This window comes from Brassica rapa, chromosome A09 (genome assembly GCF_000309985.2).
Source record: "Brassica rapa cultivar Chiifu-401-42 chromosome A09, CAAS_Brap_v3.01, whole genome shotgun sequence".
In the NCBI taxonomy this organism is placed as follows: Eukaryota; Viridiplantae; Streptophyta; class Magnoliopsida; order Brassicales; family Brassicaceae; genus Brassica; species Brassica rapa.
In genome coordinates this window covers 14,671,485-14,722,356 of record NC_024803.2, presented here as the reverse complement: position 1 = coordinate 14,722,356, position 50,872 = coordinate 14,671,485, and the positions used below count along the sequence as shown (strand labels likewise).

At 34.5% G+C, this 50,872-nt stretch overlaps 4 protein-coding genes, 1 long non-coding RNA gene and 1 pseudogene across 7 annotated transcripts in view; 4 read left to right on the top strand and 2 right to left on the bottom strand.

Annotated features, from left to right (window-relative positions):
• Positions 1-15,153: 15,153 nt before the first annotated feature.
• Positions 15,154-15,956, bottom strand: LOC108869733. Its single transcript, XM_033281003.1, has 2 exons — positions 15,638-15,956; positions 15,154-15,562 (listed from the first exon to the last, which is right to left on the bottom strand). Exons 1-2 carry the CDS (start codon positions 15,655-15,657, stop codon positions 15,307-15,309), a joined length of 276 nt encoding a protein of 91 aa, XP_033136894.1. The 5' UTR covers positions 15,658-15,956; the 3' UTR covers positions 15,154-15,306.
• A 6,114-nt stretch (positions 15,957-22,070) lies between these two features.
• On the top strand, positions 22,071-31,386 carry LOC117128488. The gene is made up of 2 exons (XR_004451796.1): positions 22,071-23,789; positions 27,564-31,386. It is a non-coding gene; the product is annotated as an uncharacterized LOC117128488 (long non-coding RNA).
• Positions 31,387-35,182: 3,796 nt separating this feature from the next.
• LOC103839575 (transcription factor MYC1) lies at positions 35,183-42,098 on the bottom strand. Its single transcript, XM_033280943.1, has one exon. The coding sequence runs from the start codon at positions 36,864-36,866 to the stop codon at positions 35,343-35,345; it is 1,524 nt and encodes a 507-aa protein (XP_033136834.1). The 5' UTR covers positions 36,867-42,098; the 3' UTR covers positions 35,183-35,342.
• Positions 42,099-43,016: 918 nt separating this feature from the next.
• Positions 43,017-45,049, top strand: LOC103839576 (mitochondrial carnitine/acylcarnitine carrier-like protein). 2 transcript variants are annotated; one of them, XM_009116077.3, is made up of 3 exons: positions 43,017-43,326; positions 43,728-44,119; positions 44,430-45,049. In XM_009116077.3, exons 2-3 carry the CDS (start codon positions 43,728-43,730, stop codon positions 44,938-44,940), a joined length of 903 nt encoding a protein of 300 aa, XP_009114325.1. In that variant the 5' UTR covers positions 43,017-43,326; the 3' UTR covers positions 44,941-45,049. The 2 variants fall into 2 exon arrangements, with proteins under 2 accessions (XP_009114325.1, XP_033136861.1); XM_033280970.1 differs by lacking the exon at positions 43,017-43,326 and adding an exon at positions 43,365-43,388.
• A 258-nt stretch (positions 45,050-45,307) lies between these two features.
• LOC103839577 lies at positions 45,308-49,399 on the top strand (annotated as a pseudogene).
• A 626-nt stretch (positions 49,400-50,025) lies between these two features.
• Positions 50,026-50,872, top strand: part of LOC103839578 (abscisic acid receptor PYR1) — a 1,212-nt gene continuing 365 nt past the window's right edge. Inside the window, exons 1-2 of one of the 2 annotated variants that reach the window (XM_009116080.3) lie at positions 50,026-50,281; positions 50,420-50,872. The exon at positions 50,420-50,872 is cut by the window's right edge and continues 365 nt beyond it. In XM_009116080.3, coding sequence (XP_009114328.1) covers positions 50,432-50,872 — 441 coding nt within the window. In that variant the 5' untranslated portion in view covers positions 50,026-50,281; positions 50,420-50,431. Of the gene's footprint in view, positions 50,282-50,412 lie in introns of both variants that reach the window. The other variant, XM_009116079.3, reaches the window with a different exon arrangement.

Genomic DNA, 50,872 nt, shown 5'->3' with positions numbered 1-50,872 from the left:
AAAAATTCAATTCAGATATTAATTCAAACTTATCAAACATTTATATATTATTAATATAAAAATATATGGTTTTTAATTTTTATTATTATCTTAAAGTATTCATAGAACTTATTATTCATTTATGCTATTTTAAATGATTTACTTTATTTATTTTGTATTTTAACTATTTTCTATATTTTATGAATATCGATCGATCCGCTCTTAGCTAATGAAACTTGTGGAACAGCCTAATGATATAGACAAGTAGTTAGGCCATGATTAACCAGTTCCATAAGTCATTAAATAAGAGCCGACTTTGCTTGGGTTGTGGTACTGTTTGCGGGTCTCACTGACACGTGGCGATCCGCGATTGGTTCGTTTTTAATTTTTATTTTTTAAATCAGACAAAAAATAATAATAATAAGAACCCGAAATGGGATTTTAGAGTTAATCATGCTCTTATGGTCCAAACCCTAGTTTAGAAAAGTAAAACCTAATCATGTATTTACACCCACAAAACTCGTAGGCGTAATAGTAACATCGTACGTGTAAACATGGTTTCCTCAGATGACAACTTCAAATATGTTATCTTATGATTGATGGCCCAACTTTGAATGTTGCTATCGATGAATTGTCCTCCAAAACGGAGTAGTCAGATAACAAAAAAAACTTTTGTCGTTTTGTTATTTTGTCACCTAATACCGTCGACTGTATTACATCCCACCTGTCTTTGTATGGCAGTGGCCATTAATCTATATTATTAAATTTGACAACATTCGATATAAATGACCTTTATGCGACAAAACGAAAAAAAAAACAGAAAACAGAAAACAAAAATGATACTTAGTAATTTGGTTGACGGAAAATTAAATATTTAGTTTATTCGTAGACACAGTGGCCATTATACAATCGGAAAAATATTTGGGTTCACCTGTGGTAAACTTTCGTATTCACCTTAACTCTTATCACCAATTAAAATATCATATAAAATAAATAAAAAAATATTAAAACTAAAAGAAAAAGCCAACCAGTTGAGAAGACTTTAATATTATCGGTGAAATCTTAAATCCTAAACCTTAAACACTAAATCTTAAACTCTAACCTTAAATAATAAACTCTAAATCTTAACACCGATGTCGTTCCAATAGGACTGGCTTTATAGGATTTAGAGTTATTGATTTTAAAGTTTAAAATTTTAGGATTTAGAACTTAGTGTTTAGAGTTCAGAGTTTAAAGTTTTACTGACGGCGCTAACATCGTTAACGTAAGCGTCGTTTTTTTTTTCCAACTATTTTGTGCTTTTTTTTTAATTTTAATATTTTTTATTAATCCTACGTGATGATAAGAAGTAAGGTGAATTTAATAGTTTACCACAGAAGATGAACGCAAATATTGTTTATACAATCCAGAGATTTTAAAGGTTAGTTGGCTCTTTGAACCAAAAACAAAAGAGAGAGTTGGCTTTTTGAACAAAATATGTAACAATTTAAATAAATAAGAAAATATTGGTTAAATCGTTTTTTTTTTGTCAGATCAGTTTTATTAGATTGTTAAAGAAGGGTTCAATAGTTTGCAACATTGTTCTTTTCAACTCCAACGTGGCCAGGATCCGCGAACACCCTCCACCCAATGCTTCTACAGGAACATGATCAGAATGACTTCCAAGCTTTCTCCTCTACCTCCACTTGGAACATCTGCATTTGATATGCATAGTATGTATGACTCGCCCAGGTTCTTCTTTGTATAATATTTAGGAATATTCTTCAAATATTGATTTTTTTTAACGCTGATTTATTATGATATGAATTTTTTTCCTTAAAAAGATTATTTAAAAACTGGGCATGAATCTTGGGCCTAGGACCTTGTCGCCGGCGGACACGTAGATTTAAGAGTGAAAAAAAAAACCGAACCAAACCAAACCGGACATAAACCAACCCAAAGTAAGCCAAAGTATATGTATAAAACCATTTGGTTCAATATTTTATCAGTCAAAATGGTTTGATTTTGTTTGGTTTTAAACGGAACCAAATAAAAAAAGCCTAATAATATTAAGGTTTAATATATTTAAACATTTAACCAAAACAACTAAACATAATTTATATATTTTACTTCTAAATGAATATAATAAAACAACTAAAAATAAAATACAAAAATATGAATCGCATACATTAACATCAAAATCGAAAGTTACTTATGATATTTATATAAGGTTTGAAGATAATAATATAATATTATTAGATGATGTCTTCTACATTTTTATTGTGATGTTTGTCTTTAATTTTAAATGTGAAGAAAATAACGATTTAGTGTCAAACAACGACTGTTTATGTTTTCATAAATTATATTTTTGTAACTGAACTAGAACAAAACTAAAAAAAAAATCAATTCAATTAAATTGAACAAATACAAATTAAAGTAAATTAAACCAAACCAAACTAAATTGAACCGAAAACAAACCAATCTAACTAAAACCGAACTGAACCAAACACAAACCAAACCAAACCAAATTAATTTGGGTTTACTTTGGTTAAAATTTTGGTAGACTAAACAAACCAAACAAAACTGAACCCAAATCAAACCCGTTTAAACCGAAATGCTCACTCCTACGTAGAATCAGGCATGGGTTCACTCAGGGTATCTCAAGATATCTTTCATTACTTGTTTGGTGAATAAAAATAAGCTAGAAAACTATATTATTGGAAATCATTTAGACGTGTCCGCCTTTCGTGGTGAACTTGATAAGCCTCGCAAACATCCTTTTTGCTTGCACATATATATAAACCGTAATACCTTATGGTCATAACTAGCTAGGGTATCCAGTGGATACTATACACTCCTTGGCCACCATATGAACGTAGACTAGGATATTACCCTCGCCAAGCTTGTATCTGGTAACTTTTGAAACCTCAGACTCAGTTTTGATCAAATTGTTTTTCTCTTTGACAAAATATGATCAAACCGTTATTCCAAGCAACTATAGTCTATATACAATATGTGGAGTGAGCGACATGGAAGGCAACACATACAACCATTACCATCACCATCCATCCTACCACATCCCCAGTATCGACAATATAATTAATTCGGATTGAATCAGCTCTTTAAGTCACCCAAAGCCAAGTACTAGTAAACTGGAAGGTCTACTACTCCAACAGCGACGAAGCTCACACCTGATTTCCTCCATTGATTTGATTTTGATTTCCCTAAAGTTTTGGCTCTTTCCAAATTACATTACTTTCAATCATTTTTGGGAAAAACGTGAAGATAATACCTAACTTTCAAATTTAAATAAAAAAAATTAACTCACAAACATGTCTTTTCATCACAACTTTTAGTCAAACATGAATTAATCTCATATTTTTCGTTCATCAAACCATTTTGAACCCTTTGAAAGTTAATTGTTAAGTCCATTAGGGAATGTGAATCTTTAATGGCTGACTTTGACGGGTCTAAATTGGTTTGATCAACGAAAGTATGAAATTTTATTGGTTCTAATTAAAAAAATTAAATGACTTACTTAAATTTGAGATTTTTACATGTTTCTGAAAATAATTTTCCAAAAAAAAAGAAATATAAGATAAATATACAATATGATTATATCAATCTATTCTATTAAAAGGGAAGCAATCTTGAAAAATCTATTTAAAAATGTTGTTTGGACCATTTCATTAACTAACAATATTTTTGTTCTTACCATTATAATTGACTAACAATATATTACTTTATATTTCTCTAACAATAATTTAGTCACTACTATATATCTTTGTTTTTTTTTTGAACTGAGCTATATATCTTTGTTAGACTTATTAAAATCAAATATCTTACAATACGTATAACACCAACTTATTTGATTTCAATAAGTCAAACAAAAATTTATGGAAAACAGAAGTTGGAGCCATGATACCTTTTGATAAAACCAAATATCTTTCAATACGTATAACACCAACTTATTTTGATTTTAATAAGTCCATTCACGAACCAATAAGTTTAAAACCAAACATATTTTGTTAATTTTGGAGTAAACATACTGATTTACTATATATGTACTGATATATATATAATATTGTATTCTAATGTTTGTGGAATATTTATACAAACAAGTTAAAAAGTAATGATATAACATTTATACAAACAAGTAAAAAAAATGATCTAATATACTTTAAAATATGAGTCGGTTTAAATCCATAACTTAAATACCCGTAAAATTCATATAATTTTCAGGTATGTAACTGATTCGATTAGGTTTGGGTATCTAAAATCCAAAGTACCGGTAAGCCTGAAAAATACCTGAGACTCCAAATAAATATCCAAATAAATACGTGAAAAGCCTGTATTTTAACGTAAATCATGAATCGAAAAACTAAAAATACTTAAAATTTAATTTGAATACCCAAAATATATTTTAAAATTAGAATTTTACCCAAAACCTGAAACAATAACCAAAAACCCAAACCTAAAATTTAAAAGAATATCCAAATTTAAGACATATACGAAATACCCATACATACCTAATATACTAAAAAGATCCGATTAATTTGGGTACCTGATCGGGTCTCGGGTATGATCCGGACCAGATCAAAACCTGTGGGTCTTAAAAAATAACCAATAGATACTTTGTCCTGGACTCGAACCGAACCTATATTTTCAAGTCGGTCTTGGTTTGTGTTTTTGGATCCAGATAAAATAGACAGACTAAAAGAGTTAAATAAAAATGTACACACAAAATCTTAAATAAACTTATTTATGAATTATATAATTTTACAAAAATTATCTGCATCAATATAATAATATTTTGTAACATAATAATGTACAACAATCTACAAATATTAATTAATATCAAATTATTTATACTTTTAAAAAAAATCCGCGCTTTCTAAGCGCGGGTCAAAATTTAGTGATTTGATAAAAAAATGGCTTTTATTTAGGTAGTAGTCTCTCATCTTAAACTCTTTTTAATATTTAAAAGGTTAAATAAATTAAATATACATTTATAACTGATCAATACAAAAATAGCCAGTTATGATATCAACAAATTCAAAATAATTTAAAGTAAGTTTAGATATAACCTAAAAATAAGTAAGTATGTAACTTAAAATAAATTTACACAAACATATTACTCACGGTTGTTTCCAAAACGTGGCCATGTTTGTGTTTGTTCTTAAAACAATCCTTGTAATGATTATTTCTACAAAAAAATATTTACAAAATAGTTTAAGTTATATACTTGCTTATTTTAAGTTATATATCAATTTACTTTGAATTTATTTTTTTAAGTATATAACTCCAGATCATAGTACAACTCATTTTTTCTTCTTCAAATCAAAATTCTATGTAGATTTCAATTTTTAAATCGACCAAGCCAAATTAGATTCCTCAAAAGTCAAAAGCTAAATATTTATTAACAAACTCAACGGTTAACTTTCAACTGGTCAAAATTGTTTGGTCAAAGAAATTATGGAACGTATTCGTGTTTACCTAAAAGTAGGTGATTAAAATGGCGAGTTTGTAAATTGATGATGTTTTAGTGTAGATTTGAAAGTTGGAGATTATTTTCACTTTTAATATTTTTTATGTAAATAACATTTTTTATCAATAAAGTTAAATACTTTAACCCACCATTATTAAAAGAAACATATATAAGTAGTCTTGTTTTTTGATAATAGTTAAACTATAATTAGAGAGTTGTCTGGAAAATCCCCTGTCCTTTGGCGTCTATATGAGAAAACAATTAAAAGAATTTCACATATACAAAATTACTAGGTGTTTTCCTTTATATGCGGACATAATCTCCTTAAAAATATTTATTTTTATATTTTTTGAATTAAAAAATCAGCATGATAAGTTATTATTTATGTTTTCTAAAAGTTTGAACCAAACATCAAATTATTTATATATGAATTTTTTTATTAATATATATACTTATTATTGTGTTGAAATTTTAAAAACATTCACATATTAGACAGGTTTTAGAAAATATATTTTATAAAAATATTTTTGTTTGATTAATATTTAATTATAAATCGTTTTATATCTTAATTTTAAACTTTTATGATATAAAATATTAGGAGTTTGGTTTGTCGGATCTGGTCAATTTCTCGTCCTCTTAAGCATTTGGCACGATGCGTGGAGAGTTCTCTTTGGGTTGCTCCAGTCGATTGGATATGGTTCGATACGCGATCTCCTGATTTTGTGATTTGTCGATGAGCGTTGAAACCATACCCAGGAGTTCTGCCATTTTTTCCCGGGTCTGCGCTAGAGGCAGAGGAGAGATCGGTCGTGCTGCTTTTGTTCTAGTGGTTGTGTCGTTGGCGGATTGCCTTTCGCCAGATCGATTCCACTCTTGTGTTAGTTCGTTCTGGGACCAAGGGTCCCATCGTGCCCGTTGGAGAGGGTGTTCACTGCTTCTGAGTCCCTCCGGTCCTCGCGGTCTGGTCCATCAGTTCCACGCCTGTTTAAGGTGAGTTTAGTCTCAGATGAAGTAAACAATACTAAAAATGGGTCGAACAGAGGCGTTTATTAGATTTCGAGATGAGGTTACAAAGGTGGAGAAAGTAATGGCAAGCCGGAGCTCGTGAGAGCTTAAACCGGAAAAGTACAAATAGCAGAGAGATGATTGTACGGACAATAAACCCTAATCTCGCCGCTAAGTTTGTGTAGCTAAGTGTCAATGCCTTTCTCCTTTGCTTTCCTCTCCTTTTATAGTCTGTTCATGATCGACTTAACTTAATCTTCTTTTAATTGATTGGGCCTTGTCGGCCTTTCGGGCCTGGCTGGTGAATGCTCGCCCCGAGCTGCTAAGTCGATCGCGCTCTGTCCGCTCTCCGTTTCGACTAAAAGCAGTCCATAGCTGAGTCAAAACCCCGAATATCGGCTTCCGAGCCGACGACTATTCGGCTTATCGGATTGGGCCTTTTGTTCGATGGGCTTTGTGGATGGGTTCAATCCATCCCCAACAACGCATGCTGCTGATGTTTCGTTTCTCGAGTCATATATGGGGAGATCGACGTCAATAGTTCTTGGTTCGGTGGAACTAGATGGAATTCGCGTGGGATCCATGATCGTGCCTAGGAACCTTAGATAGGATTCTTAGCAAGGATATTTTTCGTTTCTTTTCCCCACAGACAGCGCCAAAATGTGGATCCTAAAATCCACACTAGGAGTTTGGTAGTGATTGTTTGTAAAAGATTAGGGAAGAAAAGAACGTGAGTAACGATATCCTCTGAACACAACGATGTAATCAGATTTTGGTTGACAAAAGTAGACTTTATTGATAAGGATTGATTGAATACAATGATAACAAAGAGATCAGGTTACAACAACTAAGAATAAAGAACAAAGTATCGAGAATGAGAGAATGAGAGATCAAGGTCGACATCCTGTGTGATGTGCTAAATCTCTAGGGTTCTGAATGTGTCCTCCTCTTTCTCCTTCCCGTTCTTGATTAGAGCATGATTATATATTGGGGATTCTTAGGGTTGAGTTCTTAGCGGAATATAAAAATCTATTTCTTAACTTTTAACTAAAAAAACTAAGAACCGGTTCTTAATAAGATATTTAAGAACCGGTTCTTAGCTTTTTTAGTTAAAAGTTAAGAGACGGGTTCTTATATTCCGCTAAGAACTCTACCCTAAGAACCTCCTAATAATCATGCTTATATCTTGTCGAGATTTGGGCCTAACAGTTATGGTAGGGTAGTCATGGTGCAACCCTAGTTTTTTTTTGTCAACTGATTGGGTGCAACCCTAATTTAGAAAGTAAAAACTAATCATGTTCCGATCTTCTTCTTTTTTTGAAAACTAATCATGTCCCGATCTTTGTAGCCCAGTGAGTGATAACCCAAGTCTCTTTACGTAGGCGTAATAGTAACATCGTACGTGTAAACATGCTTTCCTCCGATGACAATTCAAATATCTAATCTTTTATGTTTGATAGCCGATATTTGAATGTTGCTATCAATGAATTTTCCTTCAAAAAGGAGTTGTCCGATAACAAAAAAACTTTTTTGTCGTTTTGTTCTTTTATCACCTGTATTTCACCACACCTGTCTTTGTATGGCGTGGCCATTAATCTATATTATTAAATTTGACTACGTTCGATATAAATGACATTTTTGCTACAAAACGAAAAAAAAAACAGAAAACAAAAATGATACTTTGTAATTTTGGTTGACGGCAAATAAAATATTTATTCGTACTGATAGTTTCCTTCGCTAGACACAATGACCATTATACAACTGACAGATTTTAAAGAAGAGAGTTTCTCAAACAAACAAAAAAAAAAGAAAGAGAGAGTTGGCTTTTTGAACCAAATGTGAAAAAAAAAATTATTTTTCTTAAATCATTTTTTTGTCAGATCAATTTTATTAGATCATTTTTTAAAAAAATATCAGTTTTTTTTTTAATTCGTGTTTTGTCAGATCAGTTTTATTAAATCATTTTTTTTAAATATTGGTTAAATTGTTTTTTGTCAGATCAGTTTTACTAGATTGTAAAAGAAGAGTACAAAAGTTTAAAAAGCCAATTTGTATATGTAGAAACTTGAATTGTGGAAGATAAATTTATATCTTTCCTTTGATAGTATGTTTGCAACATGGTTCTTTTCCTTATTGGATATGGTCCAACGAGCATTCCAATAGTTATGTCATCTAATACATGATGTATTGATGTTTCCCAAATCGCGATTGTGGTTGTTGGTGACTCGGGTACACGAGCTCTTGGTATATACCGTTATGCAAGAGTTGCTGAAGCTGCCTAGAGAAACCAATGGGGCATTAGTAGACGTAGAGGTCAGATTCTCAACTCCATCGTGGCCAAGATCCTGTTAGTAAATACCTAAGATATAAAAGATAATTATGTAAATACTCTATCCTACTGTTTACCCTACTTGTACGTATTGTATATATACTCTCCATATACATCTAATAAAGAATTCATTCAGCCTATTATCTATATATTATACCAAAGCTACCTTAAACCAATGGCATAGGCGTCTTGGCCTCCCCTCTTCCTCTATTCTTAAAACAGTTGTCTCTCAGTTTTCTTTACCTTGTTTACAACATTCTTTGAATGCTTTTCCTTGCAATGATTGCCTACTTAATAAAACTCATAAGCTTCATTTTCATGAGAGCACAATACGATCCACACAACCCTTGCAATATGTCTTCAGTGATGTATGGCAATCTCCTGTTCTTTCCTCCCAAAACTACAAATACTATCTTGTTTTAGTAGACCATTTCACTCGCTATACTTGGCTATATCCACTTACAGCTAAATCTCAAGTCAAAGAGATCTTTCTAGCCTTTAAACCTCTTGTTGAAAACCGATTCCAAACAAAAATTCAAACCTTTTTCTCTGATAATGGGGGCGAATTTCTTGCCTTGAGATCCTACCTAGCGACTCATGGCATCAGCCATCTTACCACACCACCTCATACTCCTGAGCTTAATGGTCTATCAGAACGGAAACATCGACACATCGAAACCGGTCTATCTCTTCTCTCTGTCGCTAACCTACCCCTCACCTTTTGGCCCCAAGCCTTTGCTACATCAGTCTTCTTGATGAACAGAATGCCCACACCAGTCTTGCGAAACCATTCCCCCTTTCAAAAACTTTTTCAGACCACACCAAACTATCACAAACTCCGTACCTTTGGCTGCATGTGCTTCCCCTGGTTACGCCTGTATGCCCCAAATAAACTTGAAAACCGCTCTCTTCCTTGTGTTTTTCTTGGATAATCTTTGACACAGAGTGGTTATCAATGTTTAGACCCTGTTTCTGCCCGTGTTTACACCTCTCGACACGTCAGATTTAATGAAAACGTCTTCCCTTACCGCACTCTTATCAACCCTGCTCCTCTACCTAAACCTCAAGACCTAGTAGTCCCACCTGAACCTTACACTATAATCCCAGTGCCATCACTCATACGGTATTCTTCATCGGCAGTGAACAATCAGGTCCCTGCTTCTGATACTTCATCTGTGATTCCTGCAGAAGCTCCACGGTCTGAGCCTGCTGCAATATCTCCAGCTGCGACGTCTCCGGCTGTGCCATCTCCAGCTGCGACGCCTTCGGCAGTGCCATCTACAGCTGTACCATCTCCAGCTGCCGCGTCTCCTGCTGTTCCTCCTGTGGTGCAACCTCCTGTACGTCATTCAATGAAGACCAGGTCTCGAAACAACATCACCAAGCCTAGTTCCAAATACAATCTTCATGTTGAAGTTCAGTCGGATCCTCATTGGATTCCCACGACTTGGCAACAAGCAATAAAACATGAACGATGGCGCAAGGCAATGGGAGCTGAGTTCAACTCAACCAATGAAAATCACACTTGGGATTTGGTTGAAGCTACTCGTCATATGAATATTGTTGGATGCAGGTGGGTGTTCACGATAAAGTACAACCCTGATGGGAGTATTGATCGATACAAAGCGAGGATTGTTGCTAAAGGGTTCCATCAACAGCCTGGAGTTAACTACAATGACACCTTCAGTCCGGTAATCAAGTCCACGACAATTCGATTAATTTTGGGTCTTGCGGTGAATAGTGACTGGCCGGTCCGACAGATTGATGTCAAAACAGCCTTTCTTCAAGGCCATCTCGATGAGGAAGTCTTCATGTGCCAACCGCCTGGCTTTCATGATGCAGATCGACCCACTCATGTTTGTAAGCTACGAAAAGCCATTTATGGGCTTAAGCAGGCTCCACGGGCATGGTACTCTGAACTCAAAAGCTTCCTCCTCCGATCCGGTTTCCGAAACTCAGTATTTGATACGTCTCTCTTTATTTTGAGGCATGATCATCACTTTGTCTATGTTCTGGTCTATGTAGATGATATTCTAGTTACTGGTACAAGTGCTGTCATTGATTCTCTTGCGGCTAAATTCTCCATCAAAGATCTTGGGCAACTTGGTTATTTCCTTGGCATTGAGACCATCCGCACATCTCAAGGACTACACATGATGCAACGCAAGTATGTGACTGATTTGCTGCAGCGGACAAACATGCTTCAATCCAAGCCAGTTGCGACACCACTTGCAGCATCGCCGAAGCTTACGTTGAACTCGGGCTCTCCCTTATCCGATCCCTCAGAGTATCTACGGGTTGTTGGCAGTCTGCAATATTTAGTTCTTACCAGACCTGATGTCTCCTATGCAGTTAACCGTCTCTCTCAATTCATGCATCGTCCTACTCTGGACCATTGGAATGCTGTGAAACGAGTCTTACGATATCTCTCTGGTACGTTAAGCCATGGCATTTTTCTTAAGAAATAGACGGCTCCTCTCCTTCATGCATTCTCCGACGCTGACTGGGCTGGAGACACTGACGACTATGTTTCTACGAATGGCTACATCGTCTATCTCGGCACTCATCCTCTCTCTTGGGCCTCGAAGAAACAAAAAGGCGTCGCTCGTTCATCGACAGAGGCCGAGTATCGTGCCGTCGCTAACACTGCGGCTGAGTTAAGATGGGTATGCTCTCTCCTCACAGAACTTGGTGTTGCGCTTCCAAAATCCCCGACCATATACTGCGACAACATTGGGGCCACGTACCTGTGTGCAAATCCCGTCTTTCACTCTCGCATGAAACATATCGCATTAGACTACCAGTTTGTTCGTGGACAGATCCAGAATCATGCTCTCTGAGTAACCCATGTGTCTACTCATGATCAGCTCGCAGATGGCTTGACCAAACCGCTTCCAAGAACACAATTTCAGATAGGCATGGGCATTCGGGGTCCCAATCGGGTTTCGGTTTTATCCATTCGGGTTTCGGTTTTCGGGTTTATCAAAATCAATCCCATTCGGGTTATATAAAAGTTCGGTTCGGGACCGGTTCGGGTTCTATCGGGTTCGGGTCGGGGTTAGTAAATCTTCAAAGAACCGGTATAACCCATTGTACTTTCGGGTTCGGGTCCCAATCGGTTCTTCGGTTTAAAAATACCTGATTTGTACCTATTTTGTAACTAAAACATAAATAAAATCGGTTCTTCGAATTTAAAATACATGATTTGTACATATTTTAATAGCCAAAACATAAGTAAAATTGATTCAAAAATAAGAAAAAACATCAAACGTGATCATTCAAAATCAAGCGAAAGATAAACATAGTTAGTGATATAAAGAAAACCATATAAATGAAATCATAAAACAAAAAATAAGTTCTCATGAAATGAGAAACATTATTCAATAAAAACAAAACCAAAATCTAAAAACTTCAGGCATCAACCGCCACATTCCACCATCAACCTTCATTTGATGTAACAGATAATTATTTTAGAAGTTCAATAATATCTTAAAGTATTTTGGATACATATTAAGAATTAAGATCATATTTGGTAGAAGTTTTTTTTGTGATTTTAAATGTTTCGGGTTCTATCGGATATCCATTTAGGTCCGGGTTCGGTTCGGATAATACCCATAACCCAAAATACCAAAAAACAGGATCCATTCGGTATTTATGTCGGGTTCGGATCAGTTCGGATTCATTTTTATCGGATCGGGTTCGGTTCGGATTTTCGGGTTCGGTTTATTTGCCCAGCCCTAATTTCAGACATTGTGAGACAAGATTGGTGTCACCAAGGTTCCATTATCTTGAGAGGACGTGTTCTACTGTTTACCCTACTTGTACGTATTGTATAAATACTCTCTATACATCTAATAAAGAATTCATTCAGCCTATTATCTATAGATCCGCGCACTCCCTCCACCCAATGCTTCTGCGGGAACTAGTATAACATTATGAAAACATGATCAGAAGGACTTCAAAGCTTGCCTCTCCTCTACCTTCACTTGGAACATTTGCATTTGACATGCATATTATGTATGACTCGCTCAGGTTTTTCTCTGTATATGATAATTCAAGAAAATACTAAACACGTACACAACAGCATTTTATTGTGTGTTTATAAGGCTGGGATTGTATATCAAACTAAAGGAGTAACAGAGTGGTAAAAGAAAATCTCCACAGGCAAGAAATAACCAACTCTACGAAAAAGAATTGTAAAGAACAAGAGCAAGAAAAACACGAAGAGTGAAAGCATATAAGAGTTGAGCATGTCGTCATCCTGCATTAAGAGATAAACAAAAACAAAACTGAGAATCTGAAGTATGTTCGATTAATCACAACTGAACAAAGAGAGCCCTGAGATTACTACTACTAACCTCTAACGTCGAAAGGGAGATTATACCCATAAAGACTGTCCTCTTAGAATCATACAAATGATCACCTTTCAGTTTCTTACGAGGTGGACATGCTCTATCAACACGAATATGATTCCCATCAATCTGAATATCCCTTATATATTAATATAGAAACATTTAATAAGTTATAACATGATGTTTGTACTAATTAAAAAAATGTCAGGTTGAGTTCTCACTTAATTAGAATACTAATTTTGCTTACGTGGCGGCTTAAAAATCAATTGAGAATTTTGTTATTCTAAAATTAAATTGTTAGGGAATGTTATATTATATACTATGTCTATTATGGACCATTCATTTATCAAACAAAAATTGTTATATATATACTTTCCTTAAATAAATCCTATGAAATTACCTAATATGATTAAGATATATATGACAATTAATGATTTTAAATAATAAAGATTTGCTAACAATCAGTATTTTTTCTATCATTTTTGTTTAATTATTTATTATTAAAATAAATTACACAATTACATTAATAATATAATAAAAATTTAGATTCTTTTGTATATGTTGTATTATGAATTTTTCAAAATGAGCATAAATTACTAAACTGCTAAAAGTTTCACATAAATTTTTGTGATCAAGGTTTAAATTTTTTTCTGTAATAAGATACAATGATTATACAATCATATCAATAAATAAATTTATTTTAATAGGTGTTTATGTTTATATATATATATATATATATATATATATATATATATCTTTTAAATTAAACTATACATTATATGAAAGTACATAATTATATTTTGATATCTACTTTGAACATATATAGAAAAGTTAAAATTCTAATTTAAAATATTCATTATTTTCTAAAATGATTATAAATTATTGAAACCCCTAAACATTATGCATTAAAAAAAAATTTGGTGTAAAATTTTGTTACACAAATATACAAATGATCATAAAATCATATGAGTATAAAAATCATTTAATAAATATCCATATCAAAAGTATACTATATATCTTTGTTAATATCATTTAAATTTAATTATATATCATATACTATAGATAAGATTGATTGATTTGATTTATTTACCCTAAAATGACTGCGAATAAACAAGAGCGATCGTTTGATTTATATGCGCACGCTAATTTATTATATAATAGTAACTGATTTTTTAGTTATTTAATATATAATTATCATTTTATTATTTCATAATATGCAAAATACATAAAATAAGTAATAAATAAAAAATATTTATTCTGCACAAGGCAGAGACCTTAACCTAAGTATGTATCTCTTTAATAATTTTAAATCTTAAACATTTTCTAAATCTCAGGCCAAAACAAAATAACAAAAATTAGAATAAACTTAAAAATCAATATTTATATCGAGTAATAACCAAAATGAAAAAAGCGACACAAAAAATGAGAAAAATATTGAAGATAGATAGGATTGGCACGTGAACGTAAACTTCTCATAACCATAATTAACTTTTAAACTGTTAAAACATCATATAAAACCGAGCTGGCAGAGTTTTATTGTAACCAAATAGTAGGCATCAGATTATTCGGCCTAAACGTTAGGTTCTTATGCGATAAGTGATTTTTTGACCTAAAATATTTTTAAAAATGAGATCAGCTCATCAATAAACAAAGTATGTAATAAACAAAAAAAGTTTTTAAAAAATTGTTTAAGGGCCAAAAATATTAATTCGATCAAGAATATAAATTTTATTTTTCCATGCGATATTTTTTTAACTAATTTTCATATAAATTCACCATGCGCAAGCCGCATGTTTTATTGTAGTAATCCAATAAAATCATTAATCAACCTACACATATCACTCCTTTAGACTCAATCACAAAGGAAAAGGACAAAAAAACCTTGGTATTACCACAGACATATCAGGGCAGTTATTAAGGATCAATCATAGATATGATTGATATGGGAATCTTCATAGGTTAAGGATAGTCAACATTCTCTTCATTAACTACCATAAACCCTAGTCTCTCATCGTGTATATAAGCTACCCTAATGCAAGCCTCAAGGCACAAAACGATCCCGGACATTTGATTTTCCTTAAAAATAAGTTTTTTTGACTCGCTCCTGATCGATCAAGTACTCCACCTCTCAAGACTCCCTCGGTACCTCATGATCGCATCACGAACATCCCGTGCTACCTTCCTTGCTGCATAGTCATCATGATTTTGTCAAGATGAGCAATCTTTTCATCTAGAGTTTCCTGCTGATCGCCAATCTGAGCTTGAAGGATAGCCTCACGATTAATCGACGCCCCAAGATCGGCTTGAAGAGATTCCGCCTTAGCAGTCGCAGTTTCAACAGCGGAAGCCAACTCCTTAGCCACCGTCACGAGCTCCTTTACCTTGTCATCTCGGGCTTCCTTCTCAGTAAACATGTCCTCCAGTTTAGCCCTAACTGGAAATCAAGCATTCAAAATACAAAATACAAAACACAACGAAGCAAAAATAAAAAGAGAGAAAGAAAACATGAGCATCAGAACGACCATATCTTTGAATTCCTGAGCATGAACCAGGTCATCGGCATCAGGAATATCAGTGAAAGAATTCCTCGCACAGCAGAAATAATCGGCACAGGCGCACTCGCCGTTCACAACGGGGTGTCACCGTTGTGCGAAATACCCGAGCATATGGATCCTTCTGAGGCTTCTTTCCAGAGGCCTCTTCCGACAAGACATCTTCGAGGTGACGCTTCATAGACTCTGAGCCCTGACAATTCCCTCGACCCAACGAGGAACAAATGGCGTCCGCCATAGATAAGGATCTGCCTACCGGCGACACGACCGAAGGAACACCACCGTCATCACGAACCGGCCCTCCTCCCGAAGAAGAAACCTGTTTTGAACCACTTGGTCTACCATCCGCCCTCTCGGACTCCATATCATAATTCAAGGGGCTGGACTTGGCCATGCCTCTGTTTCCTCCATGAGAAGAAGGACAGACCGCCATGCTATTAAGAAGATTGGCATATGCGGGAATATCACGCCAAACTCCCCCGCTTCGGATTGAGGGGGTACGCACCAAGTCACAACGCGACGGCGTTGGAGAAGGAGGATTTAGCGGAGATAATAAACCCCTGCCCCGACAACTCGAGCACTCGTGGTTGTCATTACCGACATTCCTTGCGGCTAAAAATCAGAAACGGAAAACCGTATCAGTGTGGGAACCGAAATTCACACTGTCGATTTCTGTTTAAATAAGGAAACTAGGAAAACCCTAATTTCCCAGAGGACCCGGATATCTGTTAATTACCACACGTCAAGCAATCAGAACACGAGAATAACAACGATAAAAGTAAGAAATCGAAAAGAGAGAGCAAAGTAGATCTTTATTCCGAATCTGCGTATGAGCGTTACAACAAGGTATAAGCCTGGGCTCGAGAGCTGTCGGCGAGATTCCTAGTTCTAGCAACCCTAAGACGGCTAAACCTAATTGAGTCGCAGCTCGAAATAACAAAAACGGAAAATTACCTAAATTGTTCTAAGTGCTAAGTTTGCTCCGAAAAAGTTCTCCCCCTTGCTCCTCGCCTAGGACTCCTTATATACTAGCTCCAAGGTCGGTTTACGCTTTTACTCTTCTGCCCTTAAGCCGTCATAGCATAAAAAAGGAGATATTCCATTTTTCCCGATCTTCACAATTATCTTCAAAACTTCCGTATTTATCCGCGGAAACTTGACATTTATCCTTTCCTCGTGGGCCAAGCGTGAACCATGCTGTGGTTCACGGGCTTTTGGTTAGGAAAAATCGTAGGATGGGCCTCGAGTCGTGTTTTAGGTCCCTTTGGGCCGTCTTCCGACTCGACACGTTTACTACGAGTTTTCCGCGGTTTCTAATCCGCGAAGTTTTATCGATGAATTAGAATAGCGGGAAACATGGACTGAGCTTGCTACGGTCTTCGGGAGATAGCATTCGAAGGTTTGACGAGAATGCAAGGACTGGTGTCGTATCGATGTTCGGAAAGGTTCAATCGCTACACAGCGACCGAACTTTGGCTCGAGCCCGGTCGCTACGTAGCGACTGAGCGAGACGAGTGCTCGGTCGCTACGTAGCGACCGAGCTTTGGGTCGAGCTCGGTCGCTACGTAGCGACCGAGCGGGACGATCGCTCGGTCGCTACGTAGCGACCGAGCTTTGGCTCGAGCTCGGTCGCTACGTAGCGACCGAGCGGGACGATCGCTCGGTCGCTACGTAGCGACCGAGCTTCGCTCGGGTTTGGTTGCTGCATAGCGACCGGACGGCGTGTATGCGTGGTGACCGAGCTTGGTTTGTTCGGTTTGAATCCCAAAGGATATTTCTTCGTAAAAACTTTGTATTGGTTATTTTTACGAAAATTACATCTCTTCTTTTACTATCTCTTTCGGAAATACGATCTCCGAGGATTTTCGGGTGGTAATTCCGTCGTAACCGTTTTTGACCCCAACAATCAGAGAAATACCAAAACCCATATAAAAAGAATAAGAAAAGACACTTACCAGCCGTAATATGGGGAACATCAAGAAAGATCCGGTCACGGCCAAATTGGGGCCATTGTAGTACGCCCAACCGTCGAATCTTCTCCACACCAACGGAAAAATTCCCCGGAGGAGGCAGCGAGATTGGATGACGATCTGAAAGAATCCCAAAGCACGCAAGTAAAAATCCCTGTGGTAGATTCCAAGCACTCCTCAGAACGGCATTGGGATCAGCAATGGACAAATAATCAATTCAAACGAAGAAATAACGCTGAAACCATTCATGCACCTTATTCACCGTTCCCCTAAGAATGACGTACCGCGACTTGATGTTTATATAAAAGGTATGAAGAGTTCCCGGAATCCTGCTGATATTCTCCAGTTCTTCGAAAAAATGAAGATCAATGTCAACACCGACCTCGGCGCCCATGACCAAAGCGGCAACAACATTCCGCATAGCAGCCGGAGCAAATTGAGTCAAGGCAATGTCTCTAGTCTCGGCATACGACATCAGAAGTCGCGGAAGAGGAAACCAAAGACGGGAATGAGAGAAGAACACCTCATATAAACATATCCACCCAGGAGGAGGAGTCCACAGCCTCTTGTCGACGGAATGCGTATGGACAACTCTGGCGGAAAATGACAAATCCTGGTGATCCCCTCGAGGACCTCGCTAGTTAAAACCGAGGGAAGCCCAACCAAGCGGTCACCTCCCCACGGGGGATTTTCAGCATCATTATCATAGCCATCATTGTCAGCAAGCTCGACAACATCCTCATCAACAAGATGAAGTATCAGAACTTGACCAGAACTTCGCTCGTACAATGGGGTCAAAAACGATCACGACGGAATTAAAATTCGAAAAATCCTCGGAAATCGTACTTCCGAAAAAGATAGTAAAAAGAAAAATATAATTTTCGTATAAAATAACCAATACGAAGTTTTTACGAAGAAGTATCCTTGAAATACTCGAAATAGACAACTCAAGCTCGATCATTGCGAAACTACCGCGCATGCACGCTATCCGGTCGCTACGTAGCAACCAAGTCCAAGCCAAAGCTCGGTCGCTACGTAGCGACCGAGCGTCCGTCCCGCTCGGTCGCTACGTAGCGACCGAGCGTCCGTTCCGCTCAGTCGCTATGTAGCGACCCGAAACGGACGCGTAGCGACCAAGCGTCTGTCTCGCTCGGTCGCTATGTAGCGACCGAGCGTTCGTCCCACTCGATCGCTACGTAGCGACCAGGCTCGAGCCAAAGTTCAGTCGCTACGTAGCGACCGAGCTCTTCCGAAACGTCGAGACGACACCAGCCCATGCATTCTCGTCAAACTTTCAATGTTATCTCCCGAAGACCGTAGCGAGCTCAGTCTATGATTTCCGCTATTCTAGATCATCGATCAAACTTTGCGGATTCATTTCTTATCGAAAGAAATCGTAGTAAACTCTTCGAGTCGGAAGACGGCCAAAAGGGACCTAAAACACGACTCGAGGCCCATCCTACGATTTCTTAACCAAAAGCCCGTAAACCGCAGCACGGTTTATGCTTGGTCCACAAGGAAAGATAAATGTCAAGTTTCCGCGGATAAATACGAAATTTTTGCGGATAATTACGAAGATCGGAAAAAATAGAATATCTTCATTTATGCTATGACGGCTTAAGGGCAGAAGAGTAAAAGCGTAAACCGACCTTGGAGCTAGTATATAAGGAGTCCTAGGCGAGGAGCGTGAAAGAGGATTTTTCAGAGAAAACTTAGCACTTAGAGAAATTTAGGCATATTTCCGTTTTTTGTTATTTCGAGCTGCGTCTCAATTAGGTTTAGCCGTCTTAGGGTTCCCTAAAACTAGGAATCTCACCGACAGCTCTTGAGCCCAGGCTTATACCTTGTTGTAAACGTTCATACGTAAATTCGGAATAAGATCTTCTTTGCTCTCTTTTCGATTTCTTATACTTTATCATTGTTATTCTCGTGTTTTGATTGCTTGGCGTGTGGTAATTAGCAAATATCCGGGTCCTCTGGGAAATTAGGGTTTTCCTTGTTTCCTTATTTAAACGGAAATCGACAGTGCAAATTTTGGTTCCCACAGTTTGGCGCTAGAAGGAGGGGAATACGGATCAATCTAACCCGCAAAACCCACACCACGCTCAATCAGACATGTCAACTAACGACGCGGATAACGTGCCAGCGGGTTGATGAAGGGACGATCGTTCGGCAACCTCCGGAGTAGTGGGATACAACTCTCTTCGACAGATGCAGTGTCTATACGAACAAATAAGAAAAATTTCTTCCACGAGTTAAAGTTGGAGCTGAACCTCTTAACCACCGACATGAAGCTCTGAGGGACCAGCCTATACTTTTTCTTATCCTTGACAAGTTGTAGCCTCAAAAGCACTTCAAAGTGATCAACGGAAAGGGAGAGACCATGCTCATAGCTCAGGATCAGGATTCCAATAAGGTGCTGAATGGCAAGAGGATTCAGCTGGTTTATCGTCACCTCGAAACGATCCAATACTCGGACAAAGATTTCAGGAATCGGGAACCACAAGCGACAACGCACTACGAACACTTCGTAGCAAGTAAAGTAACCCTCCGGGGGGTTATCAGCGCGTTCGCCTCGACGAGGAACCCGGAACTCCACCGTACTCGGAATACGATAGAACGATCGCATGATCTCGAGAACCTCGCCGGTACTCCTGCTCGGTGCCCCTTCCTCGATCGCACGATGGGTCAGGACCGGGAACGACTTCTCTTTGGGAGGAGTCTTCGAACCGTAATGCGCAACCCACCATGCCTCATTCTCGGCGGGATCTACCGAGTGAGGCACAAACTCAATCTTCGGAACAATGAGCTCTTCATGTGCACTCGCGGATGAAGACCCTTTTCTCGCAATCTTTTTCTTGCTCGACATTTTATACTTCTCTTTTGGGAAAATAGAGGGAAATGATGGAGAGAAAGAAATAAAGTTTTTCTTAAGAGAAATCTTGGAAGAAAACAAGAAAGTGAAAAAAGTGTGAAGAAATTACCTCCTTTCTTATAGGCATGAGAATTTACTATTCAAGCTCGGACTTTCGGATATTAATTCCATCCAACACGCCTAACTTGCTAAACATGCCTAACCGCACGCTAGGACCCTACGATGCATTGTCCTAACGGGCTGGGGGGCTAACTGTTGGGGTCAAAAACGGTCACGACGGAATTAAAATCCGAAAATCCTCGGAAATCGTATTTCTGAAAAAGATAGTAAAAAGAAAAATATAATTTTCGTAAAAAATAACCAATACGAAGTTTTTACGAAGAAGTATCCTTGAAATACTCGAAATAGACAACTCAAGCTTGATCATTGCGAAACTACCGCGCATGCACGCTATCCGGTCGCTACGTAGCAACCAAGTCCAAGCCAAAGCTCGGTTGCTACGTAGCGAGCGAGCGTCCGTCCCGCTCGGTCCCTGCGTAGCGACCGAGCTCGGCCAAACTCTGTCGCTACGTAGCGGCCGAGCGTCCGTCTCGCTCGGTCGCTACGTAGAGGCCGAGCGTTCGTCTCGTTCGGTCGCTACGTAGCGACCGAGCGTTCATCCCCCTCGATCGCTACGTAGTGACCGGGCTCGAGCCAAAGTTCGGTCGCTACGTAGCGACCGAGCTCTTTCGAAACATCGAGACGACACCAGTCCATGCATTCTCATCAAACTTTTAATGCTATCTCCCGAAGACCGTAGCGAGCTCAGTCTATGATTTCCGCTATTCTAGATCATCGATCAAACTTTGCGGATTAACACCGCGGAAAGTTCATTCCTTATCAAAAGAAATCGTAGTAAACGCTTCGAGTCGGAAGACGGCCCAAAGGGACCTAAAACACGACTCGAGGCCCATCCTACGGTTTCTTAACCAAAAGTCCGTAAACCGCAGCACGGTTTATGCTTGGTCCACAAAGAAAGATAAATGTCAAGTTTCCGCGGATAAATACGGAAGATTTGAGGATAATTACAAAGATCGAAAAAAATAGAATATCTCCATTTTATGCTATGACGGCTTAAGGGCAGAAGAGTAAAAGCGTAAACCGACCTTGGAGCTAGTATATAAGGAGTCCTAGGCGAGGAGCGTGAAAGAGGATTTTTCAGAGAAAACTTAGCACTTAGAGCAATTTAGGCATATTTCCGTTTTTTGTTATTTCGAGCTGCGACTCAATTAGGTTTATCCGTCTTAGGGTTGCTAGAACTAGGAATCTCGCCGACAGCTCTCGAGCACAGGCTTATACCTTGTTGTAAACGCTCATACGCAAATTCGGAATAAGATCTTCTTTGCTCTCTTTTCGATTTCTTTTACTTTATCGTTGTTATTCTCGTGTTCTGATTGCTTGACGTGTGGTAATTAGCATATATCCGGGTCCTCTGGGAAATTAGAGTTTTCTTAGTTTCCTTATTTAAACGGAAATCGACAGTGCGAATTTCGGTTCCCACACCCTCTGGCGAAGAAAACCAGACCCTCCACGGCGAGGGACCGGCCAGTGAATGATCAGAATATTATCATCAGTGGATTCTGAAGCGCGGGCGCTTATCAGAGAGACAAAGGACGTCGGAGAATCAATATGATCATCAACAGAGGCGGAAGAAAGTCTAGACTTGATTCTCATGGCAGAAGTACTAAACTATTCCGGCTGGAAGAAAACTAGAGGAAGAGAACGACCAGACGGAAATCGCAGCATTGTAGTAGGAAAGAAGAAACTTAGTTTATGAAGCCAACTCCGGCAATTTATAAAGAGAGAGGCATTGTTTCCCAAGACAAAAAGCAATAGAAACGTCATCATTCAAAAGACGCGACCCTTCACTGATGCCCTTTCACGATACACGAGAAAATAAATTACCCAACCAAAATACGCCACATAAGGACAACCCCAGCGTCTAGGCCAAGTCAACTCTCCTCTACGACGTTTCTCTGAGATCCCTCGAACTCAAAATTTTGACGGATTCAGGGGACTATTGTTGGATATGGGCACAGATTAGCATCAAGGCCCTATAGTTGACTCGACCCAGTAGAATAACCACCTCATGAAAAGGTAAGACGACCCAGCAAGAGCCCAACGCATCCGTCAGGATGACCTGACACACGTAACCGAGTGCCAAGAAAGAGAGAGAGAGGCGTTGCATCCTACTATGGCGCCGGACATAGCTCTCAACAACTCTGTCGAACACTGTTCTTAAATCAGACACGTAATGATGAAAGAAGATGAAGTCGACACGGAGAAAAGTCTATAAAAAGGGAGCGAGAGAAAGGCAGGAGAACAAGAGAAAAGGCGAAGAGAATACGGAGATAAAGATTAACATTGGCGACGAGTTAGTCATTCTGACGACGAGTTCATTTTTTTTGCATTTTCTCCTTTCGGCATTTAGCTCAAACACTTCAATAAACGAAACTTGTGGATCCCTAAATCACTATTTATTGTTTGATTAAGGATCCATAAACTCGATTACCGTTTTTAGGATTCAACACAGAGCATATCCTCACCAAATCTACTAAACCCCTTCAAAATCAGCTTCTTCTTAATCTTCAACGGTAAGTTCCAAACAGACGTTTATAAGAAGCTTATTCTCGTCATCAAAACCTGTTGGAAGTCTGTCTTCTTCCTTGATAAAATGAATAGACTGACTTTTTCGATTTTTACAGTAGTTTTACCAACCAAACCGTTCGTCGTAGCCGGATTAATAGCTAGTTGGAAAACATGTAATGAACATTATAATTTAGTATATACAAACAAAAAAATCAAACTAAATAGAAAATGAAGCTATGAAAAAGGCAAGTTGAAATGATCAAAAGACAAAAACACAGTCAGCTTTTGTCTCAGCAAATATGTGTCGTATCATTGATCAAACAAAGTCTTCAAGGAGAAAGAAGAGACGGCTCCGCGCGCGACGAGCCAAACAGCACTGGGTCAGGGAGACTGTGGCGTAGGGCTACTACTTTTAGGCCAAATTTCTTTTTTTTTTGTGCTCATTTTCTTTGAAAGATCAATATGTATTTTCTTTTAAATAATATGTAGTTCGTGATACAAAAACACATATTCTTTCTACATGACCAAATTTTTTAAGAGAAAAGTTCTTGCGGGGGAAGTTTCGTACCTCACCTACAAGATTTTTGTAATATCTCCGCTAACATGCACACGTGATGCGGATGTTACTGATGGTAGTTCTCCCACTCCTCTTTAAATAACTCGTCTTTCCTTATTCGTTCAATACATTTTGTCAAAACTATTTTTTTCAGCAAAAAATCCCTAAACGTAAGTCTGTATTTCTAGAGTGTTTTGTAGCAATGTAGCTCTTAGAAACTATTCGTGGATGCTGCATGAAAATCATAGTTTTTCCTTAGGATTCCTAATTCGTTTATGACCTGTCGCACTTATGGACAGTGACGAAATTAGTAAAAGGATAGATGAAATTTTCAAAAACTTGTATATTTCTTAAGGAATTATATATATATATATATATACCTTTTTTGTCAATTTTTATATATACCTATTATAAGTGTAATCTTATATCTACTACACAAATTTTGCACCCTCTGGAAAAGAAGTTTGGGTTCGCTTTTGCTTACAGAGTAAATATAAATAGTTAAGAAAAGAGAGTGATTCTACAGTCTTGTTAAGGCTGAACATAAAATCCTGACGGAGATCCGAACTGAACTCGAACAAAAAAACTTTATCTGTTATCAGAAATGTAAAACTACCTGAATAGGTTTTGTAGGGTGAACAAAACATATCTGAACCCTAATTGTTATTAACCGAATCCGAGTAGGTAACCCGAAAAATCTGAAATTAATAGTCAATATAAATATTTGAAATATAGATAAGTATTCATAAACTAAATTCAATGTTTATGTTGATATGATATATACAAATAAATCTGAAATTATCGCACTATCTAAAAGGTAATGCATATTATTTAAAATTTATGTTTATTTTCATGTTTGATTTAACATTTTATTATTATTTTATAGTGCGATAATTTCTATTCAATTTAAGATTTTTTCTTTATGTTTTCCTTTAAAATTGTATTTTTACTTTGGATATCTGAACTGAACCGATATAACCCGAATCCGAATGATATATGGTTACTTTATCGGTTTTAGGACGCAATACAAATTTGAACCAAACCAAAAGTATTATTATCTGAACAAGGCTTGGGCGTTTTACCCCAAACTGAAGCCTCGACCTTAACCTGAACCAAAAACTGATACCCCATCCGAACCATTATACAAAAATATCCAAACGAGACTTAAGAGCTTGGTACTTTGGGATTTGTGTATACCCCGAACCGAACCAAAATCCCAAAGTAAGATCGGGATATATCCAAAATTAGTTAAATATGTTATTGTTTCTATATATATTAAGGTAATTTATATATTTTAGAGCATTTTAAAGATTTTTATTGTTTGTTTTATTTGTTATGTGGAATACGTTTGAGTTAATTTAGGTAGATTAACAAGTTTTAAATTAGATTTTTAAATAATCTACATATTTTAGTAATTTTTTTGTTAATTTTTAAGTTCTTTTAAATATATTTTTGGACGATTTCAGATATTGGTTATAATCCGTTCTGAACCAAATCCGGAAGGAACCAAACCGAATCCGACTTGAAAACTAGTAAAACCCGAACGGGACTTATGAGCATAGTCTCAAAATTCTGAAAATCCAAATTAACCAAACCGAATCCGACGGGCACTCTAACGCTCATGCCTAATCCAAACCCGATTTCATGATAAAATATTAGAATGGAACCTAGGAATGTAAATCCAAAAACCTGATAATCCGAAATACCCCATCCAAAAATACTTGATCTAAACCCCAAAGGGTAATTGAACACCCAGGTCTAGTCTCATTTACAAAAACATTTTCATATCGTCTTTCATTTCGTTTATTTCCTTATTATCACTTTATATTTAATCGTTTCTTTTCTTATTATCGTTTAATATTTAATTTTATCTCAGTTCACTTTTTAAGCTTGCACAAAACCTTCCTTAGAAATAGTGTTGGGAAGCGGGTACAACTCGTCCGCCGCGACCTGAATTTATTTTTATATAAAAATCTGATCGGCATAAATCGTAAAGAAAAATAGTCAACCCACACCTGTTCTGTTAAAATTTGCGGATAACTCGTGGGACCCATGAACATTTTTAATTTGAAAATATTAATTATTTTAAATATATTTTAAAAAAATTATAAGTTATATATTAATATAATTAAAAATATATAATTATTTTATTTTATTGTCTTATATAGTTTCGAAGAAAAAACAATTTCAATTTTTTAATCTACAAATTGACGAGTATCGTAATTCAAATTAGACCGACATACACCTATCCTGCAAAATATAGGCTATGAATGGTAACAACGGATTGAACGATGCGGGATAAACATTACAACTGTAGTGTGATTTTAACAGTTATAAAAACATATAGATATATGATATATTTAAATATTTTTGTTACTGTTAACTACGGTACATAGCGGATTAAAACATTCGAAGCATAAGCTTAACATGGATCCCACCCGCAAGAACATCTATATTAATGAGTTTCTCTACCTTAGCTTATTTTCATTATATTAATATTTAAAAATAAGTTAGCCACGTATTACAATTAAATGATTCGAAGAAAACGTCTACCACTTAGAAAAAGGACGAATGAAATAATATTTTTCAATATTTTTAAAGTTTTCACAAGAGAAACGATTATATTATTACACTCTTTCTCTAAATTCTTTTACCTATTGTTAATTATTTTGGTAAAGAAAAAAAAAGCTCAATATCGGTTGATAGTGATAGTGACGCTCTTATAAATAGATTTAGTAGATAGTAACCCGCCTTTTTCAAGGACGGAAATTATTTAAACAAAACTTTTTAATTGTTACCGAGATTAGAATATATAAATTATTTATAAAAAATCCATAGTTTTTTATATATATAGTTTTGTTTATAATATTGTTTGTGTTGTGGATATAATATATACAGTTTTTTTTTTAAATTCCAACATCCCATATATATAAATGTTAATATGTTTGAGATCCAAAATTTATAAGCAAATTATTTAAACAAAACTTTTTAACTGTTACTGAGATTACAATATTACATTTAAAAAAAATATTTCCACAATAGAGTTTTTATATATTTTTTAATTATAATATTTTTTGTGGATATATTATATACTATGTTTTATTATTTAAATTTCAACGTCCATAATATTAGTTTTAGTTGGTTAAGACCCATAATCGTATGTCCCATTTATTTGCAAAGCAACACAATAACGTGTCCTGCAAAAATATTTTCTGTTTTCAAAAATAAATGAATAAGGAAAATATGTTCTTAACATAATTAAGTTGTTAGATCTTTTTTTACTGGTCGAAAAGCTAGTTTAGATTTGATCAAATCTATTATGATGTGGTGGCAAGATATTATAACTGATGGTTCGAAAATAAGAATATTTAGTTTGCAGAACACATTATTGTATACTTGATCAGAAACTTGAGAACATAAATCTATTGTAACAAATTATATATACTTTGAGGATAAGTTATATTTTCAAAACAATTTAAAAATATATTTAAATATATGAATATAGTAATCTACTATACTATATGTTATACGTTAGTTCTTCTATAGTTCTATGGTAAGTGTAGATTAACATAAGAAAAAATTAAATAAATATAATGGAAAAACAGATATAATCTATATATAAGATTAAAGTTTATATGGTTGACAATATTATGTCATAATGCGAATGAAAATGAATGTTAAAAACTTGCAGGTGTAATGTATGTTTAGATTTCGTGATTCAAGTTATGAAATGAAGCGAAGTAAAGTGTTTATCCAAGTAGACTAAGTTTGTCTAAGCAGAGTATGTGCGTACGATGTACGAGTTGTGTACTGTACTATTTATATCGAATTTGAATTTGATCTTATGCAGTTATTGATATGAACTAAAGCAAAGACTGGAGAAATTGTGGTGCTTCAAGTAATGAAACGAAGTGCAGTAAGCATGTTTCTCTAAGAAAAGTATGTATGTAAGATGTAATTTATATATAAGAGTTGTGTATTGCATCTACGTTTATAATAATAGATAACCGGTTTATTGTTAATGAAATCGATAGTAAGAATAATGGTTTGTTTAAATTACCCGATGTGGTGGTACGATTTAAATATGACATCATCAGTTTATTTATTAATCAGCGTATAACTAATGTCACATGTAACTCTCTAGTAATGGGTCTGAAAATTAAAAACGACTTGAAAACGGTAGATATATTTTTGGACTTCATTTTAATAGAGTAGATGATTTATTATTTTCATTTTAGGTACTAATAATCAATACTATTAAAAGGGAAGGAGTTCTAAAAAATCTACCTATGAAATGTTGTTGCACCCTTTTATTTTTTAGCCCAACAAATTACATATTCTAAATATTATAACTAATCCATATTATATCAACAAGAAAATATCTTCTAACAATTAAATAAAACCTATAATTAAATAAAACCTATTTTGTTCCAAGCCCCATTACATATTTTTCTTTGTTACGTAGCATCTCATAATTAACTAACCCCTATTATATTTTATAATCGAAACCATCACATATTATATATGTACATACATTTAGTCTAAACCACTAAATATACTACTTTCACACCACCATTAGATACAAACACTATATACAAACATTATATATATGTGTATATGATTAGTTTAAACCACTAAATATACCACTTTCACATCTTCTTGTGAAGCAAAACAACTTCTCCATTTCTATATATATCATCACCTACATGAACATATTCCCCAAGTATCGTCATGTTCACACCACCATGCGGGTAAGCTAGACATTGTTTAAACCACCACTCACCAATCTGAGAAATCAAAGATCATAACAAGATTTTAATGATCCATATAATCATTGACATCTATTATTTAAATGGGTCATCACATTCATCACAACATTATAGCAAACTTACATATAGCATTTTCATCACAACATTTTAAGGAATTAATATACATGTATTAATTAACCCTAAACCCAAAACTTAAAAATATATAATACCGAACATATATCCAAAATACATAAATATACCAAATATACCAAAAACACATTTTGGATACCTTGGGTACCTAATCTGGTCTCGAGTAGGATTCATATATACTCAAACCGAGACATGCGGGTCCAAAAAAAATACCTAATTAGTACTTTGTCCTTAACCCAAATCTGAACCAAACTTTTATTTTCGAGCCGGTTTTGGTTCAGTTTTCTGATCCAGGTAAAATGCTTATGCCTAATAGAGAATTACATAAGATTGTACATACAAAATTCTAAATAAACTAATTATATAATTATATAATTTAAATTTTTTTCTTCTTTGATATAATACGATTTTGTAGTATAATAATGTATAACAATTTCAAAATATTAGTATAATAATGTATAACACTTCAAAATATTAATTTATATCAAAATTTTGTTTATAAAAAAAAAACCCCGCGTTTTCAAAGCGCGGGTCAAAATCTAGTAATATGATTATAACTAATCATTTTAGTTATTTTAATGTTTTGTATTTTTTTGAATACTTATTCGGTTTTGGTTCAGGTCAAAATTGGTATTGGTTCTTTGGATATAACAATTTATGGTTCGAGTATTTATGCATGTGTCCAATCAGATTCAATACTTTGATTTTTGAATCGATTTTAAGTCGGTTCTTTGGTTTGGTATCTTGTCCAACCCTAATTTTACCCTTAATATGATATTGGTTCTAATAAATAAGTCGAAATGTCATATTACTTAAAGTGTATAGTTTCTGAAGATAGAGACAAATCAATAAGCAATATGAACTAACTATTTATTTTATTTTGTTTAACAAAAAACTTAGTAAACATTAATCAAATTTAGGCGAAATTACAACTCAGATGCACCTTATTTCAAAGTTTTGTATATGTTAATCTACCGTAAAGAGTTTAAGGCTTGAGTAATCCAGAAACCAATCATTATTATGTCTTTACAATTACGGTTACTTGTCTAAATGAAAGAGAAGTAAACAAAGTGAAAAAAGGTAAAAAAAGTGTATCAAGCATTGTAACACAAACGCCACGAAAGCTCAGGAAGAAGCTCATTTCTTTGGCTTCACTGCAGAGTATATATAAAAAGGTGAGAAGAAAAAGATCAAAGAAGATGGTGAAAATCAGGATTACATACACCCACTGAAGTGGATAACAGGCTCTATCTGTGTATAGTGGTCGGAGGTAATGATGGTGGAACATAGGAAGAGGAGAAGATGACGACGCTAGAGATGACCTAGATGCTGGATAGATTTTAATATTAATCCAATGATTAAGATTTGTTTAATGTAAATATATCGGTCATCAAATAAATATATATAACAGATGCTACATTTTAAATAGGACTCTATTTTAATAGATTACATATACATTGACAAAAAAAAAAGAACTTATTAGATCTACTTAAATCTCATCATCTTAGCATGTGACTGTTAGAAAAATGACAATCATGTCACTATATAATTATTGAATTGATTTTATCAACTTTAGATTTATTTGTATATATATGGCCAATAATTTATTAGATCGTGAGTGCTAACAACACGTGCTGTGATTTTCCACCACAAGAGGAAGTGTCAGAGACAGACCGATAAAGATCTTTTCCCAATGGTGTAACGACTTTTCCTTGAAACCAAGGTTTATTAACTTCGGTCCCCACAATTATATAAGGAATTGGTGTAGAATCCTACTTTGGATAGACAACGACATAATAACATTAACATTATTCAATTTTTGTTTGACGGAAAAAAACATAATATATGTTTCTATAGAATCCATCTGGATGCCACTAAGTTGTAAGTTAGGTTTCAGGAAATCGAAAATAGATATACGGAAAGAAAACATTTCCAAATGTAAAAACGTGATATTTATTTTTTTTAAGAAAAACAAACAGAAACATTTTAGAAACATCTATATATACACATACACACACAATTGATTTATATATGAATTATTATTATTATTTTCTATATAGTTTATCTAAGAGAGAAGCCCATTAATAAAAAGTATTGTTTCTCTTTGTAATTTATATACTTTTTATCAAAGAGTAAAAAATACCGACAATGTTATCATTCCATAAAACTTATCAAAATAAAAAATATTTTTCTATATTTATTAATTATTGAGAAATTAGGGGGCATGACCATAAAAAACAAGAAATTAAGTGTATAACCATTAGAATCGACATGGCTATTATATATTATATAATGTTTTGTAATTATCCGAAAATATCCTTATTTACGCGTGGAAAGGAAAGTAGATAGTTTTCTTTTTCTGTTTAACTAGGAAATTAAAAATGCAGTTTTTCTGTTAAAACACAAGCATGCGAGATAGAAAACAGAATTTTGAAATTGCAATAGAGTGTGTAAGAAGTGGTCGCGAATCGCAAAACAGTGTTTCCGAGCTTTGTGAGGCGGCAATCAAAAAGTTAGGGTTGCAGATAAGTTGACAAATCATTAGTTTCGGATGAATCCAGATTTGCAATTAAATTGTAGCCGTTGTTCCGGTGTGAAGGGAGTAACTGAGGAAGAGGAAAAATGTAAAATTGGGGAACTACATGCATGAGTTGAATATTTTAGCATGAAAACGGGAACTAACCAAGTGTAAAACTATCTATTGAAACATCTGATGGAGAACATATGGTTGTGGGATTGGGTTGTGGGGGACACAATGAATAGTGATTTGTAAGAGATGCCTATACTATATGAATAAATTAAATAGTATAGTTATCCGGTAACACTTGAAATAGGTTTTATGTTTAGGTGAGTTTCGAACTATATTCATTTGTACTTTCATTATTGTGTTATTTGATGTGCAAGGGCATTAGCCTATGTGTGAAATGGTAGGAGTCTATTAGAAAATTTTGTGTTGTGACTACATTTATGGTAAGGGTAGATGTAACACAATAGTGTCTGTAATATCCATTTCAAGTATGTTTGAAAGTGACATATGATTTCAATATGTTACATAATCATATCTCTATATGCATGCATTCATGCATGTTGTTATGTAAGTCTTGAATGTCCTGCCTAAACTGTAAAACATGAATAGTTTTATTGTTATTTTTTTTGTTCAAATGAACATATGTTGACATGGGTTGTTCATTAATGTTATTATAAATCTGTAATGGCATAGTTGTGTTGTTTGTTTTGTTTGAATCAGTCATGTACTATACCATCTGACATGATAGTATAGTGTGATTTATATACATATGCGCTTCCATGATTGTCTTAGATGGTGTGAAAACTCATTATGCGTCACTTGTAGTTGTAGCGAAGACATACAGTTGCAGCCTTCTCGGCCTTCACACCGGACCAACTCCCGTAATTATATGTTGGATGGAACCCCTTAGAGTTTTTTCTACTCATATGCTACTTATAGGTTTTCGGTTTTACTAAGCTTTGCTACTAATATCTCCATTTTTACTGTGGTGTGCATCTCAATTTGTGTATTATTTCGGAAGTTATGTACGGTTAAGTACAATGCTAACGACTTGTTAATCAATTGACATTCATTTATAACAATGTTTTTATTCATCTTCCTATTGGACATCAAATTTATGCTTTTCAGCAGCCAAACTAGACTTCTACATAAATGTTTTTGTCTCTTTTTCTCATGTTTATTCGGACACCATACCTAATATCAGGTTTCCTGTGTATTATATACCAGTTGGGTCATTTCTATACTATTATTGATAGTATAGAATAACTTTCAACTGCTTACGCAACAACTAGCTTATATATGGGTCTGCTATACTAAATTCCACAATTATGATCTCCTTACGGTTCGAAGTAGTTTCTTGTGTTTCTTCCGTCGGAAGATAACACATTCGACCACCCTATATGACACAATGGCAGCGTCATTTATGTACCCCAGTGAATTAGGTAGGTAGGATGGTTTACGTTAGTAAATACTATAATACATACTTTTATAGTATAGTATCGGCTAACCTTCTGTCCCGCTTTGGGTTATTCTATATCCCAAATTGTGCAACATCATATCTAACTCACTCTTTTTTTCTTTTCTTTTTTTTTTTGTTTTTCTTCTTCATTCACCTCGATTCTATTATTGTTACCATCACTATTAATGATTGTTTTGTCGCTGCCGCCATCTTCTCTTCGACCATTGTCACCACTTGTCATCTATTCCACCTCCAGTGTAGGTTCTTTTCATCCCTCCCCCACCACATATTCTTCTCTTTTACTTTACGTAGCAACAACGACATCTCTTCATCCGCCGCTCTTATTTATACCTTCACTTTTACTGCTATTACTTACAAAATGATCTAAGAAGATAATCTAAATTTTATTTTTTTGGTTTCATTCTATTATGACTGGTAGCATAAGAAATTTGGTAGATGCTTTGGTGTGTTTCTGCTTTGACTAACTTGTATATTGTATAATCTAAAATATTATTGCTGGTGTGGTGTTTTTGTTAACGTTTGTAACATGTTTTTCTTTTCACCATGTATATTTGTATTAATACTTCGACTATATTATATGGTTTATAATATAGTATATTTCAGTCATGTTTGCCACACAATGACACGCATATACTCACGCATACTAGAGTGGAAGGAGAAAAATGTCAAGTTTTTGGCTCTAATTGTCACATCAACTATTCAATGGCTATATTTTTAATTTTTTGAGTTCTTATGAATATTGAAAAAAATCACCCTTAATTATTTACATATTTTTAAAATAAAAAAAAAAAAAAATTCACGTTTTTAAAATATGATAGCGAGTATTTAAGATAAAAACGTTAGTATCCATCGCGTTTTCAAAATAACATTTTCAAAATTATTTCTAATGCGTTTTAAAAAGATTATGATTCCAATCGAACTATCAGTCGAGTTTCCATTCAACTAATTAAATTTCAAAGTTCTTTTAAAAAGTATAATCATGCCTTTCTGGTTAATAATAAATAATATAAATATTATATATTTTTTTGTCAACTAAATATTAGATAAAATGAATAGCTTAGGTATTACATTGTTGTGATTCCAAATTGTTTAACTTATATAAATTGGTCGGTCCTACAGTCAAGAAAATAAAACAAAAACATGGAAACAAAATCAATGGATTTTTTTTTTCAACACTTCAACTGTGTAGCATTTGTTGTCAGACAGTAACAATAAAACGCTCCACTTTCCATTTTCCAACGTCTATGAATCGAAGTTTTAATAACACACCTAGATCTGGCACCAAAATAGAGAGCTTCACAATTCATTTTACAAATATCCTATTCCAATGTCGGCTAAGCCAAACACCAACATAGTTCGCTAGTTCTACTATCTTCTCCAAACGCAAATACAAACCGATTATTAATGCAATCCTCTTACCACACAAGCGGATATCAAACCATTCTAAACCATGAAAATCAAGCCTAAGAACGGAACTCAACACAAAAAAAAAGCAAAGAGGAGACGTTACCAGTGCAAGAACTAGAGCCGACCACAACCTTACCAATCTTATCTGTTCCGTCTAAACCTATTATTGGATGTAGGTGAAACCACAGATTTGAAACCTTTCACCATGTTTGATTGACGAAAAAAGGTTCTTTTCAGAACGTACAATTAACAGTTTGAAGGACAATTTTGAGCAGGGAGACTTGATTCTTGGTGGAACCGGAGGTTAGAACATCATCCTCAGTAGTACATAAGTGACTTTCTCAAAAAAAAAAATTATAAAATAATAAGGACAATTGACAGCTTGCCGGATCAGATTCTCAACACTTTGGATATCGTCAGATAATCCTCTTCTCTTTCACCTCTTTTGATCTTTTCTTTTTATCATTTAATTCTGGAAAAATCCACCTAAATACCATCAGATGCATGCTCTGATGGCGTAAGTGTTCATGATATTACAAACAAAAAATGATGTAATTTTTTTATTTTCTTAACCATATAAAATATTTTACTAAAAAAAAAATCATGGGGCAAAAATCTTTCAGATCCATAAGGTGGATGCAAGATAGCTGAAATAGAAATTACAAGACTATAGTTTTCTTTAAAATGTATGGACACCTATGACTATTTATGTCATGAGACCAGTTTTTTTTCTTGAGTAAGTCATGAGACCAGTTAGGATTTCGTAATGTGGATAAAAAAAGTGGATGCGAAAACTTTATAGAATGTTTTTAGCTAAATACTTTTTTTTTAATATTACTTAATGAAAAACATTACACAGATGATATTACCACCAGTAATTTTAACTCCATCATCTTGAACTACCTATGAGATCTATTTTTAATGGATGCTAGCCTAATTAACAATATTATAATATTATTTCTCATTTAATTAATTGTTGAGCTACCATGTTAATATTAGTGCAACAACGTTTAAAAAAATAATGTTGTTCTTAGGGTTTTAAATCTTATCGTGAGGTATATATGATTTTTTTTACGTACTTATCGTGTATGATTTTGGAGTTTAAACACCCCCCCCCCCCCCCCCCCCCCCCCCCCGATAAATAAATAGTTGAAAACTTGAAACCCAAACTCGATCTTTTAAACCATATAAATATAATCTTACGTACCAATGTTGAGAGTTTAGGGTTTGCCAGAGATTTTGCTAATAAATAGACAGAATCTAATCCAACATCTGATAATTCACGATAAGATTCACAGAACTCTCAAAAACATATCCCTAATTAATTTTGGAGACCAACATGGCCTGAAGCTGGTCTTGCGTGTACATTCTCGATCCCATCTTCACCGTAGCTTGTTGAATCATAAGATCATGAATCACCGAAATGCTAGCATGATTCAACTCAACATCCAAATCCATAAACGCATTCATCAGTCTCGCTGCAGGATGATTTCTCTTGCTTGATTCCAGCCTAACCATCGCATCGCATCCAAGAATCTTCACGTCGATATTAGCCGTTTCAATCTCCGATGCGTTTTCCCCGCCCCTACAGACCACGTTTCTTCCCGCCATCTCCTCTTTGAGTTTGTTGAGCTGTATTTGAATCGCGTTTCTCTCAGATTCCGCGTTTTCTGCTCTCGATTTCAGCTCCTTAATGTAACTAATCGCGTCTCCTAGCAACGACGCTTTGTCCATCTTTGATACGTTTGGCACAGTCGCTCGTAACGCGTAGAATCGCTGGTTTAGCTTCTCGCGTCTCAACCGCTCCGCTTGTACGTGATTCAACGGCTCTTTCCTACCGTTTGCAAGTTTTCTCCCGCGTTTCTTTTTCTGTTTGTTTCCCGGAACCACCGTGGCTTCTATGTCAGAGTGATCAGAACCATCAATGTCCCCGGCGGAATGTAAGAGTTCACCGTTGTCTATCGGTATCTGATGGGGATAATTCCTGTTCGGACTATGTAGAGCTCTCTCTAACGGGGAAGTCGCGTAATTTACGGTTTGCGGATAAACCGGATTCGGATACAGGTTAGCATTGACGGTTACGGTAGTTGAACCACCACCATTCTCTAAATGAGTTGAGAAAGGCTGGAAGGAGTTCGAATTCGGGTCACCCAAGAAATCTCTGGATCCTTCGAAACTAAAAACGACTCGGATCTTATTAAAAAGATCCGGGTTTTGCTGGATCTCAACCGTGGATCCAAGCTCCAACACTCCGTTATCCAAAGGAATACATACGATGGTTTGCAACCCTGAATCCCCACCCTTTTTAGCACGATCACAACCCGACGCCAATATAGGATCCGACCCGGTAACCCAAACTGGTTTATACGTAGCAAACGCCTTACCGGGTAACCCGGTCTCACTACCAAAGCTAACCGTCATTGAAACCATATAAAACCACTCCGTATCCGACACTTCCACGCCACCTTCGCCGTCTATCACCGGCACATCTTCGTCGGAGATCATCGAGCTAAGCTCCGGCAAAATGATACTCCAGTGCTCTCTCTCCGCCACAGTCATCCTCCTCCTCCTCCGCCGAGTATTATCAGCTTCTTCGCCTTTATAAATTCCATCGCCCCATTTGAGCACCGACTCGCCGGAATAGTCGTAGTACGACGGTGTCCAGAAAATGGCGTAGGTCCAAGCCTCGTGGGTGCCATTTAACACAGCTTGTAACCGCTTCTGGAGAGCACTGTCTGGGCTGGGATTCGCCGGAGATTGTGGCGGCCAGAAACCGGAAGAGGGAGAGCTCATGAGAGCGTCGATCATTGATGCGGTGACGTTTGTATTTAAGCTATCCATCGTGGATTAGTCTTTGAAAGGAAGTGTTGTGCATGGAAAATTATAGAAGCTATCTGAAAGTTTGTACGTTATAAACTCTTTTTTTTGTTGTAAGAACGGGACAAAATATCTAATACACGTGTGAATACTGATCAACTGTGTAGTGTTTATTATTAAACGAGTGGATATCATATGGTCGTCGTTGGTTTGTTTTTCTAAATTATTTTCTCATTTTTGTTTTTTTTCTTTAAGGCTAATATCTTATGAAAATGATTGCTCGTAACACTAAATCTTTTTGTTTTGTTTTTTTATCCTTCAATACTTTTTCTGCTTTGTCACCATTACACCATGCATCTTCTTCTTAAGATCAAATTGTTTGGAATAGTAAGATTCACCATATTGTTTGGAATTGAAGCTTGATTTCTTACCTTTAAATTTCCTTTACTTGTTACACATCTCAAGATTGACTAGTCTTCCACGTATCAAAATAATTTTCTGATGTTCCCCATCATTCCTTATAGTTATCGATTGGTGTTAAACCAGTGGAGGTGCAATATTAAAGTTATAGTTTAGTTAAAGTAAATGATTATTATCACATTATTCATTATTTCCTTTAATTGTTTATACCTATATATGATAAATTAGAATTTTAATGATGTTCTTTTTTAATTTAGGTGGATATTTGTAATTAATAAGAATACATTTTATTTCATGATATATTTCATACCGTAATATTAAATATGAAATATACTTTCTTTTCTTTAAAGTTATAGAAATAAACTTATGTAAATTTACTTTTACATAATAATTAAAAAACATATTAAAATTTGAGAACATAGAAACAAACTAACATTCAAAATAGTTCTTATCTACCATTTTGTTAAACTTACTCATGTGAATTCAAGTATATATTATCAATAAATCATTTCAAATCACTGTGCTTAATATTATTATTATTGAACTGTTAAAATTACCATTTTAATGTTTAACAAATTTCTTAAACTTCCCCTCTTAATCTTTTACTATTATATTATTCTTCTTTTGTGAAAAAGTTATCTAACCAATGTCTGAGTTTAAGTGATTTATAAACAAATGCATGAAACATCAGGTTGATGCATCATACATTTTTGCAATGCATTAGTAGAAACAAGAGACCATTTGTTCCTTGAGTGCATTTTCTTGGAGGAAGTTTGGAAGCCGTTAACTATCAACCTTCTTGGTAATAATTACACAAATCAATGGAGGCACATCATTGAAAATGGTGACAGATAGATCTCGAGAAAAACAGGCATTTTCCTATTTTGCTATGTGTTTCGGACTACCTAACATACCATTTGGAGAAAAATAAATAGTCTGCGACATGGTGATCCTCCTCAGCTCGGTTCACGACTATCACTCAATTGATAAACAAGTTCAAAATAGAAGACCATCGATCGGAGCTCACAGGGGGATGATATACAAACATAATAGAGATGTGGTTCTCCACTCAATAAACAAAGTGAAAACTATATGATGTTTAGATTTGGATTCATTGTTTCTACAGCTTTTAAATATATGAGTTTCTACACAATTTTTTTTAAAAAAATTAGAGACGTTAATTCAAACTTGTTAAAACTATCAAATTAAATAGCATTTGCATAAAATGTATGATTTTGTGGCCCAGGATGCGAAGAGAATGACCTTGGCCGCTTTTCTTCCACAAATATTCATGTCCATGCTATCTTAAATGGTTTATTTGAGTTATTTTGTATAACTATTTTCTATATTTTACGAATATTGATCACTCCGCTCCTATTTAATGAAACTTATGGTATGGATCCCATGATAACTAGAACTATTCATGGTCCCAACCATTGTTTAAAAAGACAAAGACTAATCATGGTCCCTATTTTTGTAGCCAGTGAGTGAAAACCAATTGGCTCTTTACACCCGCAAGAGTTGTAGGCATAATAGTAACATCGTACGTGTAAACATGCTTTCCTCAGATGACAAATTCAAATATCTGTTTTATATGTTTGATACCATCTCTGGATGTTGCTATCACGCATTGTCCTCCGAACAGGAGGTGCAGAGACAGGAACTTTTTGTCGTTTTGTTATTTTGGCACCTACAACCCAGGGCCGGTTTTAACATAACCTATAGGCCCTTGGGATAAATTTTTTAAAATGACCCCCCTAAACCAAAAAAGTTTTAGTTTATTAAACAACCAAAAAGCAAATGCTTAACATGAAATCATTTCATTCAAGTAAATATTATTATCATTTTTAGTTTAAATCCAACAAAAACTGAATTTATTATCAACTGAGAAAATTTATTTACTTTGAATTTTGAAAATTCATTGGCACTTAGTATATCACAAATTTACTTAATAAATTCTTTTATGACTGAATATTCAACTTAAAAGAAAAAATAATATATGAATTTAGTAATATGAATCTGAACGGTAAAAAATATGCAAACCCAAAAAGTACAGCAAATAAAAGCAACATTATCATTACAAAGTTATATACATTAGTCTCTTGTTTATTGTAAGTAGACTCGTTTCAGCTTTTGGTCCACTATTTTGATCCGATCAATTTTATGTGTTTTTGGTTGGCTTTTTAACTTAGCCACTACACTTCTAAGTTCTAAATTAAACTAAAATGAAAATATCAAAATAACTTGAATATTATATAATACTACAAATAATTTTGTAGTGGACCCCTTTTATGTGTGGGGCATGGGGCCATCGTTCTGCTCAGTGCTCGCCCTCGCACTTAAGCCGCCCCTGCCTACTCCGTCGACTGTATTATATCCCACATGTCTTGAATGGCAATGGCCATTAACATATCTTTAAAACTCGACAATGTTCGATATAAATGACATTATGCGACAAAAGGCAAATAAAATAAACAAAAATGACACTTTATATTTTACCCCCAAAAAATGACACTATAATTTTGGTTGACGGCATATAAAATATTCAGTTTATTCGTAGTGATAGTTTCCTCCGTGAGACACAAATCGGCCACTAGACTAAATGTTTCTTTTGAAATTTATACAATTATTCACTAGACTAAATGTTGATTAACTTTGAAGGTTAATTGTCTCTTTAATCAAAATATATAACATTTTTACGTAAATAAGTTTACTGGCTAGTTCCTTTTCATTGTCAACGTCAACTTACTTTTCGGTTGTAAAAAGAGAGTATCCAAATCTGATAATAAATTGTGGCACCGCATTCGTTAGCTTCTTTGTAACCGTTTTTGGAATGCGATAACAGGACATTACATTACATGGTTTAATATGCTTATGGATTTTCTATTATTAGTTTGACCACAAAAACAAAAAAAAATCTCTAGCTATCTGACTATTATAATTTGATTAAAACTTTTTAAAGTATATTTTATGAAATTTAATTAAATATTCAAATTAATTGTTATATTTATAATCAATATTTAAAACTGCCTCATTTTCATTTTTTTAGCATACTTGTCTTATTTTATTTAGAAAATATATAGGTTTTTGTTTCCACATTTTCATTTAGTTTTCATAAGTTTTAATTATCTGATTTTTTTTAAAGATTTTTTATTAGAATTGTATATTCAACATCATGGTCTTTTCCATTAGATTTGTGTCTAGTTGCTATCTTCTATTCATAATGGACGAACTGTACCGTGTGTTCATCTTCCATGAGATCCAAAATCTACCATATATATCATTTTAATCACAATTGGTCTTCATTTACACCAAACTTTTTGTGCAACTATGTAGTCACTTTTCTCTTTAACAACACCATTGTTTATTGGATGTCAACTTTCTCTCGTACCATTCATTATTCACTCAAATCTAAACAACTTATACTACTCAATCCTTTGTGTTATATTAGTCTATGAGATACACTGAAAACTATGCATATATTAGCCATCCACTCGTGTCTTTCCTATTTTTTGTTCCGGACATTTTCAATGTTTTGGCTCATTTTTCCATTTCTTATTTTTTAGATATGTATTTTAAATTTTAGATTTGAGATATTTTAGAAAAATATTTTCAACTTTTCCATTTCTTAAAAACTGTCAATTTTCTCACAAAATTAAGTTCTGCTACGTTAATTTTGTATTTAGAACTTTGTTTTATTTAGATATTTATTTATAAGTAACTAAAATGAAAATGAGGATAACTGACATATCAATCTAAGGTGAGAAGAAAAATGTGAAGTGGGCTAACTTTTTATCGTTCAGTCCAAATAACATTAATCTAAATCCACATATCAATTGTAAAAGCCCATTAAAAACAAACAAAATAAATAATACTTTCTAAATTAAGACATGTTTCAACAACTCCGCCTCCTTCAGCATGTCATAAGAAGAGAAAAATAGCCAACACAAATTTACTTTTGATTTCAAGAAATTTGGTGAGATCATCACAAATATTAGAGGTGCAGATAAATAGCTAAAAAGAAGAAAAGTAAGCTAACAGATTCTCTTAGCAAAATAAAGTAAGCTAGCAGATTCATACGTAGCCATTAAAACCTAAAGTAATTTTCATTAGGGACACTAAAACACTCATTTTGGTAATTTTTGCATAAACAACTTTTAAATTGGACATCTATAGTCATACCATTTTGTTATGAATGTAGAAAACTTCAGCAAATTTTGTGCTACAATACTCATAACACCGGACACTATTAATATATTGTCTTTAAAAAATATTAGCTTAAATAAATATCTGATATGCTCATAATTTTACTTGTTTAAAAACATTTGAGATTTTGAGGTGTCTTTTGAATTCATTTAGAGGCCAGATATGTCATTTGGTGCCTAAATTCATCCACTTATCGGCTTAAGTTAGAAAATTCGGCTAAAAAAACACGAACTTTGCAGGAATTGCCAAAAGAAACATGAACTTTTGAGCTGATAAAAAAAACACAAAACTTTCATTGACTTTAGAATTAATTAACAATGTTTTCGTTGACTTGTCAATTTAGCACGCCGTCAGCAAATTTAACAGAAAAATTTGACATCGTTTATTTTTGGCGTTAAGTGAAATAAAAAGAAGTAGACAATTGGATTCGAACTCGGGTTGGTTGGGAGAAATTGCAAGGTATTATACCATTGGGCTAGTGGCACTTTCAATTGAGTTACTAACACATTTAATTTTATTTGGTACTGATTGAATATAAAAAATTCTCTATAAACATTAAAAGATCTTTAACATTCCAAAAAATTGAAAAAATTAAAAAAAATTCTAAAACTAATTTTGAAATTAAAATTAAAATAAAAATAAATTTTTATTTTTTCTTTAAAAAAATCAAAAATCTTCCAAAATTTTCAATTTTTTTTTAAAAAATTGCTAAAAATTGAAATTAATTATACACACATAAAAAGATACCCATATATTAAAATTAAATTAAAATGCTTAAAATAAATATTGTACCCATTATGAGTGCAATTTTAATTTTTAGCTGATAATTGTAATTTTAATTTTTTTTTTGCATTTTCTTTGAAATTGGAATTTAAATTTGTGGGTATTTTTTGTAATATGTGGGTATTTTTTTAAATTTTTTGGAATTTAAAAAAATGAAATTTTTATAAGATTTTTGATTTTTTAAAGAACAAATAAAATTTTATTTTTAATTTTAATTTCAAAATTAATTTTATAAAGTTTTTAGATAATTATTTATATTCAATCAGTACCAAATAAAATTAAATGTGTTAGTAACTCAATTGAAAGTGCCACTAGCCCACTGATAAAATATCTTGCCATTAGTCCTAATCAACCCGAGTTCAAATCCATGGGTGTACTTTTTTTTATTTTCAAATCATGCGAAATGACGTCGTTTCATCTCATTTGAAAACGACGTCGTTTCGCTTAACGCCAACATTTAACATTGTCTTAACTGTGGGTTCACGGTGTGCTAAAATGACCAGTCAATTTTAAGTTGCTTAATAAACTAAAAAAGTCAATAAAAATACAATATTTGTTTGGTCACTCGAGTATAGATTTTTTTTGGCGATTCGTGTAAAGTTCGTTTGGCCGAATTCTCGTTTAAGTTATAGTTTTCAGTTTCTTTGTTAATTAAAAAAAAAAAACTTGTCATTTTAAATGTAGCCAAATAAATAGAACCCGGTTATCGTTGGACCAATTTGGCTGATCGTACCAACTAATTTGTCATGTTTATCGACCCATCTTCCCATGTCTTCACCAACCACTTAAAAAAAAAAATCGGAATAACAAAAAGCTTCTGTCTCAACGAAGCTTCATCATCTCCTTTGTGGCGTAGAAAACAGTTTGAGTGATTAAACTTTTTACGTCCACTTGAAAGTTTTTTTCTATTTTCTTTTTGGATTTTTTCTGATCACTCGTTTGTGTCTCTGAATCTATCCCCCTTGCATCCGCATCTCGATTCGTTTTTTATTTTATTTTATTTTATTTTAAGGAGAAGCTTTCTGAAATTTGAGATCCATTCTATATCGATTGCCCTCTCTCTAGTCAATCCCTGGTAAGCCAAATATCTCCTCACTTTCTAATTGATTCTTTTTTTTTTAAACTGATATCGAAAATGTAATCTTTTATTGAATGTTTCATTGTCTTCTGAATCTTTCACATTGTACGTTATTTTGATAAATATTCAAACTTTCTCTGAAAATAATCTAACTTTCTAAGGAAAAAAATCACATCTTTTTTTTAGAGAATCTGAGTTTGCGTATATTCAAATTAATCAGAAATATCCTTCGTTAACATAAAAGTTTTGATTTTTTAGATATTTGGTTGCTAATCTTGTAAGATTCTAAAGCTTTTTGATTGATTTAAATTGTTTAGGCCAAAGAGTTCTTCATTAACCAAAAAAAAAAAAGGTTTTGATTTTTGTTGGTTGATCTTTTTGTTTTTTTTTTACTGGAGATGGCGGATGCAGCAAAGGATTTAGCTTCAGGGACTGTCGGAGGAGCGGCTCAGCTCATTGTAGGCCACCCTTTCGACACTATCAAGGTCAAACTTCAGAGCCAACCTGCTCCAGCACCTGGACAGCCACCTAGGTACACCGGCGCAATCGATGCGGTTAAGCAGACCGTTGCTGCGGAAGGACCTAAAGGTCTGTACAAAGGTATGGGAGCTCCTCTTGCAACCGTTGCTGCCTTCAACGCCGTTTTGTTCACCGTGAGAGGTCAAATGGAAGGAATGTTTAGGTCTGAACCTGGAGTTCCTTTGACCATTAGTCAACAGTTTGTGTGCGGCGCAGGCGCTGGTTTCGCTGTCTCGTTCCTTGCTTGTCCCACCGAGTTGATCAAATGCAGGTTAGCTATTCTTTTGATTATGATTTTTTAAAAAGAAAAAGAAAAATAGTTGTTTTTTTCAGAATTTTTTTGTTGTTTTTTATATTACCTGCATTCCGGTCCAACATTTTCAATTTTTTTTAATGTCCTATACTAACTTAAAACTTTATGCCCTTATTTTTCATGTAAAAATTTTTTATAGTACCTTACATACAACTAAAATTATAGTTCAAAATCATGATGCCTTAAGCGGTTCCTTTGCTGCTCTGAACCGTCCCTGGTACTGGCTGGAACAGAACTGAAAGAGGTCTCGTTGTGTGTGTTTGTGTAGGTTACAAGCACAAGGTGCATTAGCTGGTGCCTCTACCACAGGCTCAGTAGTTGCAGCTGTGAAATACGGTGGACCAATGGACGTAGCACGTCATGTGCTGCGATCAGAAGGTGGAGCACGAGGTCTATTCAAAGGTTTATTCCCTACATTTGCTCGTGAAGTCCCTGGAAACGCAACAATGTTTGCAGCCTACGAAGGTTTCAAGAGGTTTTTAGCTGGTGGTTCAGACACTTCAAGCTTAGGACAAGGATCATTGATCATGGCTGGTGGAGTTGCTGGTGCATCCTATTGGGGGTTTGTGTACCCGACCGATGTGGTGAAGAGTGTTCTTCAAGTTGATGATTATAGAAACCCTAAGTACGCGGGTTCGATGGATGCTTTTAGGAAGATTTTGAAAGCTGAAGGAGTTAAAGGTTTGTATAAAGGGTTTGGTCCAGCAATGGCTAGGAGTGTCCCTGCTAATGCTGCTTGCTTCTTGGCTTATGAGATGACAAGGTCTAGCTTGGGATAAAAGGGTTTGGTTTTGGGCTTTGACTGTTGGTTCGATTTGTTGTTGTTCCATTTGATTAACGTTTCGGGTATTAAATGATTCTTTTAAATTTTAAGAAAAAAATTCATCATCTTGTTACACAATTTGTTTCTGAAACACGGAAGATGTTATTAAAATTTAAATGATCTTTTAACAGATTAAAAATATATCTATACTATTAAATTAGGAACATGACTGGTTTATATATCAATTTTAAAATATAACTGCATCTAAAACATAACTGCATAATGTAAAATATAACTCCATAAAAGTATATCAGGGATGTGTAACCTCCTGTCCAAAATGCACGGTATCAAATCCACAGTTACATCTATCTATTCTATTAAAACACAATCATGTTCAATTGATAAATATTAAGTCCAAAAAAATCTTTTATAACTGTCGATATATCTACATTTTTTTACTTATTTATAATTTTATTTATTGTAATTTTCCTTTATAATTCTTATATTTCAGGGATTCATAACCACCACATCTATGAGAGTGCAAATAAATCACCGGTACATGTTTGACTAAAATATATATAATAACAACATTTTATTTATCTTTTTCAAAAAAAAGTAACTACATCCCATTTATACCCATTTATACATGACTAACTACATTTTTCTTATGAAAACAACTACACATTTTATTACGGACAATATATGTTATAATATTTCAATAATATAAACATTTATCTTTTTTCTATAGATTAGTTAACATAAGCAATTACCAAAAATTATATTTAATTAAATTAGTACTAAACATATATTTGATTTTAAAAAACACAAATATAAAAATTAAATTTGTCAAAAAAATTAAAACAAACATATACCTTTCCTTCGTCATAATCTAGTTAGACTATTAAATTAATGAACATTTTACCAAACCGAATCCACAATTACGCTTCATTTAAACATGGACTGGGCCCTATAAACAGAGGCCTAACTAAAATATGTTATGTGGCGGATAACAAACTAGCGTATGACTAGTGCCTTGCACAGTAGAGTGTCAACAGAAAAAAAGGAGGGAACTCATAACTGCATCATCCTTTTTCTTCTTACATTTTGGTATTATTTGCATCTTTTTCACTATAAATCCGCAAAAAGAATATCAAAGTACGAGAAAAAAATAGCAAGTCTGATGGAGACCATGGAGCAACAAAGACATTCACTCTCTTCATTGCCTATGCTCTCTAGGCTTGAGCATTTGGACTTCGTTGTAAATTGCTATTACCTTTGAACTTTATGTTAAAAGATAGTTTACTTACATTGTGATGGATTTAATTTTCATTACATTGTTCCGACTACGAACTGTATTGTTTCTCATGTAGATAAAGAACTTAGAAAGACAACAGAACCTTCCGAAATGGAAAGATGAAAGTGCATCTACTACACGCGGATTAATTAATCGATAGAGGCACGGCTGTCAGAGAGCTTATTTCAAAGGATCATTACTAGATAGAATTGCAGCATTGGAGACCAGACTTTTTCAGGTATGGTTTTACGACAGGTTTTAGACAAAAGTTCTTTACAAGTTGAGTATAGTCTTAAGGTTTTTGTATATAATATTGTGTTTAATGGTTTATATAATGTTTAAAAGATATGTTTGGAGTTGGAGTCGAGCAGTGCATCTTCTACTTCAACTGGAGGGTCCGGTGAAACATCAAGCCAAAGGATTAAGAGAGATTTGACAAAGACATTACCCATTTTCAGTAGCAACATTGATCCTTTTCATATTCCCTTACAGCATTCACTAGACCCTCGGGTATATATATTTATCATTTTGTCTATTTTCACATATATATGTAGTTAATCATATATTAACATATCATTATGATATGTAGGAAACAGAAGAGAAGATTGAAGAAGAGGAGAAGGAAGAGGAAGAGGAAGAGGAAGAGGAAGTGATAAATATTGAGAAACCATTGCTGGAGAAGAAGGATGCTAATGAAACTTGCAAACCAAACAAGAAGAAGACAAAATCTTCCAAGAAATGGTCCTGGTTTAACTTATTGGGTTGCTAATTTTTTTTTATTGTTTGTACTATGCAGTATTTCATATTTCGTTTTAAACCTAAGTTTTCCTTCTAAACAAATATGTGATATGTTATCCATCAAACTTAATTAGAATTAATTAAAAATTTTGCTTTAACATATTTACTTATTTAGCAAACATGATTATCTATGATAAAAAAAAAGAATCTAGTGTGTCTTCCTATAATGCAGTTCTTTCGTTAACGACTAGTTTAGCAATATGAATTGCAAATCAATAGTATATAGTACTCCCTCTATTCCAAAATATATGATGTTTTGAAGAGTTTTTGATGTTTCAAAATATATGATGTTTTAGTATTTTTATATTAGTTTTAGTGTCATTGAAAACTGTGTGACCAATTATGTTTTATAATTCTTTTATGATTGGTTGAATTAGTTTTTGTTTATATTTTTAATGATACTTTTTAGATAAAAACATATGTCTTAGTTCTTGTGCAATGAACCAAAACATCAACTATTATAAATCTGCTGAATGGATATCAAGTTGCAGTGATCAATGGAATTTCTTGGCAGAAAAAGAAAGGCGTGGTCTAATGGTAACATTATAAACTACTACTATGTTGTATTTCATCAAAGAATGTTGTAATGTACAGATGGATCTGAGTATACAGATGGAGCTGAGTACACAATATACAAAAACAATGAACAGTTCAGCTAAGATAATAAATAGAAAAAACTTGCAAGTTGTGCAAAGGAATATTGAAGCTCAGACGAGGATGACAACTTCAAGTTGAATCTGATGACAACTTCAAGTTGAATCGGTTGCCTGAAGAGGAGGTCAACTCTTGACTTCCATAGCTGCAACCTCCTTTGAACTCTTGAATATCTAAGAAATTGACATAATAAGATAGGTAAAAAATTTTACACTGAATTTAAACAACATAATACATCATATTTTAGATGTATTAAACACAGAAGGGTGGATGGAGTTTTTACCGCAACAGGACTAACTAATGATTGAAGAGTAAACAAAAAGGCCAAATCCAATCAAGAGAGTTTCTTGTATATCATAAAACATACTACTCAAAACTTGCCTGTAATTTTTCAGTTCCCATGACCCATCTTCTTGAAAGAGTTGTAACCCGAAGCCTTGTTTGACCATTTGAGTGATGATAACTACAGAAACATAAATTTCATTTAAGTACAAAGTGTTTCTCCCTCTCCGTCCATAACTTGCAATTTTAGATGGAAAGCTTCAGATCCCTTACTATGTTAAAAACTGGAATAGAACTGATTGATCACCGACTGCAAAACGACATCAGTTGTCTTCTTTTTAGCAATTTCAAAAACCAAACATATGGACGGAGAGGAGGAAACAATCATTAGAAAGTAAACTTCCAAGTGCTTGTGTGGCCCTAACCGATGCCAGTATCAGAGGCTTATAATGGTCCTTTCTGTAAACAATCATCAGAAAGTAAACTTCTTCATCACAACGAACTTAACGAATCAAAGATCCCATCACACTTTTGAATGATACATTTTCGAGAGATGTGCAAGGGCCAATAACTCCATGAACTTTGACACCCTGTGAGCAGTTAATTTCAAATATAACACTGTAAGAAAGATGAAAACAAAACTGTTAGAAAAATGAAAACAAACTATAGAGGAAGAAGAAGACTGTCCAACGAAGAACAAATCTCTAGTCATGTCTGAGAACCACGAGGAAGAAGACGAAAACGAGATTAGAGACAAAAGATTTTATGATTTTTTTTTTGAATTATACAGATGTATCCTGGTTCCACAGAATTAAGTGATCCAGACTAGTCATGTGTTGCCACGTGTCGGTCCATAACCCCAAATTGCCATTGATACAAGTTGAAGCTACGGCTGAGAAAGGGAGTAAAATGATGATTAAAGTAGGCTAAAATTACTTTTGCTTGTTTGACCTCTCTGGTGGGTTTTTTTTCTTTTTTTTCATTTTAATATTAAATCAGTTACAAAATATTTTATTTATTAATTTGTAATATACAAAAATGATTAATTTAAGGGTATAATGGTATTAACATTAATTTGAATCCTATTTTTCTTAATAAGCGAAATTCAAAGTGTCTCATCATTCCAATTTTCCCTTAATTTTTTTAAAAGAGGAATCACCAAACCAGTACAAATGATTAATGTCTCCATAACGCCAAAAAAACCATAGCCGATGGAATTTATGTTGCGTTTTTTCTTTTCATGTTGCGTTTTGTGTTTAGTAGTAAGGGGGCGACTGGTTTTCCCGCTACCACCCGCAAACGCAGCTTTTGCGGTTGGTAGCGGTTGTCGATGGTTTGCAACAATCACTCAAATCGTTCTAAACCGCTTCAAATCGCTCTGAATCTCATAAATTCAAAAGCTGGCTTCAGCTAGCGTTTGCGGTTGCGGGCGGTTGCAGGAGGGTAAATTTTTTTTCTTTTTTAAAATCAATATATATACAAAAGTAAAAATATTTAATAAAAAATTTAAAATTGAAATTATGAAAATATTTAAATATATTTATTATATTTTAATTAATATTATATGATAAAAACAATTTCAATAAATTTTCAAAAATTAAAATTATAACTTTCTAAATATAAATTTTATATTTATTATAATTTTATGATTTTTGATATTTTTATAATTATATTAAATGTAAATATTGTTAATTTATTATTTGACTGTTACCGCTTTTGGTAGTTAACCAGTCATAAGTCACCCGCAAACGCACCATTTTTTAACCGCAGTATCAGTCGTACAAATCTCTTAAAACCGCTAGAAACCGCAACCGCCCGCATTTACAAACTCCCGCAACTGCAACCGCAACCGCTGGGTTTGAACCAGTCAGATCCTAAATTGAAGTATTGAACGGACCTAACAAATTATTACCAATCATAAATAACTTGGAAAATAGCTTTTTAATGTAACTATCCATGTTTGGAAAATTATGTTACAGAAAACTCCATTAGTGGCCATTGTTTATTTCTTTTATTCTGGTTTAATCAATTTGTCAATTTTTGGTTCAATGGTTCAATTATAATAATTGTGTGATCAATACACAGCCTTTGGTCATTTCCACAAATTAATCGAGAATTTTTTTATTTTATTCATCCTCTTCTATATCTCTCTCATCTTTTCCTTCCTCTCATCTCCATCTTCTCTCTCTAACATCATATTCCTAGCTAGAAATTTATTTTTGGTGTAAACCTCGCAAGAAAGTTATAGACCTTGTTCAAGAGAAAGGTAGAGAAGGGTTAGGATTAGTGTGAGAAGGTCTCGTTAAGCTGATCCTTTAGGACAATCGAGGTTAGTTTGATCGATCTTGTTACTTGGATCCAAACTTGGGTCATAACTTGTACTTGGCAGTTATGGTTCTAACTAGTCACATATGAGACTCTTACCGTTATTACTTATAGTTCAACTTGTGTTTGGTTTAGATTTCAGTTCAACAAATCAATGGTGGATTCACAGCCAATCAGACAAGAGGAAGAAGCAACCCAAACAGCCTCTACTCTCCATCACCAAATGATTCCTTCCGAGTTAACTCCAGACGAGTTCGCCGAGTTAACCGACTCAATCACCGAGTTCCACACCTACCAACTCGGTCCGGGACGCTGCTCTTCCCTCCTCGTCCAACGCATCAAATCTCCGCCGGAAACCGTCTGGTCCGTCGTGAGACGCTTCGACCGGCCTCAGACTTATAAACACTTCATCAAAAGCTGCTCCGTCGACGAAGGGTTCGAGATGCGAGTGGGGTGCACGCGCTACGTGGACGTGATCAGCGGGCTTCCGGCGAACACGTCGAGGGAGAGGCTCGACCTGCTCGACGATGATCGGAGAGTGACGGGGTTTAGCATCACCGGAGGCGAGCACAGGCTGAGGAACTACAAGTCGGTG

What these genes read in the sequence shown, in the direction of transcription:
- LOC108869733 (XM_033281003.1), bottom strand. Translation starts at nt 15,657, where the DNA reads ATGGTCGTTCTGATGCTCAT. An exon ending in ATGGTCGTTCTGATGCTCAT is followed by an intron (nt 15,563 to 15,637) that starts GTTTTCTTTCTC and finishes ATTTCCAGTTAG; the next exon opens with GGCTAAACTGGAGGACATGT.
- LOC103839575 (XM_033280943.1), bottom strand. Translation starts at nt 36,866, where the DNA reads ATGGATAGCTTAAATACAAACGTCACCGCATCAATGATCGACGCTCTC.
- LOC103839576 (XM_009116077.3), top strand. Translation starts at nt 43,728, where the DNA reads ATGGCGGATGCAGCAAAGGATTTAGCTTCAGGGACTGTCGGAGGAGCG. An exon ending in ACCGAGTTGATCAAATGCAG is followed by an intron (nt 44,120 to 44,429) that starts GTTAGCTATTCT and finishes GTGTTTGTGTAG; the next exon opens with GTTACAAGCACAAGGTGCAT.